Source organism: Rutidosis leptorrhynchoides, chromosome 3, assembly GCF_046630445.1.
Source record: "Rutidosis leptorrhynchoides isolate AG116_Rl617_1_P2 chromosome 3, CSIRO_AGI_Rlap_v1, whole genome shotgun sequence".
Taxonomy (NCBI): Eukaryota; Viridiplantae; Streptophyta; class Magnoliopsida; order Asterales; family Asteraceae; genus Rutidosis; species Rutidosis leptorrhynchoides.
In genome coordinates this window covers 318,909,202-318,981,290 of record NC_092335.1, presented here as the reverse complement: position 1 = coordinate 318,981,290, position 72,089 = coordinate 318,909,202, and the positions used below count along the sequence as shown (strand labels likewise).

Genomic DNA, 72,089 nt, shown 5'->3' with positions numbered 1-72,089 from the left:
ATATAGATAAAAAGGGAGCTATGAAAACTCACAAAAAAATCAGTTTTAGTATTTGTATTCATTTCATAAAAACAGTTATAAAAGTAGCACATGTATTCTCAGCCCAAAAATATAGATAAAAAGGGAGCAAATGAAACTCACCTTAAATAGCAGTTGAAGTATTCCTTGAAAGGAATGAAATGAATGAAAATAAGTGACCGGGATCTCAACCTAGAGATAGAATGTACTATCAGATGTTGTCTAATAGACATAAGTATGGTAACTATACCAATGATAATGGTTTTCTGAAAGAAATTCCATTTTCGGAAAGGTTACTATCTATGGAAAGTTTCCACTTTTAGTAAGTTTCCATGTTTAGTAAGTTAGTGTTGAATACTAGTGAGTTGTTCTTAATAAGTCCACCACTTATTAAGTGTGTAAGTGACTAAGTGTTGTTCACTTAGTGAGTGTATGATTACTATAGTCGGGTTTGATATTGTGCACCATACCCAAACATCTATGCCACCGCCGAGTCACTTGAATGATCCATTTTTACCGGTTGGCCCAGGATTTCTCGACCAAAATCTAAGTTTGGCATTCAAAATCCACAAGCGTCCCATAGTGGTACCAACGATCACCCCATGCCTTAAGTAGCATTGAGGTTCATATATAGTGCACGTTATCTTGATTATAACCTTGGTGATAATAACGATAGTAATAATAATAATAATTGAAAATGGAAACATCACTCACGTATCAATATTGTGACTCAATATTGCAGGAAAAAGTACGCAGATGTAACGGACATTACAAATGCTAGGTTGACCTCACGAACAATACTCTTAACCTCCATAGCTATAACCCATACTTTCCTTAGCTCTATCCCGCTCATAAAACCCGTTTTGAAATGACCCGCTCATGACTTTGTCGTAGTATTTTATGTATAGATAATAATATGTTATAATTCAGTAGGCTTATAACTACCTTTAGTGGTTTGATTCTTGATTAAGAATACTAATAATGAAGTGTAAGAACAAAGATGATAATGGAGAGAAAGAAAGAAACACTTTGTAAGTGAGAAATGGTGCAAGTTTAATGCTTGCATTCATGAGTATTTATAGCCTAAAATTTCAATATAAAAATACATACTTTATGTACCAAAATTGACTATATGTATACTAGTTTATAATTTTATTTTTAGTCAATATAAGAATGTACTAGTTTATACTTTCTTTTTCTTTTATTTATTTTTAGTCAACATAAGGATGTATATGTTTAGGATTCTTTTTTAGTCTCATTATTATTATTATTATTATTATTATTATTATTATTATTATTATTATTATTATTATTATTATTATTATTATTATTATTATTATTATTATTATATTATTATTATTATTATTATTATTATTATTATTATTATTATTACATTTACTACATGATAAATATTATTTTCTTTTTACTAATTCATTACATTGAAATATATATATATATATATATATATATATATATATATATATATATATATATATATATATTCATTTCGAAATATATATTTGAAATATTTATTTAATATTTAGTTTTTCAAAATCAATTATATTTTAAAGTTTATTTAAATATCGTTTAAATAATAGAAATTATTATAACACGTAACGTTTTTAATATATATATATATATATATATATATATATATATATATATATATATATATATATATATATATATATATATATATATATATATATATATTACATAAAATTGTTCGTGAATCGTCGGAATCATATAAAAGTTAGGTTTAAATTTAGTCACAAATTTTCGGGTTGTCATACCGTGTGGCTTGTGGCAGCCCGAGTATGGTGCCAGAGTACAGATGTTGGGTAGCTCTGGTTCTCTCTTTCCGGGTTCGTAACTTGGTTTCCGAGGTCGTAACTTGATTTTTAGCGTTTCGCTCTAGATTCTTGATTTTAAGCCCGTTTTCTTCGATTCTTCTTGCATCGCCTTCGTAATTACTTAATCTACAAGATAAAGCAAATAAATGCTTAATTATTCGATAAAGTTAATTAAGTGTTTATGAAATATACCTGATTTGCTAGTCTTACTAGCTTTGTGATTTCTTAGTTCAGATTGGTAGATAGGATAATTCCTTCTACGATGACCAACTTTTACACGATGAAAATATTCGTCGTCTTTTGTAGGGTTTTCCTTCTTTGAAGGTGGATATTCTTCTTAACAAATGCTTTACCATTTCCATGTCGCAAAGTATTCGGATTATTCATTTTCGCCTTGCATCCTACTTCTCCTTCTCATCGAACAACTTCCGATAAGCAATTGGTTGAGCAGCAGCAACTGCCTCAGCAGGAAGATCGGATAAAAATTCTAAGTTTTTTTAAACTTCCATTCATGCTTGATAACAATTCTCTAGTTACGGTGTGAGTCTAGAAAGTTCGAACCATTGAGTTTCTCCTTCTCCAACAAAGAATGAAGTTTGTTTTGGTTTACGTTTTGATTGTTTGACATCTACAACAGAATTAAGATTCAATCTAGCATTTTCAATATTGAGCTTTGAAAAATTAACAACCCAAGTTTTTATAATTCTCAAAAATAATTAATTTACGAAAGCCTAAGATCCACATAGAGGTTCCATAGCCACATCTGTTGATTAACTAGCACTTATGGAGTCTATTGGTAGGCAGCGGGTACCATTTGCATTAAAATTACAACTCTTAGATCTTTATGGTACCTAGAGATATATGTACTCCAACAAAGCATTATTATCTACTGGCGTGTTTGTCCCATCCTTGCCTCGAACCCATGTCTCACTGTGAATACTATTAAGTCGTATAATTTGGAACCAGTAGAAATTCACGTTTGTTTCACTGGATCAGAAAATCCACCTTGTGGTTATAATTCACCCTAGTCACACTAGATCAAAAGATAACAAGGAGTGTTTGCAAGCTCATTAGATGGCATGACTTAAATTTGACGGGTATTTTAAAAATGTTTGTGTCAACGAATAATGCATGCACACGATATTCGCTACGCTATTAGTTAAAAAAATATTTTAACCAATTATATATGTCGATTATGTTTATGTGTTTAATTTGTTATTTAATTTCTAGCATATAAAAATAAAAAATACACAAATGTGTATCGTTTTAAAACAATTTTAAAAGATGTCGCTCATATATATATATTTGAGCTTTAAAATCATCAATTTAAACTTGTTAGAGTTTAACTTTTAAAATCATCAATTTTAATCTTTAAACTCATTACGTCTTTTATTTAATGTTTCTAACAAAAACAATTTAGCATATATTATAATTTATAATCAACAATTATAAAATGTGAAAAAAAAACACAATGATGCATCACATACATAGCCTACCTCAAAAATCCTATACTTGATCCCATGAGAAGACATGGGTTCAAGAAGTCAAACTAAGGACAATATCACAGCTCTCACTTGATTCAAGAACCAAGTGCAAGCTCGTGTCGAGCGTCATTGCTGTTAACTTGATCTATTCGCCATTTTCTAAGTCAATTTCAATGTTGCATCTTTATCATCAATCTTCATCTTTTTACAATTATTTAAACTTGAAAAATACAACTAATCTAATACTTTTATAATTTAAAATAAACCTAAATACAAAACCATAAAATTGAAGATAAATACTATACAACTTTTGCTGCAATGACCTCTTAATAAATCAAATAACCAACATGGCTTAAAAATGTCATGACCAACAATCACAACAATCAAACATGGGTCGGGGCATAATGAGCTATGTATGCAACCACAATTTTAATAACTACATTTTTAAAACCTACATATGGCTTGTCCATGGTTACAATGTGTAGTGACCCGAACTTTTCCATGTTTATATATATTAAATGAAATTGATATTTACATGATTAAGTGTTTCCAACATGTTAAGCAATCAAACTTATTAAGACTTGATTAATTGGAATAGGTTTCATATAGACAAATGACCACCCAAGTTGACCGGTGATTCACGAACGTTAAAACTTGTAAAAACTATGCGATGACATATATATGGTTATATATATATAGTTAACATGATTTTATTATAAGTATGTATCTCATTAGGTATTTTAACAATGAGTTATATACATAAAAATGAGACTATTAAATTAAGAAACTCGAAAACGATATATATAACGATTATCGCTATAACGTCTTAATAGGTACATATGAATCATATTAAGATATTGATACACTTGGTTAATTATGTTAAATAATAAGTAAATATATCATTAAGTGTATTAACAATGAACTACATATGTAAAAATAAGACTACTAACTTAATGATTTCGAAACGAGACATATATGTAACGATTATCATTGTAACGACATTTAACTGTATATATATCATAGTAAGATATATTATATATCATAATATCATGATAATATAACAATTTAACATCTCATTTGATATAATAAACAATGGGTTAACAATATTTAACAAGATCGTTAACCTAAAAGTTTCAAAACAACATTTACATGTAACGACTAATGATGACTTAACGACTCAGTTAAAATGTATATACATGTAGTGTTTTAATATGTATTCATAAACTTTTGAAAGACTTCAAGACACTTATCAAAATACTTCTACTTAACAAAAATGCTTACAATTACATCCTCGTTCAGTTTCATCAACAATTCTACTCGTATGCACCCGTATTCGTACTCGTACAATACACAGATTTTAGATGTATGTACTATTGGTATATACACTCCAATGATCAGCTCTTAGCAGCCCATGTGAATCACCTAACACATGTGGGAACCATCATTTGGCAACTAGCATGAAATATCTCATAAAATTACAAAAATATGAGTAATCATTCATGACTTATTTACATGAAAACAAAATTACATATCCTTTATATCTAATCCATACACCAACGACCAAAAACACCTACAAACACTTTCATTCTTCAATTTTCTTCACCTAATTGATCTCTCTCAAGTTCTATCTTCAAGTTCTAAGTGTTCTTCATAAATTCCAAAAGTTCTAGTTTCATAAAATCAAGAATACTTCCAAGATTGCAAGTTTACTTCCAAGTTTTCTAAATCCATTCCAAGTAATCATCCAAGATCAAGAAACCTTTTTTACTTACAGTAGGTTATCTTTCTAATACAAGGTAATAATCATATTCAAACTTTAATTCAATTTCTATAACTATAACAATCTTATTTCGAGTGGAAATCTTACTTGAAATTGTTTTCGTGTCATGATTCTGCTTCAAGAACTTTCAAGCCATCCAAGGATCCTTTGAAGCTAGATCTATTTTTTTCATTTCCAGTAGGTTTATCCAAGGAACTTGAGGTAGTAATGATGTTCATAATATCATTCGATTCATACATATAATGCTATCTTATTCGAAGGTTTAAACTTGTAATCACTAGAACATAGTTTAGTTAATTCTAAACTTGTTCGCAAACAAAAGTTAATCCTTCTAACTTGACTTTTAAAATCAACTAAACACATGTTCTATATCTATATGATATGCTAACTTAATGATTTAAAACCTGGAAACACGAAAAACACCGTAAAACCGGATTTACGCCGTCGTAGTAACACCGCGGGCTGTTTTGGGTTAGTTAATTAAAAACTATGATAAACTTTGATTTAAAAGTAGTTATTCTGGGAAAATGATTTTTATTATGAACATGAAACTATATCCAAAAATTATGGTTAAACTCAAAGTGGAAGTATGTTTTCTAAAATGGTCATCTAGACGTTGTTCTTTCGACTGAAATGAATACCTTTACAAAAACGACTTGTAACTTATTTTTTCAACTATAAACCTATACTTTTTCTGTTTAGATTCATAAAATAGAGTTCAATATGAAACCATAGCAATTTCATTCACTCAAAACGGATTTAAAATGAAGAAGTTATGGGTAAAACAAGATTAGATAATTTTTCTCATTTTAGCTACGTGAAAATTGGTAACAATTCTATTCCAACCATAACTTAATCAACTTGTATTGTATATTATGTAATCTTGAGATACCATAGACATGTATACAATGTTTCGACCTATCATGTCGACACATCTATATATATTTCGGAACAACCATAGACACTCTATATGTGAATGTTGGAGTTAGCTATACAGGGTTGAGGTTGATTCCAAAATATATATAGTTTGAGTTGTGATCAATACTGAGATACGTATACACTGGGTCGTGGATTGATTCAAGATAATATTTATCGATTTATTTCTGTACATCTAACTGTGGACAACTAGTTGTAGGTTACTAACGAGGACAGCTGACTTAATAAACTTAAAGCATCAAAATATATTAAAAGTGTTGTAAATATATTTTGAACATACTTTGATATATATGTATATATTGTTATAGGTTCGTGAATCAACCAGTGGCCAAGTCTTACTTCCCGATGAAGTAAAAAATCTGTGAAAGTGAGTTATAGTCCCACTTTTAAAATCTAATATTTTTGGGATGAGAATAAATGCAGGTTTTATAAATGATTTACAAAATAGACACAAGTACGTGAAACTACATTCTATGGTTGAATTATCAAAATCGAATATGCCCCTTTTTATTAAGTCTGGTAATCTAAGAATTAGGGAACAGACACCCTAATTGACGCGAATCCTAAAGATAGATCTATTGGGCCTAACAAACCCCATCCAAAGTACCGGATGCTTTAGTACTTCGAAATTTATATCATATCCGAAGGGTGTCCCGGAATGATGGGGATATTCTTATATATATGCATCTTGTTAATGTCGGTTACCAGGTGTTCACCATATGAATGATTTTTATCTCTATGTATGGATGTGTATTGAAATATGAAATCTTGTGGTCTATTGTTACGATTTGATATATATAGGTTAAACCTATAACTCACCAACATTTTTGTTGACGTTTAAAGCATGTTTATTCTCAGGTGAATACTAAGAGCTTCCGCTGTTGCATACTAAAATAAGGACAAGATTTGGAGTCCATGTTTGTATGATATTGTGTAAAAACTGCATTCAAGAAACTGATTTCGATGTAACATATTTGTATTGTAAACCATTATGTAATGGTCGTGTGTAAACAGGATATTTTAGATTATCATTATTTGATAATTGATGTTCAGCGGGGTGTATATAAAATAGTTATTAATTTTAGCAGGAAATACTATTAAATACGATACAATTTTACACAAGATATTTATTTATTTAGAGAATGGATATACTTAAACCTTGCTACAACACTTATAGGCAGTGTACCTAATCGTACAGTAGTGTAGTTTTTAGTAAGTCCGGTTCGTTCTACAGGGAAATCTTTAAACAAAGCTTAACGCTATATTAGTTTACTTTTATAAAAATACAAATATATATATACGTAATATTATTATTATAAAGGGGGATTTTTACCGTTTAATGACCGGTTTGTCGATTTTAAAACTTTAGTCGCAGTTAAAACCAAATGTAAAATATTAAAAATAAATACAAGACTTAAATTAAAGCGTAAAGTAAATAACGATAATGAAATTGTGAATAATAAAAGTGCGATAAAATAAACTTGCGATAATTAAAGAGTACGATAATTAAAAGTGCAATTTAAATAAAATAACAATAAAAATGCGATAATTAGAAGTGCAATTAAATATAAAATAAAGGAAATTAAATATGAAATAAAAGAATTATGCTTATTTAAACTTCCGTAATCATGATGTTTGACGTGTTGATTTTAGTTTTATGCCCATGGTTAATTGTCCTTTGTCCTGGATTATTTAATATGTCCGTCTGGTTTTTGTCCATAACAGTCCATCAGTCATAAATATAAAGTGCGAGTGTCCTCGTCAAATTATCCTTATACCCGAAGTTAAATATTCCAACTAATTGAGGACTTAAACTGTAACAAGATTTTAATACTTCGTTTAATAATTACACCAGGATGTCGACTGAGTGTAACCCAAGGTTTTAATATTTTGTTATCAATTATACCAAGTGTCCTTTTACATAATTTCACCCCTGTTTTAATTATTCTAGTGGCTATTAATCCATTCCCGTGTCCGGTTAAATGAACGATTATTCGTACATATAAATACCCCGCCCATCGTGTCCGATTGAGTGTATATGGTAATTTATAGGGACGCCCAATTGTAAATCTTTATATTAACATTAACAAACTATCATTTAGTTAAACAAATATAAAGCCCATTAATAGCCCATAGTCTAATTTCCACAAGTGTCGTTCTTTTGTCCAAACCCCAATTATGGTACAAAGTCCAATTACCCAATTTTAGTAATTAGCCCAACATCATGATTACTTCGGATTAAATAAGCATAATAATAACTTAGCTACGAGACATTAATGTAAAAAGGTTGAACATAACTTACAATGATTAAAAATAGCGTAGCGTTACACGGACAGAATTTCGACTTACACCCTTACAATATTCGCTAACATACCCTTATTATTAGAATTATAATTAAAATTAAAATATAAATTATAAATATATATATATTTTTTACGTATATATGAGAGAAGAGAAGGATAGATGGATTATGTTTTTGGTTCACCAAAGCTCGATTTTTATAGGCATGTGGGCTGGAACTGGGGCTCATGCGATCGCATGGATTTATTCCTTCCAGGCCATGCGATCGCATGGCCAGCTGGGGAGGCTCATATTTGGTTGTTTTCTTCTGCCGACGGTTTTATAAATAATATAATATATTAAATAATTATAAGAATTATTTAAATATTATATTATATTTATGTGCATAGTTGACTTGTAATTTTTAGTCCATTGCGTCGAGCGTTGAGAGTTGACTCCGGTCCCGGTTCCGGATTTTCGAACGTCCTTGCGTACAATTTTATATTTTGTACTTTGCGTTTTGAATCTTGTACTCTTGTAATTTCGAGACGTTTCTTATCAATAATTGGAACCTCTTTGATTGTCTTTTGTACTTTTGAGCTTTTTGGTCGTTTGCGTCTTCAATTCGTCAAATCTGTCTTTTGTCTTCACCTTTTATTATTTAAACGAATATCACTTGTAAATAGAATAATTGCAACTAAAAGCTTGTCTTTCTTGAGGAATAATGCTATGAAATATATGTTCGCTTTTAGCATTATCAAATATTCCCACACTTGAGCGTTGTTTGTCCTCAAGCAATATCGTCTTGAAATACTAGAATCACTTCTTTATTCTTCACACTTTGTACATCAGTGATTTCTATACGGCGGTATAAACAATGATAGTAACGATAGAACCATGGTTAAAGGTGGGTGTGTCATCCACAGTTGCCTCGGGTTTAGGTCAACGACACTTGCAATCAAATAGCCGATTTACTTTCGGTTTCCAAAGTAAAGTGCACATTTGAAAGGCGGTTTACAGTCCCACATGACTATGAAAATGTAGATCCTTAAGGAAATTGGATCTTTATGAAAATATTTGATCTTTTGAAAATTCAATCTAGCTTTTACCCTAGATAAGTTTTCCGGAATAACCCTTCACCGGTGTTTGCAAAATATTTTTGTGGTTTTGGTGGGTTTCAGATTTGAAAATTTTAGCTCAAAACTTGCGGTTTTGTGTCACCCACTTGCTAACCTTGTATTTTGAAAGCAACACGTCCAGTTTACTTGTCCCGTATATTACCTTTCGATAAACTACCGTCCGGTTGTAAAGGAAAGCGTTGAACAAGCAACTGTTAAGGCAATGTCCCCTGACATGCTTTTAATTATGGTCTATAACGTGTCGGATGCAATTACTATCCTTGGTAGGAGCAATAGTAAAGGCTCACCCTTATGATTTTTCGGTCTGGCACAAGGTCCTGTCTTCGACCATTATGCAACCACCGTTCTTACGGTTGACACCCGATTTAGTTCAGGTGACCTAATGAATTCCAGGTGAATTTCTAGGATTTTACGTTCAATGGTAATGAACGCATTAAGAATAGGGTTTTCAGAAAACAAATCGGTTTGTAATTTTGATCAAAATATTTTCTCGTTCAAGCTCGAGTTTAGATATCATTGAATTCCATGAGTTTGTAATTCTCAATCTTTAAGGTCAATCTCTAGAATTGAGTAATATCAGTCTTAAAAGCTGATTTTTAATCTTTAAGGAGATTATCCTTTCTGGGGATCTGATTCATTAGTCTTATCCAGCTAATTTGCATGGTGCCCCCCCATTGTACGAGATAAATCCTTCTCATGGTTAGGATAAATCTGACCACTTGGCGACCCTGTTTGATGCTGAGGTCCGTGGATTTTCTGCTGATTTTAGAGATGACTTTTCTAGATTTTTCGTCAACCTACAGCTGGTCTGGACGACAACTTCTTGACCTAAATCAAGAAGCGCGTGTCTTTTTCGGAAGACTTTACTTCCTTTTAATGATGGAATTGATTAATCGTGTAGATCCATCTCTTCTTTTCTTTCATCGGGTAAAATGGCTTAGTTTAGTCCAGAGCAAAAGTATTTTCAGTTATTTGTTACAGATATATGTGACATATGTTTAAGATAACTTGGTAAATTTTCCCACACTTGGCTTTTATTTTCCTTTTTATCGTCCTCTATTCCATTTTAAATGAATTTCAACATTTTGGTTTGTTTCTCAATTTATGTCCTTTCCGAGGTAACAATAATTTCGGTGTTAAAACCTAGTTTTATCGTTCATAAATATGTATAAACATGATTTTGAGTTCATTTAATTGAAAATTTTAAAAAATTTTACTAGAATTGGGTAGTCAGTATATAAGACTAAGGCTGTTCTTTATTATCAGAGAGCACTAGATTCTAATACAACTACTACGTTACTAGTATTTTTAATGGTAACCAAGTGTATAAAGATAAAAATTTTAAAAATCCGAAAGAATTTAACCCCTTCCCACACTTAAGATCTTGCAATGCCCTCATTTGCAAGAAATCAGTACAATTTAAATTATTGAGGGTGATTAGCGTAGAAATGATTAAATTTTACCAAAGTTTCTAAATATATTGGCGTTTGTTTGCTGAATGATAGATGGTGCATAGCATTTGTTCATTTCGTCTGTTGTTACATCACATTTATTTGTCATCTTGTCGTCAAAATTAGTAGCTTTTGCTGAACTTAATGCCAGTCTTTGAAAATGCGCTGTTTTACCCTGTTTTGAACAATCGACAATATACATACATACAAGTATAATCATGCATGGCAATTTGAAATGGGACTTAATATCCCACTTTCAAATTCTAAATATGAAATATTAGTACACAATAATAATAAAAATTACACAAATATATCCAATAACATAAGTTTAAACATGAAAAAGTCAAAAGATAAAAACATAAAAATCATAAAAATAACCAAATGGAACTAAATCAGTCTGGATAGGGGTTCCAGTTCATCTCATCGGGTGGGTTCCATTGTTGGTTATAGGTGTTCTGATAGGCTTGGTCATAGTCATACCGGTTAAAGGGTGGTCGGATATCGGGGCTATGTGGCGGAAAATGAGCAGGTCGTGTAGGTACATAGTTATTTGGTACCTGATATGATAGCTGGCTCATGATTTGGTGCTGATGAACTAACCAGCTATCGTGTTGGCGTCGCCTATAATCCTCGTATACTCGCTCGGAGTTCCACTGCTCATACATACTATGTCTTGCCGCGTTCGTCATTGCTTCCTCATCTATACGAACGTGGACGTCAAGAATAGCATCTCGAAAGACATCCCTAATGTCTTCCGCCTCCTCCATTTCCTCGTCTGAGCCTCTCTCTACCTGAGGATGAGATCCCTCATAGGGTACTGCCTGGTTACGTCTACTTTTCAATACCTTAGCACCCACATAAACTTTCAATCCTAAGGGCTCAACCTGTTCTCTACAAATCTGTAATGGACCTCCTTGGTTCCTATCAACACCTAAATACTCTCCAATGAGAGTAACAAAAATACCTCCTCCTATTATACTCCCGTCCTGCAATCCCTCTACCATTTTAGATAAATAAAAAGCAACACAGTAAGGGATATTGACAAAGCTTCTAGGATCCCGAATACACTTTAGGTAGAATAAATCATATAAGGTAACTTTTCTTTATTATGACCTCTTTGTGTAATCGAGTTAGCCAAAAATCTATAAATAATACGAAGCTCGGCTCTGTCAATATGTGTATAGGAGTGTCCTCCTGCTCGTGTAAAAACATCAAAATGTGACATACGCCTCCAAATGGCGTCAGCGTCAAAGTTACTATCTACCCGTTCACCATAATGAATCAGGTTTGTACAATCGGGTAATAGCAACTCACCAGGAGTATATATCTGTAAGGCCCTGGCCATGTCCAGCATGGACATTCTGTACATCCTACCGCCAAGGATAAACCTAAGAAATCTTCTATCATCTATCCTAACTATATTTGTATCAAGTGATACAGTACTCATCAACTCAACACACCATTCCTTATATACAAGTCTACGAATGGTGAAAAGACGTTCCCAATCTGTAAAAGAAGAACTGCCATACCTTTGAACTAAAAGCTGTCTAACACGGTCAGCTAGATGGACCGTTTCCAAAGGGGCCCAATCAATTACCCTTGGCACCTCTACATTTTTTGTTACCAATTTGAATTTGTTCCTTTGATATGTCTCGTAATCTCTCCATCTTCTATCAAATCTCAGATTAGGATGTAGAGTGTGCTCAGGAATCGTTGGGAATTCTACTGGCGGCCTCATTGGGAATACTATGAATTCATCAACAAACTGTACTGGATCATAATAAGGTATGTGCTGATCAGGCTGTTGTTGTTCCTGTTGTGGTTCTTGTTCGTGTTGCATTTCTGGCTGTGGTTCTTGTGCTGGTGCTGGTCGTCTAGATGATGATGCTCCTGAACCTCCAGTATCGGCTCTCTGTAAAACACATTAAACACAAAAATTGTGCATCCAAATATGCATTAGTGTCAGCAAAATCATCAATCAAAATAATTACAATGACATGATCAATTTATATCAAACTTAAGCTTATTTTCACATTTTCATCAAATCTACACTTTTTCAAATAAGCATATACGAAAATGTTCGCCAAGTTCATAATTATTCAACTCAAATAACATGTCAAAATAATCATTACTAGCAATTAAACAAGTCTCAAATGGCATTATCTTTCAAAAATCAAGTTCATGAATTTTTAGACTTGAAAAAGACCACTTTAATTCTCAAAATCATGTTTAGGCTCAAAGTTTGGATCATTTAACTACCTAGACATGTTACATTACTCAATTTAGCAACAATTCATGACAAAAATCGACCATAACCTGTTTATATCAAAAAGCCCCAAATTTGCTCAAGAACACAAACCCTAGATTACTCAAAATTTGAAGTTTAAGGCTTCTAATCATGTTAAACAGCATCAATCTAGGTTATACAAGCATAATACATAAACAATTTAAGCATAATTACACTAAAAAGCATCAAAATCAAATTGGGGAAAAAAATGGCTCAAGAACACCAAATTTCGGATTAAATGGTGTTTAGGTGTAGAAATTTACCGTTTTTCTTGAGTAATTCCTAGATAGCATCCTTCTCAACATGATTTTAGTAAAAGATTTGGTGATTAACGGTTAAAAATTGTGATTTTGGGGGTTTTTTCTCAGGTTTTTTCGTGCAGAATTCGCAGTATGTTTTTGTTTTGGGTTGGGACTGATCTGTTATGCGTTTATATTTTTTTTCTGTATTTTGATCCCTCCGCGACTCGCGGTGAATTACTCTTCAAACTCCGCGAGTCGCGGAGTTTGATATTTTTTTTTTTTATATAATCAATAACTTATAAAACAATTAAGTACTTAATTTTAAAATTTTGTTTCCTTTGTTATTTAGGACGAGGTCGTTTCGGATCGATGTCCTAGTCCGTCCCTCGACAAAATTTTAAAATTTGTCTTTTTGTAGCGATTGTTTTAAAAGCTAAGATTTTTGGATTTTTAATGTTTTTGGCATACTTTAATTCAATAAGATTAAAAACAATGATAATAAAAGTTCTCGTCCCTCCCTCGGGTAAAGCAATTTCGGTTCAAAGACCTAGTCTTCAACTTACGACGAATTTTAAAAATCATTTTTTTAACTTAATGAGATAAAGTAAATTTTTGTTTTTAAATTCACACAACTTAAATATAAAATTTAAAATTAATATTAAAAATTCACACCAAAATTAAAATTTGAAATGCATAAAATTAAAAATTCATATTTTAAAAATTAAAAGTTCACACCAATCTTAATTTAAAAATTCATATTATAAATTCACACCAAACTTATATTAATTTTTCAAATATTTACAATTTTAAAAATATTGTTTTTACAAAGTTTACAATATTAATTTAAGATTTAAATATTAATTTTAAAAACATGGTAAAAATAAAATTAAAAATCTTTTTGGCTTTTTATCCCACTTTAATCAATCAAATATTATCAAAAATATGCGCCCCTCTTTTCGGTAAAGTAATTTCGGTTCCAAGACCTAATTTAACTCATGACGAATTTTTGAAATATTTTGGGTTGATTGTTTAAAGATATTTATACCTTAAGAATAAACGTTAAATTTCGCAGTGATGTAATAAATTTTTTGAATGATATCAATAATTTCGGTCGCCAAACCTAATTTTATTCAATACCAATTTAATACTTTTTAGCGAACAAATTAGCGTTTATTATCAAAAGGTTAAAAATAAAAATAAAAATAAAAACTGTACAGACATACTTGTGAAATAGATTTCTTAGTTATATGATCTATCCCATTCATAAGATAGTCGGTTTAATTGGTTTTCCATGGCTACATAGGCGTAACCTCGAGCATTCAGTGTCTTTTCTTCTAAACATATGAACGGTCCGTCTTTGCATAAAGTAACAAATTCGGTATTTGAATAGGTTTGATTATTTGAACATTTACCTCCATGTGACCATTTTCCGTATTTGTGACATCTTTCTAGGTGTCGTGCTCTTCTTTTCGCTGCGGATTTTGATTTTCCTTTACCAAATTGTAACTTATTATCTTCGCATCTGGATTCTTTTCTAACTCCGTCCATTCTTTCTCTGATTACTGATACTAGTTCACTCGGTAGTATGTCATTATTACGTTTAGTGATCAAAGCGTGTAGCATTAGACCATGGTTAAGTTCACAGGGAGTCTTCATTTTGTAAAAACCTAAAAAAAATAAAAATTCAGAATGGGGGGAGAAGACTAGTTCTTTAGGGTCTGCTAGGGAAAGACCATTCGGGTTCCATTTTCGAGAACTACACGAAAACAGACAATCTAACTCTATCAGAAATACATATTATCCTTTAAAGACTTGATTCTCCCCACACTTAGTTAGCTGTGGTGTCGAAATTGTGATTAACTTCGTTGTCGACTTCCATCGGACCATGTATGTAATGTTTAACTCTGTGACCATTAACTTTAAATTCAATCCCATTTGAATTTATTAATTCTATCGTTCCGTATGGGAAAACTCTTTTGACTATAAATGGTCCAGACCATCTTGATTTCAATTTTCCTGGAAATAGCTTGAATCGTGAATTGAAAAGAAGAACTCTGTCTCCTTCTTTAAATTCTTTTGAACTTCTGATTCTTTTATCATGCCATTTCTTCGTTCTTTCTTTATAGATTAATGAATTATCGTATGCTTCATGTCTTAATTCTTCTAATTCGTTTAGTTGACTTAATCGTAGACGTCCGGCTTCATGTAAATCAAGATTACATGTCTTCAAAGCCCAAAATGCTTTGTGTTCAATTTCTACTGGAAGATGACATGCTTTTCCATAAACAAGTCTAAAAGGTGTGGTTCCAATTGGAGTTTTGTAGGCTGTTCTAAAAGCCCAGAGTGCATCCTCCAATTTAATGGACCATTTCTTCAGATTTGATCCTACGGTTTTCTCTAGAATACGTTTTAAAGCTCGGTTGGTATTTTCAACTTGTCCACTTGTTTGTGGATGATATGCGGTGGAGATTTTATGAGTTACTCCATATCTTTTAAGAACTTTCTCAAGTTGATTATTACAGAAATGAGTACCCCGATCACTTATTAAAGCTTTCGGTGGTCCAAACCTTGCAAAAAGACGTTTTAAAAAGTTGACTACAACTCGTGCATCGTTAGTTGGGAGAGCTTGTGCTTCCGCCCATTTAGATACATAATCAATGGCTACGAGTATATATAGATTATTATGAGATTTTGGAAATGGACTCATAAAGTCAATACCCCAAATGTCAAATACTTCACATACTTGGATGACATTTTGTGGCATTTCATCACGTTGATTTATTTTTCCGGCCCTTTGACATGCATCACAGGATTTGCAAAGAAGGTGTGCGTCTTTGTAAATTGTAGGCCAATAGAATCCAGCTTCATAAACTTTTATTGCTGTTAGTTGAGGCCCATAATGCCCTCCTGTTGGTCCTGTGTGACAATGGTTTAATATTTTACTGGCTTCATCTCCGAATACACATCGGCGTATTATTCCATCTGGACAACTTTTAAACAAATGTGGATCTTCCCAGAAATAGTGGTTTATATCACTGAAGAATTTCTTTCGTTTTTGGTACGATAATCCTTTTTCAAGGAATCCACAAACTAAGTAGTTTGCATAGTCTGCAAACCATGGGATTTCTTTATAATCTATCTTCAATAGATATTCATCAGGAAAGTTGTCTTGTATGGCCGATTCATTCAGAACTTCTAACTCAGGATTTTCAAGACGAGAAAGATGATCAGCGGCGAGATTTTCTGCTCCTCTTTTATCTCGGATTTCAATATCAAACTCTTGTAAGAGTAAGATCCAACGGATTAATCTTGGTTTAGCATCTTGTTTTGAAAATAGGTATCTAAGAGCAGAATGGTCGGTATAGACCACCGTTTTTGCTAGAACGAGATATGATCGAAATTTGTCAAAAGCAAAGACAATAGCAAGGAGTTCTTTTTCAGTAGTTGTATAGTTCGTTTGTGCTCCTTGTAATGTCTTACTAGCATAATATATAGGTTGAAATCGTTTTTCAATCCTTTGTCCTAAAACGGCTCCCATTGCAAAATCACTTGCATCGCACATTAGTTCAAATGGTAGATTCCAATTTGGTGTTATCATGATCGGTGCATTAGTGAGTTTTTCTTTAAGAATATTAAAAGATTTGATACACTCATCTGAAAAGATGAATGGAGCATCCTTTTCTAGGAGTTTATTCATAGGAGTGGCAATTTTAGAAAAATCTTTTATGAAACGTCGGTAAAAACCGGCATGCCCTAGAAAACTCCTAACTCCTCTAACATTGGTGGGATGTGGAAGTTTAGCAATTACATCTACTTTAGCTCTATCCACTTCAATTCCTTCTTTTGAAATTTTATGTCCAAGAACGATGCCTTCTTTAACCATGAAATGGCATTTCTCCCAATTAAGTACTAGATTTGATTTTTCGCATCTAATTAGCATTCGTTTCAGATTAACTAGACATGATTTAAATGTATCACCGAAGACTGAAAAGTCATCCATGAATACTTCCATGCATTCTTCTATCATGTTGTGAAAAATCGCCATCATACACCTTTGAAAGGTTGCAGGGGCGTTACAAAGTCCAAATGGCATGCGTTTGTAAGCAAAAGTACCATAAGGGCACGTGAATGTGGTTTTCTCTTGATCTTCGGGTGCTATTGGAATTTGAAAATATCCGGAAAATCCATCTAGAAAACAATAGTAACTATTTCCGGCTAATCTTTCCAACATTTGATCTATGAAAGGTAAGGGAAAGTGATCTTTTCTGGTGGCGTCATTTAATTTTCTATAATCAATACACACATGCCATCCTGTTACAGTCCTAGTAGGAATAAGCTCATTTTTCTCATTTGTAATGACAGTCATGCCACCCTTCTTAGGCACGCATTGAACTGGGCTTACCCATGGACTATCAGAGATTGGATAAATTAAACCTGCATCTAACAGTTTAATAATTTCCTTCTTAACAACATCTTGCATATTAGGATTTAGTCTTCGTTGGCGTTGCACATACGTTTTATGACCTTCTTCCATAAGAATTTTATGAGTGCAATACGAAGGACTTATGCCTTTAATGTCATGAATCTTCCATGCAATAGCTGGTTTATGAGCTTTAAGTACAGAAATGAGTTGAGATTTTTCATCATTTGTGAGAGAAGACGATATTATCACTGGTAATTCAGATTCACCATGTAAATAAGCGTATTCCAAATGGGTTGGAAGTGGCTTTAACTCTAATTTCGGAGGTTCTTCTATCGATGATTTGTATCGATATCTGTCTTCTTCTTTTAGCATTTGAATTTCTTCTGTTGTTGGTTCATATCCATTAGCTATAAGTGTAGCTAACATTTCAGCTTCATCAATTGGTTCATTACCTTTTCCTAAAGAACATTCTCCTGTTCCTTGTAATTCTGGAAATTCTTCTAATAATTCTGCATGTGCATCTATAGTTTGAATATAATAACATGTATCATCTGCAGATTGTGGTTGTTGCATTGCTCTATCAACTGAAAAGGTAACACTCTCATCCTCTATACTTAGGGTCAGTTTCTTACCGAACACGTCTATCATTGCTTTAGCCGTGTTTAAGAATGGTCTTCCTAATATGAGAGGAACTTGAGAATCTTCTTCCATGTCCAGAACAACAAAATCTACTGGAAATACTAAAGTACCAACTTTAACTAGCATGTTCTCCATTATCCCTCTAGGATATTTTATTGATCTATCGGCTAGTTGTATGCTTATTCTTGTTGGTTTCAATTCTCCAAGGTCTAGTTTAGTGTATAGTGAATACGGCATTAGATTTATACTAGCACCTAAGTCTGCCAATGCTTCTATTGAACTAAGACTACCCAGAAAACATGGAATTGTGAAACTTCCTGGATCAGATAGTTTTTCTGGTATCTTATTCAATAGCACTGCTGAACAATTACCATTCATAGTAACAGCCGAGAGTTCTTCCATTTTCTTTCTATTTGAAATTAGATCTTTCAAGAATTTAGCATATCTAGGCATTCCTGAAATCACATCAATGAAAGGAAGATTTACATTTATCTGTTTAAACATATCCAAGAATTTGGATTGCTCGGTTTCAAGTTTTTCTTTCTTCATTTTACTCGGGTAAGGAAATGGTGGTTGGTATGGTTTAACATAAGGTTTAGCCTTAACTGTGTTATCTTCATTAACCTTTTCAACTACTGGTTCTTTTTCCTTATCTTGATCAGGTTGTGGTTCTTGTGGAGTAGAAATAGTTTCATCAGAAGTTACAGGTATTTCCGGTGGCTTAAGTGTTGTACCACTTCTTGTGGTAATAGCTTTAGCTGTTTCATTCCGGGGGTTAGCATTTGTATCACTAGGTAGACTTCCCGGTTTTCTTTCACCTATTAACCTTGCTAGGTTACTCACTTCTTGTTCCAGATTTTGAATAGAAGCTTGTTGATTTCTAAATGCTTGAGCATTTTGTTCATTAGTTTGTTTTTGAGATGTGAAAAACTGCGTTTGAGTTTCAACTAGCTTCGTCATCATATCTTCTAAATTCGGCTTTTTATCATCGGTTTGTTGTGGTGGTTTGTTTTGAAAATTAGGTCTTTGCTGATTGTAAGTATTATTGGATACTTGTTGATTGCTAGGACCTTGTTGGTTGTTGTATGGAATATTTCGGTTATAATTCTGGTTTTGATTGTAAATCGGTCTTGGCGGTTGATAATTATTCTGATAATTATTTCCAGGCCTTTGGTTTATGTATGAAATATTCTCTCTTTGTTCCATTGTTAATTCAATACTGAGACAATCTTTTGTCAAATGTGGTCCTCCACACTGCTCACAACTAATTCGTATTGAGTGAATATCTTTAGTCATCTTTTCCATTCGTCTCTCCACAGCATCTATCTTTGCGGAAATGGAATCTAAGTCATGGCTAGAATCGGCTCTAGCTGCTTTAGATGATCTAACGATGTCTTTTTCTTGGTGCCACTCATGTGAGTGGGAAGCAGTATTATTAATAATTTTGTAAGCATCAGTTTCGGTTTTCTTCATAATAGAACCACCAGCTGCTATATCTATGTCTTTTCTTGTAGTGATGTCGCATCCTTGGTAGAATATTTGTACTATTTCACAGGTGTCTAAACCATGTTGCGGACATCCTCTTAACAACTTTCCATATCTAGTCCATGCCTCATATAGAGTTTCATTTGGTTTCTGTGTAAACGTAACAATTTCTGCTTGAAGTCTTACGGCTTTAGATGCAGGAAAGAATTGTTTAAGAAATTTTTCAACTAAAACGTCCCATGTATCAATCGCCCCTTCAGGTAACGATTCCAACCAATCTTTGGCTTCTCCCTTTAAAGTCCAGGGAAATAACATGAGATATATCTGTTCATCCTCCACTTCTCGGATTTTAAATAGTGTGCAGATCCTATTAAAGGTACGTAGATGTTCATTTGGATCTTCCTTCGGCGCACCACTAAATTGGCATTGATTAGTCACCATATGTAGAATTTGTCCTTTGATTTCATAATCTGGCGCATTAATGTCAGGATGAGTAATTGCGTGACCTTGGCCAGTGCGTTTAGCTCTCATTCTGTCTTCCATACTTAAAGGTTCCAGATTCTCCATAATTGAATTTGTTGAATCGGTATCACTAGATGATTCTGATTTAATGGTTCGTTCCTCAACAATCTCTGTTTGAATGATTGGTGGCTCCGGAGGAAAGTTTAGTGGTTCAGGATCTACGAACCGTTCCTGAATATTCTCCGGATTCTCAATTGTGAGGTCGGGTTCAAAAAATGGATTATCGGAAATTTGAACTGAAGTACTTGGTCGACTGGATGACGATTCTAAAGAAAAATCAACGGCGGTTATATTTGCTAAATGTCTTGATCTAGTTACAGGTGGTGAACGTACAAAAGGTGGTGAACGTCTTGCTCGGTGCATTCACTGAATATCCTATTAGTTTTAAAAAGGAAAGAAAAATTATAATAAGTTATCCAATCAATAGACTTTTCTGATTTTGCCCACATTTCGAATAGCCAAAAGATGCTGCAGAGGGGCAGGATTCGTTTGGTCTCAATATAATTGAGGACTGTTTGGCTCCAATAACCCGGTCCACGTACAAATCCAACTATTACTACGAACCAGAAAATTTTGATGTCTATTAATTTAACCACTCAAAATAAATTTTCGTAATTTTAAGAAATTTAGATAAGAAGTAGAATAAAAATCTATGTCCTAAAAACTAGAATAGCGAGAAATAAGAAAGAAAAAGAGTTCGTCGAAAAAAGGTTGAAAAAGAAAAATGGTTGAAAAAATAAAAGGTGACGAAAAAATAAAAGAAACTTATAAAACTTAAAAATACTTGACTAACCTAACCTTATTACTACAACTAACTTAAAATTATAATCGCAAATTGAGATTACTAATTGGAATGATAATTGATACATAGGTAAAAGTCGTCTAAAAATATTAAAGCTTACAGGAAAAACTAAATCCCAAATGGAAATAACTTAAAAAGAAACTAAAACTTAAAAGGGCGTCGCAAAATTCTAAAGCACCTAAATCTTAGTCTAAAGAAAAAGCTCTTAAGGAATTCTACGGCAAAGCCTAAAAATCTAGGAGTAAAAATAACTATAGCAAAAACTAAGTTTAAAATTAAATATGAGCGAAAAATACAAATATTACGTTAAAACGATTGAAAAGGGACAAAATATAAAAATATACAAAAAGTTGTAAAAAGTACAATTTTTATAAAAATATTATTTTTATATTATTTATTTAATAAAACTACTAATTTTACAATTTAATTAAACTAATTTAACTAAAATATAAATTAAATAAAACTTAAATTAAAAATAAACTTAATTATAATAATAATAATAATTAGGGTTAATAATAATAATAATTAATAATAATCCGTAATAAATGCAGGATTAGGGCTTCCTGTTCGTGTGTCAGGTCCCCTCCGCGAGTTGCGGTATTTAATGCATCAAATCCCGCGACTCGCGGGGTTCAGAAATTCAGATGACAGGTTTAATCTTCGACGCGTTTTTCTTTATTTATTTTTTTTTTTTTCTGTTTTTATATAAATAAAAGATATTTAAATAAAACTTATGTTTTTATAAACTAAAATAAAAATAAAGAAACTTATAAAACTTAAATATTTAACAAAATCTTAAAAATACTTATATTTTTGTTTTTCTTTTTATATTTTCGAATATTTAAAACGTATTTTTACAAAAAGCGACTTTTAATAGAAGTAAACTAAAAATCTCTTTTTTTTTTTTTTTTTATATTAGCGTTGCGCTTCCGGCGTTTAGAAAGATCCCCGACAGCGGCGCCAAAAATACTTGATGTTCAGCGGGGTGTATATAAAATAGTTATTAATTTTAGCAGGAAATACTATTAAATACGATACAATTTTACACAAGATATTTATTTATTTAGAGAATGGATATACTTAAACCTTGCTACAACACTTATAGGCAGTGTACCTAATCGTACAGTAGTGTAGTTTTTAGTAAGTCCGGTTCGTTTCACAGGGAAATCTTTAAACAAAGCTTAACGCTATATTAGTTTACTTTTATAAAAATACAAATATATATATAAGTAATATTATTATTATAAAGGGGGGTTTTTACCGTTTAATGACCGGTTTGTCGATTTTAAAACTTTAGTCGCAGTTAAAACCAAATGTAAAATATTAAAAATAAATACAAGACTTAAATTAAAGCGTAAAGTAAATAACGATAATGAAATTGCGAATAATAAAAGTGCGATAAAATAAACTTGCGATAATTAAAGAGTACGATAATTAAAAGTGCAATTTAAATAAAATAACAATAAAAATGCGATAATTAGAAGTGCAATTAAATATAAAATAAAGGAAATTAAATATGAAATAAAAGAATTATGCTTATTTAAACTTCCGTAATCATGATGTTTGACGTGTTGATTTTAGTTTTATGCCCATGGTTAATTGTCCTTTGTCCTGGATTATTTAATATGTCCGTCTGGTTTTTGTCCATAACAGTCCATCAGTCATAAATATAAAGTGCGAGTGTCCTCGTCAAATTATCCTTATACCCGAAGTTAAATATTCCAACTAATTGAGGACTTAAACTGTAACAAGATTTTAATACTTTGTTTAATAATTACACCAGGATGTCGACTGAGTGTAACCCAAGGTTTTAATATTTTGTTATCAATTATACCAAGTGTCCTTTTACATAATTTCACCCCTATTTTAATTATTCTAGTGGCTATTAATCCATTCCCGTGTCCGGTTAAATGAACGATTATTCGTACATATAAATACCCCGCCCATCGTGTCCGATTGAGTGTATATGGTAATTTATAGGGACGCCCAATTGTAAATCTTTATATTAACATTAACAAACTATCATTTACTTAAACAAATATAAAGCCCATTAATAGCCCATAGTCTAATTTCCACAAGTGTCGTTCTTTTGTCCAAACCCCAATTATGGTACAAAGCCCAATTACCCAATTTTAGTAATTAGCCCAACATCATGATTACTTCGGATTAAATAAGCATAATAATAACTTAGCTACGAGACATTAATGTAAAAAGGTTGAACATAACTTACAATGATTAAAAATAGCGTAGAGTTACACGGACAGAATTTCGACTTACACCCTTACAATATTCGCTAACATACCCTTATTATTAGAATTATAATTAAAATTAAAATATAAATTATAAATATATATATATATTTTACGTATATATGAGAGAAGAGAAGGATAGATGGATTATGTTTTTGGTTCACCAAAGCTCGATTTTTATAGGCATGTGGGCTGGAACTGGGGCTCATGCGATCGCATGGATTTATGCCTTCCAGGCCATGCGATCGCATGGCCAGCTGGGGAGGCTCATATTTGGTTGTTTTCTTCTGCCGACGGTTTTATAAATAATATAATATATTAAATAATTATAAGAATTATTTAAATATTATATTATATTTATGTGCATAGTTGACTTGTAATTTTTAGTCCATTGCGTCGAGCGTTGAGAGTTGACTCCGGTCCCGGTTCCGGATTTTCGAACGTCCTTGCGTACAATTTTATATTTTGTACTTTGCGTTTTGAATCTTGTACTCTTGTAATTTCGAGACGTTTCTTATCAATAATTGGAACCTCTTTGATTGTCTTTTGTACTTTTGAGCTTTTTGGTCGTTTGCGTCTTCAATTCGTCGAATCTGTCTTTTGTCTTCACCTTTTATTATTTAAACGAATATCACTTGTAAATAGAATAATTGCAACTAAAAGCTTGTCTTTCTTGAGGAATAATGCTATGAAATATATGTTCGTTTTTAGCATTATAAATAATCTACGTAAAGCTTTTTAAACCTTTATTTATGAAATAAAGGTTATGGTTTGTTTTAAAAATGAATGCAGTCTTTGAAAAACGTCTCATATAGAGGTCAAAACCTCGCAACGAAATCAATTAATATGGAACGTTTTTAATCAATAAGAACGGGACATTTCAGTTGGTATCCGAGCGTTGGTCTTAAAGAACCAGAAAATTTGCATTAGTGTGTCTTATCGAGTTTGTTAGGATGCATTAGTGAGTCTGGACTTCGACCGTGTTTTCTTTAAAAATGATTGCTTAACATTTTTGTTGGAAACTATATATTATTAACATGTATATATTATGTGATATATTAATCTCTTAACATGTTTGATATTGTGTGATAGATGTCTACCTCTAGCACAAATCCCATTGACTCACCTAATAATAACGAAGTGTCGAATATATATTGGACCGATTCACAAGTTCCCGAAGAAGAACCGGAAGAAGAATCAGAACCGGAGGAAGAATCAGAACCGGAAGAGGAGGAACCGGAGGAGGAAATAGAACCGGTGGGGAAAATAATAAAACGGTTAAGTAAAAGAAAATCCTCAACCAACCGACCAAGGTTAATTATGGTCAATGGTGTTTCCGCCAAGGAAGCAAAATATTGGGAGGATTGCCAATTCTTCGATGAATCGGATTCCGACGAGAATTCCGATGATGTTATAGAAATTACCCCAACTGAATTTAAAAAGGCAAAAGAAAATAATAAGGGAAAGGGCATAAAAATAGAGAAATCTAATTCCAACCCCGATGAACTTTATATGTATCGTCAACTCCCGAAGCCCTTAAGTTGTAACAATGACCCGGGAACCTCTAAACCACCTGGTTTTTCTAAACCGTTGTGGAAAATGACAGCTCGTATTAGGGGAACATCATATATCCCTAGAAACTTGGCAAAACGAACCAAAACCGAAGAAGAAGAAACGAGCAAGTCGGAATAAGATAGTTGTATTCGTGTGGTGTAATATATGTAATATAGTGTGCTTATGCTTTATGATATATGTAAAAATTGCTTGTATTAATAAGTATTTTTTTTATGAATCTAACTCTTGTCTATTTTACAGTATAAAAACACAAAATGGATAGACAACCCAATATTTTAAGAGACCTACCCGGAGACATGATTGATGAAATCTTGTCTAGAGTCGGTCAGAATTCTTCGGCACAACTATTTACGGCGAAATCAGTTTGTAAGACATTCGAAGAACGTTCCAAGAATGTCTTGGTTTATAAGAGACTTTTGTTTGAAAGATGGGGGATATCACATTGGGAAACCCATAAGTTACGATGTGTTTACTTTGACGCATATATTGCGGGGAACCCAAATGCTATTTTACGCAACGGGTTAAGAAATTATTTTGACTCAATGTATCCAAATATAGGACTTCATGATTTAGAAAAAGCAGCTAACATGCAACATAAAGAAGCATGCTATGCTTACGGGTTAGTAATGTTCGCTTCTCACCAAAGTGAGAAAAAGAACATCGGGCTACAACTATTAAACAAAACGTTCCCACAAGTGACGGAGTCGGTAACTGGGGTAAGAAATGAGGTTTTTAGGTTATTACGAGACTGTTGGTCATTATGTAACCCTCGTCCCTTTGATGATGTTACAACACGCTGTCTTATCAACGACCATAACAGTTATGTTCCACAAGACCAAGGATGGGAAGTAGTCCTAGTAAAACCAGAATGCATGACTTGTTTCTGGACGTATGAATTACGTGTCTTTATTGCCTTTGCTGAACGACTTGTGTACTAGCTAGAATTATCTTCACAACTATCTTGTATCAAAGTTATTGTGTGCTATATTTCATGCTTTATGTAAAATAAGCGGTATTGTAAGTTTGTAAAATATTGTATAAAAGTTTGAACGCGAAATATTATTATAATCAGTTTTTCATATAGAATTGTAGTAGTTGAATTGTATATTAGCTACTAAGTATGAACTTAACGGGTAGGTACTACCCGAATTTAAACTTATAAAACGCTAATATGAAGAAAAAGCTTTTATAAATGAGTTCATATTATGCTACGAAATACTATTAACTACTCTTAATATTATGTACGATTAACTTGTTCCATTTGACTATTTTGAAGGAAATGGCACCGACTACTCGACACACCGTGAATATGAATGAAGAGGAATTCCGTACTTTTATAGCTTCAAACATAGCCGCAGTACAGGCTGCGCTACATACCAACAATAACCTTAGATCTAGCAGTACAGGAAATCGTGTAGGATGCACCTACAAAGAATTCACTGCCTGCAAACCTTTGGAATTTGATGGAACCGAAGGACCGATCAGATTGAAACGGTGGACCGAGAAGGTCGAATCGGTGTTTGCCATAAGTAAGTGTACTGAAGAGGACAAAGTGAAGTACGCTACGCATACCTTCACAGGTTCTGTGTTAACATGGTGGAATACCTATCTAGAGCAAGTGGGACAAGATGATGCTTACGCACTACCGTGGTCAGCATTCAAGCACTTGATGAACGAGAAGTACCGTCCCAGAACCGAGGTCAATAAGCTCAAGACAGAACTTAGAGGGTTACGAACCCAAGGATTTGATATTACCACGTACGAAAGACGATTCACAGAATTGTGCCTATTGTGTCCGGGAGCATTCGAAGATGAGGAAGAGAAGATCGACGCGTTTGTGAAAGGATTACCGGAAAGAATCCAAGAAGATATAAGTTCACACGAGCCCGCCTCCATACAACAGGCATGTAGAATGGCTCACAAACTAGTGAACCAGATTGAGGAAAGAATTAAAGAACAGACGGTTGAAGAGGCCAATGTGAAGCAAGTCAAAAGAAAGTGGGAGGAAAACGGTGATAAGAATCACCAATACAACAACAACAACAACAACAACAACAGCAACTACAACAATCATCCCAACAACAATAACAACCGCAACAACAACAACAATCAGAAGCAGCTATGCCAAAGGTGTGAAAAGTATCACTCGGGGTTCTGCACCAAATTTTGCAACAAGTGTAAAAGAAATGGTCATAGCACGGCGAAGTGTGAGGTCTACAGACCAGGGGTTAACAGAACGAAAGGAACAAATGGTGTCGGAACGAGTAATGGCGGAGCAAGTAGTGTCGGAGCAAGTTATGCCAATGTAGTTTGTTATAAATGTGGAAAACCGGGCCACATTATTAGAAATTGCCCGAACCAGGAGAACACGAATGGACAAGGCCGCGGAAGAGTTTTCAATATTAATGCGGCAGAGGCACAGGAAGACCCGGAGCTTGTTACGGGTACGTTTCTTATTGACAATAAATATGCTTACGTTTTATTTAATTCGGGTGCGGATATAAGCTATATGAGTAGAGATTTTTGTGCTAAATTAAGTTGTCCATTGACACCGTTGGATAGTAAATTTTTACTCGAATTAGCAAACGGTAAATTAATTTCAGTAGATAATATATGCCGGAATCGAGAAATTAAACTGGGTAGCGAAATATTTAAGATTGATTTGATACCAGTAGAGTTAGGGAGTTTTGATGTAATAGTTGGCATGGACTGGCTGAAGAAGGTGAAAGCAGAGATCGTATGTTATAAAAATGCAATTCACATTGTACGAGAAGAAGGAGAACCCTTAATGGTGTACGGAGAAAAGGGCAACACGAAGCTACATCTTATTAGTAATTTGAAGGCACAAAAACTAATAAGAAAAGGTTGCTATACTATTCTAGCACACGTCGAGAAAGTACATACTGAAGAAAAGAGCATCAGTGATGTTCCCGTCGCAAAAGAATTTCCCGATGTATTTTTGAAAGAATTACCGGGACTACCTCCACATCGATCTGTTGAATTTCAAATAGATCTTGTACCAGGAGCTGCACCAATAGCTCGTGCTCCTTACAGACTCGCACCAGCGAGATAAAAGAACTGCAAAGCCAACTACAAGAACTATTAGAACGTGGTTTCATTCGACCAAGCACATCACCATGGGGAACTCCTATTTTGTTTGTCAAGAAGAAGGATGGTACATTTAGGTTGTGTATTGACTACAGAGAGTTGAACAAACTTACCATCAAAAACTGTTATCCACTGCCGAGAATTGATGACTTATTTGATCAACTACAAGGCTCGTCGGTTTATTCGAAGATCGATTTACGTTCTGGATATCATCAAATGCGAGTAAAGGAGGATGATATTCCAAAAACTGCTTTTAGGACGCGTTATGGTCATTACGAGTTTATGGTTATGCCTTTTGGATTGACTAACGCACCAGCTGTGTTCATGGACCTTATGAACCGAGTGTGTGGGCCATATCTTGACAAGTTTGTCATTGTTTTCATCGATGACATACTTATTTACTCAAAGAATGATCAAGAGCACGAAGAACATTTGAGAAAAGTGCTAGAAGTATTGAGGAAAGAAAAACTGTACGCTAAGTTTTCAAAGTGTGCATTTTGGTTGGAAGAAGTTCAATTCCTCGGTCACATAGTGAACAAAGAAGGTATCCAGGTGGACCCGGTAAAGATCGAAACCGTTGAAAAGTGGGAAAACCCAAAAACTCCGAAGCATATACGTCAATTTTTAGGATTGGCTGGTTACTACAGAAGATTCATCCAAGATTTCTCCAAAATAGCAAAACCCTTGACTGCATTAACGCATAAAGGGAAGAAATTTGAATGGAAGGATGAACAAGAGAAGGCGTTTCAATTATTGAAGAAAAAGCTAACTACGGCACCTATATTGTCATTGCCTAAAGGGAATGATGATTTTGTGATTTATTGTGACGCATCAAAGCAAGGTCTCGGTTGTGTATTAATACAACGGACGAAGGTGATTGCTTATGCGTCTAGACAATTGAAGATTCACGAGCAAAATTATACGACGCATGATTTGGAATTAGGCGCGGTTGTTTTTGCATTAAAGACTTGGAGACACTACTTATATGGGGTCAAAAGTATTATATATACCGACCACAAAAGTCTTCAACACATATTTAATCAGAAACAACTGAATATGAGGCAGCGTAGGTGGATTGAATTGTTGAATGATTACAACTTTGAGATTCATTACCACTCGGGGAAGGCAAATGTGGTAGCCGACACCTTGAGCAGAAAGGACAGAGAACCCATTCGAGTAAAATCTATGAATATAATGATTCACACTAACCTTACTACTCAAATAAAGGAGGCGCAACAAGGAGTTTTAAAAGAGGGAAATTTAAAGGATGAAATACCCAAAGGATCGGAGAAGCATCTTAATATTCGGGAAGACGGAACCCGGTATAGGGCTGAAAGAATTTGGGTACCAAAATTTGGAGATATGAGAGAAATGGTACTTAGAGAAGCTCATAAAACCAGATACTCAATACATCCGGGAACGGGAAAGATGTACAAGGATCTTAAGAAACATTTTTGGTGGCCAGGTATGAAAGCCGATATTGCTAAATATGTAGGAGAATGTTTGACGTGTTCTAAGGTGAAAGCTGAACATCAGAAACCATCAGGTCTACTACCACAACCTGAAATCCCGGAATGGAAATGGGAAAACATTACCATGGATTTCATTACTAAATTGCCAAGGACTGCAAGTGGTTATGATACTATTTGGGTAATAGTTGATCGTCTCACCAAGTCAGCACACTTCTTGCCAATAAGAGAAGATGACAATATGGAGAAGTTAGCACGACTGTATTTGAAGGAAATCGTCTCCAGACATGGAATACCAATCTCTATTATCTCTGATAGGGATGGCAGATTTATTTCAAGATTCTGGCAAACATTACAGCAAGCATTGGGAACTCGTCTAGACATGAGTACTGCCTATCATCCACAAACTGATGGGCAGAGCGAAAGGACGATACAAACGCTTGAAGACATGCTACGAGCATGTGTTATTGATTTCGGAAACAGTTGGGATCGACATCTACCGTTAGCAGAATTTTCCTACAACAACAGCTACCATTCAAGCATTGAGATGGCGCCGTTTGAAGCACTTTATGGTAGAAAGTGCAGGTCTCCGATTTGTTGGAGTGAAGTGGGGGATAGACAGATTACGGGTCCGGAGATAATACAAGAAACTACCGAGAAAATCATCCAAATTCAACAACGGTTGAAAACCGTCCAAAGTCGACAAAAGAGCTACGCTGACATTAAAAGAAAAGATATAGAATTTGAAATTGGAGAGATGGTCATGCTTAAAGTTGCACCTTGGAAAGGCGTTGTTCGATTTGGTAAACGAGGAAAATTAAATCCAAGGTATATTGGACCATTCAAGATTATTGATCGTGTCGGACCAGTAACTTACCGACTTGAGTTACCTCAACAACTCGCAGCTGTACATAACACTTTCCACGTCTCGAATTTGAAGAAATGTTTTGCTAAAGAAGATCTCACTATTCCGTTAGATGAAATCCAAATCAACGAAAAACTTCAATTCATCGAAGAACCCAAGTTCACCTAGGAACGAGAAGATCAGATGAAGAAGAAATACCCGCATTTATTTCCAGAAGATACGTCAACACCTCCAACTGCTTAAAATTTCGGGACGAAATTTATTTAATGGGTAGGTACTGTAGTGACCCGAACTTTTCCATTTATATATATATTAAATGAAATTGATATTTACATGATTAAGTGTTTCCAACATGTTAAGCAATCAAACTTATTAAGACTTGATTAATTGGAATAGGTTTCATATAGACAAATGACCACCCAAGTTGACCGGTGATTCACGAACGTTAAAACTTGTAAAAACTATACGATGACATATATATGGTTATATATATATATAGTTAACATGATTTTATTATAAGTATGTATCTCATTAGGTATTTTAACAATGAGTTATATACATAAAAATGAGACTATTAAATTAAGAAACTCGAAAACGATATATATAACGATTATCGTTATAACGTCTTAATAGGTACATATGAATCATATTAAGATATTGATACACTTGGTTAATTATGTTAAATGATAAGTAAATATATCATTAAGTGTATTAACAATGAACTACATATGTAAAAATAAGACTACTAACTTAATGATTTCGAAACGAGACATATATGTAACGATTATCGTTGTAACGACATTTAACTGTATATATATCATAGTAAGATATATTATATATCATAATATCATGATAATATAACAATTTAACATCTAATTTGATATAATAAACAATGGGTTAACAATATTTAACAAGATCGTTAACCTAAAAGTTTCAAAACAACATTTACATGTAACGACTAATGATGACTTAACGACTCAGTTAAAATGTATATACATGTAGTGTTTTAATATGTATTCATACACTTTTGAAATACTTCAAGACACTTATCAAAATACTTCTACTTAACAAAAATGCTTACAATTACATCCTCGTTCAGTTTCATCAACAATTCTACTCGTATGCACCCGTATTCGTACTCTACAATACACAGCTTTTAGATGTATGTACTATTGGTATATACACTCCAATGATCAGCTCTTAGCAGCCCATGTGAGTCACCTAACATATGTGGGAACCATCATTTGGCAACTAGCATGAAATATCTCATAAAATTACAAAAATATGAGTAATCATTCATGACTTATTTACATGAAAACAAAATTACATATCCTTTATATCTAATCCATACACCAACGACCAAAAACACCTACAAACACTTTCATTCTTCAGTTTTATTCATCTAATTGATCTCTCTCAAGTTCTATCTTCAAGTTCTAAGAGTTCTTCATAAATTCCAAAAGTTCTAGTTTCATAAAATCAAGAATACTTACAAGATTGCAAGTTTACTTCCAAGTTTTCTAAATCCATTCCAAGTAATCATCCAAGATCAAGAAACCTTTGTTACTTACAGTAGGTTATCTTTCTAATACAAGGTAATAATCATATTCAAACTTTAATTCAATTTCTATAACTATAACAATCTTATTTCGAGTGGAAATCTTACTTGAAATTGTTTTCGTGTCATGATTCTGCTTCAAGAACTTTCAAGCCATCCAAGGATCCTTTGAAGCTAGATCTATTTTTCTCATTTCCAGTAGGTTTATCCAAGGAACTTGAGGTAGTAATGATGTTCATAACATCATTCGATTCATACATATAAAGCTATCTTATTCGAAGGTTTAAACTTGTAATCACTAGAACATAGTTTAGTTAATTCTAAACTTGTTCGCAAACAAAAGTTAATCCTTCTAACTTGACTTTTAAAATCAACTAAACACATGTTCTATATCTATATGATATGCTAACTTAATGATTTAAAACATGGAAACACGAAAAACACCGTAAAACCGGATTTACGCCGTCGTAGTAACACCGCGGGCTGTTTTGGGTTAGTTAATTAAAAACTATGATAAACTTTGATTTAAAAGTTGTTATTCTGGGAAAATGATTTTTATTATGAACATGAAACTATATCCAAAAATTATGGTTAAACTCAAAGTGGAAGTATGTTTTCTAAAATGGTCACCTAGACGTCGTTCTTTCGACTGAAATGACTACCTTTACAAAAACGACTTGTAACTTATTTTTCCGACTATAAACCTATACTTTTTCTGTTTAGATTCATAAAATAGAGTTCAATATGAAACCATAGCAATTTGATTCACTCAAAACGGATTTAAAATGAAGAAGTTATGGGTAAAACAAGATTGGATAATTTTTCTCATTTTAGCTACGTGAAATTGGTAACAAATCTATTCCAACCATAACTTAATCAACTTGTATTGTATATTATGTAATCTTGAGATACCATAGACACGTATACAATGTTTCGACCTATCATGTCGACACATCTATATATATTTTGGAATAACCATAGACACTCTATATGTGAATGTTGGAGTTAGCTATACAGGGTTGAGGTTGATTCCAAAATATATATAGTTTGAGTTGTGATCAATACTGAGATACGTATACACTGGGTCGTGGATTGATTCAAGATAATATTTATCGATTTATTTCTGTACATCTAACTGTGGACAACTAGTTGTAGGTTACTAACGAGGACAGCTGACTTAATAAACTTAAAACATCAAAATATATTAAAAGTGTTGTAAATATATTTTGAACATACTTTGATATATATGTATATATTGTTATAGGTTCGTGAATCAACCAGTGGCCAAATCTTACTTCCCGACGAAGTAAAAATCTATGAAAGTGAGTTATAGTCCCACTTTTAAAATCTAATATTTTTGGGATGAGAATACATGCAGGTTTTATAAATAATTTACAAAATAGACACAAGTACGTGAAACTACATTCTATGGTTGAATTATCGAAATCGAATATGCCCCTTTTTATTAAGTCTGGTAATCTAAGAATTAGGGAACATACATCCTAATTGACGCGAATCCTAAAGATAGATCTATTGGGCCTAACAAACCCCGTCTAAAGTACCGGATGCTTTAGTACTTCGAAATTTATATCATATCCGAAGGGTGTCCCGGAATGATGGGGATATTCTTATATATATGCATCTTGTTAATGTCGGTTACCAGGTGTTCACCATATGAATGATTTTTATCTCTATGTATGGATGTGTATTGAAATATGAAATCTTGTGGTCTATTGTTACGATTTGATATATATAGGTTAAACCTATAACTCACCAACATTTTTGTTGACGTTTAAAGCGTGTTTATTCTCAGGTGAATACTAAGAGCTTCCGCTGTTGCATACTAAAATAAGGAAAAGATTTGGAGTCCATGTTTGTATGATATTGTGTAAAAACTGCATTCAAGAAATTGATTTCGATGTAACATATTTGTATTGTAAACCATTATGTAATGGTCGTGTGTAAACATGATATTTTAGATTATCATTATTTGATAATCTACGTAAAGCTTTTTAAACCTTTATTTATGAAATAAAGGTTATGGTTTGTTTAAAAAATGAATGCAGTCTTTGAAAAACGTCTCATATAGAGGTCAAAACCTCGCAACGAAATTAATTAATATGGAACGTTTTTAATCAATAAGAACGGGACATTTCACAATGCATGGGTACAACAATGACATGAAATAAACAACAATTTTTCAAGTCATAACAATTAAATCTATACTTTAAAATAATGATATTCTTTAAATCATATTTGTGCGTCATGAGGTTAAGTCTAAATCAATCGAGTTGACTACAAAGCTAGATCTAAAGAATTATCACCCAACAATTAAAGCGGTGTAAAAACGCCTCTGATTACCACTGATAGAAAACCATGTGTACTTTTAAATTTTATAAACGCAGTTAGAACGATAAAAATAAACTTATTTTTTATTTGATATAAATTTTTAATTAAACATTCACACGATTAACGGTCCCGACAAGATCTAGTTACACCACCAGTAATTTTCAAATAATATAAATTAAGGACTTTAGAGACACCTTTAGCAAGCGATGGTCATGAGTAGATTGAAACCAGTGTCTAAGTAGAACACCTCTACGATTGATCCACACAACACATTAAACAACACTGACCGGATGCTAGTGTGTATAACCCGAAACAATATCCAATATTGTCAATGATTTAATGATTTAAGAAAAACAAGAGCAAAAGGAATATTCTGCTTTTATTCCCTGTTTGATTTTCGTTAGGTAGATTAAGATCAAAAAATTAATTTGAATAATCAATATGATTATTTTAAAAAACAAGAGAAAAGTTGTATCCATTTTAAGTAGAGCAGACCACCAGGAATGATTTTGTTAATTTTTCTTTTGATCGCAAATCGAAACAACTTAGAAAAAGTGACGGCATGTTATTTGATATGTTGGGCCTACATTGAACAAAATGATGGGTCCATATATTTATTATGTTAATTGTCGTCTACCCAAAAAAAGATCAAGTCCATATCTTTATTAATTAACTTTTAACACCAGTTAAAAAAAGGCCGACAATTTATGGTTAAATTAAAATTAAATGGTCCTTTAAATCATTTATATTTAATTAAATAATATTTGATTAAATTATATATATTCTTTTCCAACTATACGTTATAAAATTATATATAAAAAATATATAATAATTGTTGTCTAAATGCTAAAGTGTGTCATCTTAGAAGTTTGTATATAAACGGTAGTATAGATTTATGTTATGTCATGCATATTAAGTCAAAAGAAACAATATATATGCATCATTATTTTTTCATTATTTCTGACAAATCATAATTTTGCAGATACGTAATACAAATATAAATACTGTCGTAAAGAGTACGACTTATTATATTTAGTAAATTAAGTGAACAATATTTGCTTTCCAATTTCAAATATATCAATTTGAAGATGGAAAAATACTGCTTCAGATAATCTAACACTGAAGATTATTGCCCGGTGCAACACCAAATTGGTTACAATATTGAGTATAGTATCCAACACGAGCAGTTACAGCGCCCGAATTACCACCATTGCATTCTATTCCATTGATGGCTCGAATAGTGGCGCCAAATCCTTGACCAATGACTGAGTGAACATTTTTCATCCAAAACCACAAGGCGGCCTTAAAAGAAGTGCTGGGGTCTGTGGCAACAACGTCAGGATTGTTTAATCCATCAAACCCAATGCTTTGACCAGCTGGACCATAGTTGTAATTCCATGATAGTTGGAGCGGACCTCTACCGTAGTAACCCTTGCTAGGGTTACATGGGTACTGGGTGTTAGACTCGTCGCAATAGTCCTTTGAAGGACCGTCGATTTCTTCTATGTAGCAAAAATCTGATCCATTGTAAGTTTGGAGAGTTAGAGTGTGTTTATAGTATAGCAAACCTATGTATAGTATATTAATGAATAGATATAGACAATTAATGTAATAATTTTCGAACCATGAACAAAAGTTTGTTACTTTGCATGATATATTGCATGTGTCTTATTTACTTAAAAATGCAAAATTTGTGAGTGAAGTAACAAATTCAATACAGAATTAGAAGATTAATGATCTTACGTCCAGTTTCATGAGTGACATGAGCAAAAAAAGCTGCAATCTCACGTTTCGAATCATCTGCAGAACCATCTTTTCCGAACTGAGCATACTTTCCAACGGCATCCAGGAAAGTGGCTCGACTATAAAAGCCTCTCCCTTTACAACTAGCGTCCGATTGGTCTATTATTCCATTAAAAAATGCGTCTGTCACAATACTATCAACTGACACATCATTTGTAGGCGTTGATGAGGTGAAACATGGCCCTTGTTGGCACCCGTCGCCACAATACGTCTCACCGCTACCACAATAACCGTACTTACTACAACACAAGTCCGGACTACAACCACAGTTTTGGGCAGTTGTGGTGATGATTGTGGTGAAAAAAAGTAGTCCGGTGATGATTAAGATTGATGACGATGTTGTCATGTTTGGTTTGCTTTTGTTTTAGTTTTCGTTTTGTTTGTATGAATTTTGTGATGGCTTTCATGATTTATAATGTGTGTAAACAGTTTAGACGTACACGTTAGGTCATAGAAAATTTGTACCATCAATGTATCAAATTCATGCATTTATGATTTTATTTTTGACATTTCAAACGAAAACAGAAGATGATAGTTTTGACATTATGGGCATAGAATATGGTCATTATAAGCCAAAACGTGGGATAAGTATTTGACATAGTCAAAACAATACATTAATACATTACTTTGGAAAATTATGTGTCTGATTATAGTGGGATTGTGGGGATGAAATGAAAATAGTGTTAGAACACGATGAACTGATGAAGCATGAAATAGTAATGGAAGTGTTGTTTACTTTGACTCGGTCTCTAAAGTTGACTACTTGACTTTGTCAAACTCGTGTGACTTGAAATGTCACAAGTTAGGAGAAACTTCCTTTCAATTATTCAATTTTGGATTTGGATTTAGATATTCTCGTAATAACAATTGTATTCCATAATTTGTATTTGTGTATCACAAAGAATAGTATTCAAAATATTAAGATTCCTGTTTTTCATTCCAATGACATAAGGTTCGTTCATTATTGGTTAGGTATGGTGAATTGAAAGGGTGATACTCGACTAGATTTCAAAATTAAACCCCTCTCGCATGCTAAATGCCCATAATACATATTTGACATCTCCATATGCACACGGCAAACCCTAGTCTAATATTGAATTATTATTAGACAAAATTTGGATATCTCTGATTCACTTGAAGATAACGGTTAAGTTTTTTTCCCGTTAAGTTCGATCGGGTGCACATCACCATGCTTTCCCTTTATAACTTCTTTAATAAATATGTCCACCGTTCTACACAACTAAAAACCTGCATCCAAATAATACAAAAAAGATCTTTTCAAAATGATGCACAATTTCTTGTATTAGCGATACCCAATTTCTTGAGACTAAACTTCGCAAGTTTAATAGAATTTGAGAATTTTTCTTCATCACAATAACATAAATCTTTATAGAACCCATATATTGAAAACCGGGTTTATTTATATAATATAGAAAGCATACGTGGACTACATGCTAAGTTTAGTCAGAAATTGAAAATTAGTTCATCACAATTGGTTTTTTAAAGATTTAGGGTATCTTCAAATATCAAAAATCATATCAGTATTTCCAGAAATCAAAAATCAAATATATAGTTCATCACAATACCCTGTATCTCCGTCACAATCAGGTTTTAAGTTTATAGTGGTTAAATTTGTTAACAACATCCGTTCGACCTTGGTTGACCTCTTCAGTTCACTCTGATTTCGTGTCCGTTTAGTTTCGCCGCCACCGCGACGTTCTCAATATGCGGTTTGTTGGTGCATAATAGTCCCCGAGTTCATTATAATTGGCGGTGTGTAATAGTCTACGAGTGAATATGCTTTAATGTTTAGCTTACACACCTGGAGTGCAACCGCACGGATGCAGAATGCATCCGTACGGGTCCATTGGGCAACCGCACGGTTGCAAGCTCCAACCGCACGGTTGCACGTGCTGTATGTATATAGAGGTCAATTCTGGTTCATTGTTAGGGTTACGTATCCTAAACCTTCCTAAGTGTCAAAGCCGAATCCCTGGTCGTCTAGCATTCGTTTGGATTGATCTTAATCAATCCCAAGTCGTATAATAACATAAGATCATTGAGTAATTGATTGCTTTTGATATTAAACCTAATATCGAGTTATTCCGCACTCGATATTGAAGATTAGATCGTTTAATCCTGTTTACACGATCCTACAAGTGGTATCAGAGCAGTAGGTGTTATTATTCGATTGATTTTGGTGTCAAAATTGTTTTTAGTGTTGTGGGTTTGGTGTTTTGTGAAGAAATCACCAAATCTCAAATCCGTGTTTTTGTTAGCTAAAAGTGTTAATCTGGTCAAAATCATTGTTTTGGACGTCATAACATAAAGGTTTTTGATCCAAATCGAGTGTTAGACCCCATCAAACCCAAAACCCTAATTTTGGTGCAGTTTTCTGCCCAGAATTCTTCAAGAATACAACAATATGGTTACACTCTGCAACCGTACGGATACATTACCCGGTTACCTAAACCGTAAGGATACACACTTGCATCCGTGTAAATCCCAACTGTTTGACCTACAACTGTGTGTCTTTGCAACCGTACGGATACATACTGTACTCGTCCAGTTACACCTGTAACCGTATAACTCAAATTCGGTTACACCTGCAATCGTGTAACCCTGCAACCGTGTTAGTGCATCCGTGTCAGAACTGCAACCGTGTTATTTTTCTATAACTGTGTATTGCAACCGTACGGTTACAATGTCAGACCACATTGAGACTTCTGAAACACAATACGCTTTAGTTGGTGCCTCTTCGTCGGGTCTACATATATTGCTTCAAACCGAAAATGAGATATGAAGTACTTATAGAGTACCTAGGCTTGAATCTCTCGATGATTATGCTAAATGGAAACCTTGGTTTTTAATCTCATTAAACGGAATTGATTCTCAACTATACAACTTCTTGAAGGTTGAATACAAGTTTTCTACCACGGATCATGGTGAATCTAGGACTCCTATGGAACTTAAAGCAGTAAAAAGAGAGGACTACAATTTAGAATGTAAAGCGTAAACTTATCTTACACAGTCTCTCTCTAAGAAGATTTTTCATCAGTTTGAGACACATACGACTACGTATGCAGTTTGGAATGCAATTGAGAGTGGCGTTGATGGTAGTGTTGAATATTTAAAGACTAAGGGTAAAGTGCTTAAGAAAGAATGGAAGAACTTCGTGGTTCAGCCTGATGAAACTTTAGAGGCAGCTGTTGCTAGGTACCGTCGCTTGTTGACAGAGCTTAAGAGATATAATATTACTTTCACAAATAAGAAGATTGTGCAATGTTTTCGTGAGGGTTTACCTGTTAAGTGGGATCCTATAGTGCATTAAATTGAGCAATCTTGGGTGATTTTGGATAATTCCTTTAGTAGTTTCGTCACTAAGTTGCAGGCAAAGGAACTTGAATTGCAGGAAAGGTTGAAAAGATTGGCAGTGGTTCAAAACCCTACTATTTACAGAGCTCAAGCTATTGGTTCAACCAATAAGAAACACGCACCTCTTCAGATAGCTTTCACTTCCAACAATCAGAAATTGACATCTAACTATGTTACTCTAGCTTCACAAAGTGTTCTTCATCAGACCACTTCATGCAAAGTTGAGAGTTCAGAGATTCTCAAAACTAGCAATATTCGTTTGCGTACTATTCAAGGGGTTGAGGAGGATATGGCGTTAGTTGCTATGGTTGTGAACTCGTACAATGATCTGCTGAATGGACATACTAGAAACAGTCACTTGGAACACTAAGACTATGATCAGATCGGTGAGACTGAGATAGAGAAGATGGACATCCTCTGGGCTATGGGTAGTGTGATTCGTAGGGCTAAGAGGTATCTGTGAAAAATTGGTGAGAAGAATCTGGGTGTCAATAAGAACATCAAGTTTAGCTTTGATATGAATAAAGTGAGATGTCACAATTATAATGAGTTGGGTCATTTCAAGAGAAACTGTAGTAAGAAAAAGCAGCCCGGTTTTCATAATCCATTTCACAATCAGAATCGAGAACCTAAAGCTAAAATTAACATACCAATTGCAGAAGAGTCTTCTAAAGCCTTGCCTGCAACGTATGAAGATGAAGTGTATGACTGATCTATTGATGTGACTGATGCTTATGATCATCATGCGAATGTTGTGAGAGTTCAAATGACTGAGAAAGAGAGAACTGAAAGAGAGAATATGGGATGTGTTGGTCGTGACAAGTTTTGCAAATGCCTTGGATGCAAGATGGAAGAAAGAATTGACCGAGCGTGTGTGTGACGACCCGGAAATTTCCGACCAAATTTAAACTTAATCTTTAAATGTTTCTGACATGATAAGCAAAGCCTGTTAAATTGAATCTCAAAAATTTTGAACTATATTTATGTATTCAATTACCCTTCAGCTATTCACAACGATTCACGAATAATTACATGTAAATAGAATGTGTATATATATATATATATATATATATATATATATATATATATATATATATATATATATATATATATATATATATATATATTAAGTGAAAATGTTAAAAAATATTAAGTGTATGATACTATACATTAAACTTATTGGTTTGAATATCTATTTAATATATTTAACTACGGAATTAAAAGATAATACCAAATGATTGAATTAGAAGATATTTTGTGATGACCTGGAAATTTCTGACCAAATTTAAACTTAATCTTATATGATTTCGACACGATAAGCAAAGTCTGAAATGTTGAGTCTCGAAAACTTTGGAACAGTTACATGAATGCATTTACCCTTTCACCATTCTCGACGATTCACGAACATTTGTGTGTAAATAAATATGTAAATAAATATATATGTAAATATATATATATCCTATAAGTATTATTAATATTAATATATACACATATAAAATTTGATTCAGTTAATTAATAAAATTAAGACTATCATTAATAATATATGTATTATTATATATAGTAGTGAAATTTATAATTTTAGATTATTATTGTTAATTACATAACTATTGTTGTTATTAGTATTATATGGATCATAAAACTTTTACATGTAAATTGTTATATTATTATTAGTATTATCATAATCATTATTATTATTGTCTGTTATTAACAATACTATGATTATTACATGCAATATTATTACTAATATTAATATTAATATTAATAATTGTATATTCAATTTTTATATAAGATACAGATATATATATACATACATACATACATATATATAATATGATATGTATAAGTGTTATATCATTATTATGGATATTATTGTTATCACTAATAATATTTATATAACTAATATTATTTGGTATCACCACATATATGTTGTTATCATTTTCATTTAAAAATAAAAAAATAAAAATGATTATTATTGTTATTACTCTTATTAATATTATTATTAGTATTAATGTTATTATTATAATTGTAATGTTAATACTTTTATTATTATTATCATTATTATTATTCTTGTTTTTAATATTAATAATATTATTATAATTAAGGTATTTATTATTAATATTAAATAAATTATAGTATATATATAAATAAAAGCGGATAGATATAACGCGTAATTTTTTTCTTTTGGAATCTAAATTGGTTTCCCATCTCAATCAGTTTTCTTTAAATTTTGTTTTGTCTCTGAATCTGTACAAAGCGAATACAAACACAGATATACATCCAAATTCTGTTTCAATTCTTATCTGCTTTCTATTTTTTTTTATTTTTTTTCTTTCTGTGATTGAACCTGTCGATCAAAGTTTCACTTTAAAGCAATCGGTTGATTCATTGTACTGAGTAATTCATTCGGTATTCCACCAGCAATATCAATTACAACTTCCTTTAATTTTTAAAATCTCATAATGTAATTAATTTTTTTTACAAGCTCGTAACCTCTGTTGCATATTTTTTTCTTTCAAAACTCAAAATCGAGTTGATTGTTAAAATCTATAAATGTGGGTTTGTTAGTAATCTTTTAAACAAACTTTCTGTAAAATTATAGGTTCCAATTCTTTGTATTGATTAAGAATTTCGAAGTCAAATTTATTTTTTCAAAAAGTCAACATAATCGTTCATCACGAAATCCAAACTTGTTTTGATGATTTATGTTGAATTGATGCTTCAGAAAGTTTTTAATGATGATTTACAAAACATTTCATGTTATAAGTATAATGTAAAACACCTTTAAAAATCAAAATCAAATTTTTTTTCCTTGAGTCACGAACAGCAGGCCGCTGTTTTTTTTATTTTTTATATATTTTTTTTGTTTGTTGATTTAATTTATGTGTTTAACTCAGATTATCTAAAACTCAGTTTTAAGTCCTATATTGGAATTATATTTCGCGGTTATGAACCTATTTGATTTTACTTCAATTTATGTTGAAAAGATGAAGAAGATGAAAAACAGAAGATGAATTCGGGTTAAATATTTTTTGTTCAGTAATATTTCGGAAAATGGGTACAGCCCAGCTAGTTTAAGTGTGTGTTGAGGAGCGAGTGGTTGCGGGTTCGAGTCCCAGTTCTGGCAACTTATTTTTTTTAAGCTTTAAGAGGTAGTTATCTATTTATTCATTATTATTAGTATTATATTTATTATTATGATTATTATTATGATTATTATTATTATTATTATTATTATTATTATTATTGATATCGTAAATTAACTATTGTTATTGTTATTAGTGTTATTACTATGATTAATGTTATTGTTGTTATTATTATTGTTATTATAAGTATTATAATAAATATTATTGGTATAATAATAAGTGATATAACAATTATTATTATTATCACTACAAGTATTAGTAATGTTATTCTTATTATTAAATTATCATTTTAGGACTACTAATATTATTATAATTGTGTTTAGAGTTATTATTATTGTTACTATAAAAAAAATAATAATAATACAAGCTATTGTTATTTTCACTAATATTAGTATTAATATCATTTTAGTAATTAGTAGTATTACTATTATTATTATCGACATATGTATCATTCTTAACAATATCGTCATTTTAATCAGTATTATCAACATCAAAGAAGATTATTATTATTAGTAAATCATCATTATTGAAAACTATCATTTTTGTTACAAATAAATATTTTGTACTTAAAATATACTTAATACATATATTATAATTATAGCAATAGTTTATATACCACATATCAAAAACACTATTGATATAAATACTTATATATAACAAGTTAAGGATATTGTTTTATATAATACTAACCATATATATATATAGGTATATTAATATAACTAAATATATAGATATTAAACATTTTGAATATATACACAAAATGAATAAGTATAATATATAATTTAAGTTATAATATATAAACTTGTTCGAATACGATTATACATTTTAATATATATTAAAATGATATAGGTTCGTGAATTCGAGGCCAACCCTGCATTGTTCAGTTGTTCGATATAGTCATATGTATTTTTACTACAAAATACATTAGGTGAGTTTCATTAATCCCTTTTTAAATGCTTTTGCAATATATATTTTTGGGACTGAGAATACATGCGCTGTTTTTATAACTGTTTTACGAAATAGACACAAGTAATTGAAACTACATTATATGGTTGAATGATCGAAATCGAATATGCCCCTTTTTATTAAGTCTGGTAATTTAAGAATTAGGGAACAGACACCCTAATTGACGCGAACTCTAAAGATAGATCTATCGGGCCCAACAAGCCCCATCTAAAGTACCGGATGCTTTAGTACTTCGAAATTTATATCATGTCCGAAGGAGGATCCCGGAATTATGGGGATATTCTTATATACATATTGTGAATGTCGGTTACCAGGTGTTCAATCCATATGAATGATATTTTAGTCTCTATGCATGGGACGTATGTTTATGAGAAATGGAAATATGAAATCTTGTGGTCTATTAAGATTATGAAATAATTATTTATGTTAAACTAATGAACTCACCAATCTTTTGGTTGACACTTTAAAGCATGTTTATGCTCAGGTACGAAAGAAATCTTCCGCTATGCATTTGCTCATTTTAGAGATATTACTTGGAGTCATTCATGACATATTTCAAAAGACGTTGCATTCGAGTCGTTGAGTTCATTAAGATTATTATTAATTCAATTATAGTAAGATATATTACGAAATGGTATGCATGTTATCAACTTTCGATGTAATGAAAGATTGTCTTTTCAAAAACGAATGCAATGTTTGTAAAATGTATCATATAGAGGTCAAGTACCTCGCGATGTAATCAACTGTTGTGAATCGTTTATAATCAATATGGACTTCGTCCGGATGGATTAGGACGGGTCTTCACATATTTTATCTTTTATCAATTCCATAAACATTGTGAGATGGTTACGGGTCTCTATTGTGAGGGCCACGTTGATTTAAGAAATCTTTCCTTTTTAACAATATTCAGAATAATTGGCAAAGTGATTTACAAGTAAGAACAAATGTGTCAAATAACAGTAACTAGACAAAGGTTAGTGGAAATTCATGTTTGATTTCCAATTCATGCTTTACAATAATTTCCTCGTGACTTTTGATAAGATAACTATTTAAGATTTCATATTGTTTAATGTGAAATTAAGAACGTAGAGTTTAAATAACTAAGATGTTGGATATCGACAAGTTAAGTAAATCAACATTTTACATTAAAATGATTTCATACATTTAATTAACCCTTGGTCTTTATCCTACGATTCACCAATAAAAGATAACTTAAAAATTCGAAATCTGTTATGAGTTATATATGATTTTACTTTTCCAAAACATTTAACGATATAACGATTTCTATTATTTTAACTTTTTAACAAAATGATTATTAATATATTTAGTTTTGGAAAACAAAATATTATATTATTTCAATTATAATATATACAAAGTTATATTTCTAAATAAATATATATATATATATATATATATTTTACAATAAGATAAAATATAACATTAATTTAGTTATAAAACGTTTGGATATATATATATATATATATATATATATATATATATATATATATATATATATATATATATATATATATATATATATATATATATATATATATATATATATATATATATATATATATATTAGTAAATAATGATACGATGATTTAAAGAAGCAAATGACTAACACACTCGAACGTTCAAGTTACACTACGAATGATATAGTTATTGATGATTTAAGTCTAAATGTTAACAAAGGTACTCGTCACAAAACGTTAAGTACAAGATATTACAGCGTACGAAAAGACGTTCAAAAAACCGGAACCAGGACATAAGTCGAGCATCAAAGTCAAGGTCATCGGAACTAAATTTACAAGTTAACTATGCACAAGAATATAATATATATATATATATATATATATATATATATATATATATATATAAATTAAATATATTATATATAATTAAAACGAGTGTCGGCAGCCTAAAATAATGGAACATGAGCTGTCAAGTGAGGCCATGCGATCGCATGGTTTTGACACTTAAACCCCATGCAATCACGTGGGGGTTAGGTACCAGTCAACTCCTTTAAATGTCGAATGAAATTCATTTCTGTTAACTCATTTCATCATTCACCTTCGCAGAAATATAAGAATAAATATATATACATATATTATTAATATTAATATTAAGATTAATGATATTAATCTTATTATTATTGGTACTAGTATTATTAGGTAGTATTATTATTATTAAGTAGTATACATAAAATGCTACGACGAGGTCATGAGCGAGTTATTTCAAACGGGTTTTTCGAGCGGGATAGAGCTAAGGAAATTATGGGTTTTAACTATGGAGGTTATGGGTATGGTTCGAGGGTATAGCTCGTAAGGCCAACCTAGCGTTTATCATTTCCGTTGCGTCTAAGTACTTTCCTGCAATATTGAATCACAATATTGATACGTGAGCATTCATATCTTATCTTTTATATATTAATAGTGTATCCCTGACTAGTGCTCGGGTATATACGATTATGCATGCTTGTATGCTTAATTTCGTCTTTAAATAGTTTATGATAAATCACGAATTTGATACATATGCTAGTGAGATAAGGTATATGATATGCATGTCGTTGGAAAGATGGCGAAAAATTAATAACTTTTCATTTAGAAATCGTGTGGTTTCGATGAACGGATTAAAAGATATGGTCAACTGAATTATCAGTAATTTTAGTATTATTATTAAAACGATTATTATAATTGTTATCATTTGATGTTATTACTAAAATTATCTTTATTAATAAAAGTTTATATTTTTTATTATTTTTATCATTATTATTATTATTATTATTGAAAGTATCATTAATATTAAAACTATCATTTTTATTAAAATTATCATTTTTAATAGAAATATCATTGTTATTATAAAATATCATTATTTTTATCATTTTAGTATTATTATTATTATTAAAAATTATCATTTTGAATAGAATTATTTTTATATAAAATATTATTATTATTACAGTTAATATTAAAAAGTATCGTTATTATTAAAATTATCATGATTAGAATTATCATTTTATTATAATTAATATCATCATTAGTAAAAATAAATATTGTTATTATTATTATTAGCAGAATAATAATAATAATAATTATTATTACTAAATAATACAACTTTTACTCATTATTATTATTATCAATATTATTTTATTAATTAAATATGTGATACAAAGATATTTTTTTACCACACGTAATATAATTACATTAATAATACATACTATTATATTTTATGATATTAAGTAAACTTTATAAATTTTATTACTTGAGATATATAAAAGTATATTTTTATCATATATAAATTTAATATAAATTTTTATTTATTAATAAATGACTTGTATTATTTACTCAAAAAAAATCTGACAAATATATTTAAATATATAAAATGACTAAATTTGAGTTATATAATAAACATGTATAGATAGATTTTGGAAGTCATTTTGGGTCAAGTTGACTTTTGTTGACTTTTGCATGTCGGTCTCGAGCATTAGGATTGTGATACACTACGACTTGACCTAAATTGTTAGACAGATATTGACCAACATATACATATATATACTTAATATAGGTTCGTGAATCCAAGGCCGACCTTGCACTTGTTCAGTGCCGTCATATGAACAATTACTACGAAATACAATATAGTGAGTTTCATTAATCCCTTTTATTATATTTTTGGGCTGAGAATACATGCGCTACTTTTATAAATGCTTGACAAAATAGACACACGTACTCAAAACTACATTCTATGTTTGAATTATTATACCGCGTATCCCTATTTATTTTGCTTGGTAACCTAAGAATTAGTGAACGCCACTAATTGACGTGAATCCTAAAGATAGATCTATGGGCTTTGACAAGCCCCAGTCAGAGAATTTGAACTGCTTTAGTACTTTGAGGTTTATATTTATACAGATGAGGTTCCTGTATGGGGATATGCTAGATGCATTATTGTTAATGTCGGTTACCAGGTGTTCAAATCATATGAATGATTTTTATACACAGGATATGTGTATTGAATAAACGAAAATCTTGTGGTCTACTAAAATTATGAAATGATTATTGATAATAAATTAATGAACTCACCAACCTTTTGGTTGACACTTTTAAGCATGTTTATTCTCAGGTATGAAAGAAATCTTTCGTTGTGCATTTGCTCAATTTAAAGATATTACTTGGAGTCATTCATGGCATATTTCAAAAGACATTGCATTCGAGTCATACGAGTTCCTAAAGATTGTTATTAAATAAATGACAGATTAAGTCATTTATAGTTTGGAGATATTGTGAAATGGCATACATAATTGTCAATTATCATTGTAATGAAATGTACCATCCCGCTTTTTTTCGTTAAATTTATTTTAACACCGTCTTTTTTTATTTATATAATATCTTTCGTTATCTAAATTCGTACATTCCATTAACTAACGTTCTTAATATTCCCGTTGTTGGATTATAACATCTTTCGTTACTCTAGCGTTTTTAAAATAATTCGTTTGGTTAATTCACGCACCCGCTTCCAAACCCGAGGGACCAAAGTTGCCAAGTGGTCCAACTAGTTGACTAGGTCAACTAGTCAACCCACCATCTCCACCATTCATTATCCATCTCCTTTTTCATTTTTCTTAATACTTCCACCATTTTCTCTCAAACTCACAATACAAAGAATCATCATCTAAATCATTTCAAGGAAGCAAACATCAAAACAAATTACATATTTGGAATCCTCTCTTCACTCTCTACAACTTGATACCAATTTCATCTCATTTGGGTAATATTTCTAAACTATAGATTTCATGTTCTTAGTGTTTTTGACTTGAAATGGTGTTAATTAGTGTCTATGGCTCGTGTGATTTGTTTGCTCGATTTGTTGTTTTGGAGTAACTAGCAAGAACTTAAAAATGGATTAGTTTAATCCTTGATTTTGGTTGATTAAATATTGTTTAAATATTAAAGTTCATGTATTAAATATGTTACTAGCATCATTAGCTTCGTTTTAGTATGTAGGTTGACTTGGAAAAACTTCATTAACTTAAATGTTGAATTCATGATTTTTGGTTAGGGTTTGATAGATTTTTAAACCAAATTTTGATGCACTAAATGCTTTACAATGTTGTTGGAAAGTGTTTAATTGCAATGCATGTTTAATTACCTTCGAAACAGCATATCGTATGTGTAAATTGGATTCCCGAATCATCTTATGCATTTTAAGAACTTGAAACTTTGATAATGAACTTTTAATGATCATTCTACGAGAATTTTGTTGTTGTAAATGATGAACTTAATTGATGATATGTGCTTAGTTGTATTCCTTGTCAAAATACCTTTCCAATGATATAAGATACGTGTTTCGAGTGTTTTCGGTTCATAAGTTGTGTTTGAAATGAGTTTGGTTCGAGACTTGTCCAAATTGCAGCAACAGCAATCTGTAACACATTTGGACGCCGTACCACACCTAGGACGCCATCCAGTACTTCACTTCTGGACGCCGTCCAGCAACTTTGGACGCCGTCCAGATGGCCTGTCAGGGGCTGTCCCAACTTGCGTTCTCACGTTTAATTCTAACTCTGCTACGCACCTTCGATTAACATGAAACTTGGCCAACATGTTTATATATGATTACTAGTTGAAGAAAAATTTGTCGGATACCCAACCCGACCCCGTTGACTTTGACTTTGACCAAGTTTGACTTTTAGTCAAACTTAACCAAAAACTTATGCAATCGTTCTAACATGCTTATATACTTATATCTTGCATGAAACTTGACAATTTGATTCACATGCTATATTAATCGAGTCGTAACAAGCCATAGGACTAATTGAACACATTTTGACCGACCTTGTGTCGTACCCGGTATTGATATAACTTATTTGTTTAGGTCAAGGCTAAGCAACTTTCATTTGCACAACGTTTAATTACAAGTACTTTGGCATGCAACTACGGTGAGAACAAAAAGCTTCAATTCAATTATCATTAGTTACACTTGTAGGGTGTAAATGTGAACTTATGTTATGTGATCACATGGGCTTGATGAGCCCTCATTCGGACGGTTCGCTACCGTTAGCGGATGGAATATATTTTCGAGTATAGTGTTTGTTCTAACCCTACGTAACAGGGTACAAAAGAGTTAAGTCTTGATAATTGGGTGCTCACAAACATACTTTTGGAATGCAAACGATTCGGATAATTAACCATACAAAATCTTGTGGTTCAAAAACAACGTTTACAAATACACCTATCATTTCACCAACGTTTTTCGTTGACAGTTTTCTATATGTTTTTCAGGTTCATACTTGGCTACTTGATACATGCTTCCGCACACTTTGATTACTTGCTTGAGGTCAAGCATACATGCATACGCTAGTGATGGCACCTTTGGATTCAAACTAAATGTTTACATGCATACGCTATGGATAGCATTCGTGATTTTCAACTTATATTATGTCGCAAGTTATTTCATTTTACTTATTAACTTTTGTAAACATAAACTCGTTTTCGAACCGTTGGTAAACTTAAAACTTTGCAAGTCTTACACGTTTCAAATGAATGCAACATAATTTTGGTCAAATGCTTCTCATTTAGGGACTATGACCACGTAATGGGACCTAAGTTAACGGCGCCGTCAATGGCGATTTTGGCGGGTCGCTACATGAAAGTTGTTGTAAGACCCTGTTTTCCAGTTGTACAGGATGCCGTCCAAAGGTGTGGGACGTCGTCCCATTGTGAAGGACTGGATGCCGTCCAGATGAACTGGCGGGCCAGCTGTTCTATTTTTAGATATTTTAAAGGGGTATCTTGGTAATTTTACATGGGGGATGACTTAAAGGCCCCAAGATCAGTTGGTGGGTGCCTTTATTCCATTTCCATCCACTTTTTCCTTCCACTTACATCCTAGAGAGAGAGGAGACTTTTAGTGTGAGAAAGCTCAATCCAAGAAGGAAGAAGCTTGTTTCGGGTTTAAGCTCGAGTTTTAAAGTCGTTCATCTAGTCACTAGCTACGTGCTGATTGTGGTGGTAAGTTCTAGACCTAATTTCTTTGCTTGATTAGTGGTAAGAGTTAGGGTTTGGGTAGTGATGAACAGAAAACCTATTTGATAGTGATTTGGGGGTTTATGGGTAAGATTGGGTCATGAGGACTCAAAGATATTAAACCTAGGGTTTTGAAATGATGAACAACTTTACGGGTCTTAAATGTTTAGTAAATCACTAGCACACTTAGTGGTTAAAGTGAATGGGTGTATTTGGGTATGATGGTGACCCAAATGAGTGTGTTAACCTTGAAATGGGTCAAATGAGTCTTTGATGACCTAAGTGAGTTAATGTGTGCGTGAATGTGATAACCTTATGTTAAAAGGTGTATTAAGACCATAATCGAATTGTTGGTAAGGGTTTGACATAATCCCGACCTAGTGTTAGAGCTAATGGTGCAAATGGGCCGCGTTTGCAATATGGGTCAAATGACACTTGGGTGGCGGGTAAGTTGGCTGACCAACTTGAATGAATGATTGATATATGTGAATAATGTAATAGGCACGTTATTTTGAAGTTGTGAGCTTGATTTATCAATTCATCGAAGGCGTAAGGTGAGTGGAATAATTATGCACGTATGTATATAATGTATTTATTTGTGTGGTGTGAAATGTGGGTTAGTCGCGTTGTTAAGACACCACATAATGCGTAATGAGTGGGGTAGTCGCGTTGTTAAGACACCACTCCAGAATTTAATGAAATGTGGGGTAGTCGCATTGTTAAAACACCACATAATGCGTAGCAAGTGGGGTAGTCGCGTTGTCAAGACACCACTCCGGAATTTAATGAAATGAGGGGTAGTCGCATTGTTAAGACACCACTCAGGAAATAAATGGCATGTGGGTTAGTCGCGGTGTCAAGACACAACATTGTCTCAAAGGCTGGGTGAGTCACGGAGTTAAGGCACCACCCGGGGGTTAGGGTTGTAGCGATACACGGTGTTAAGTACGCTAACGAATGTAGCGAATTCTGATGGTCCTTTGCGGGTACCATCTTTTTGAATGATTGGGTTGACCATGTTTTATGAAGTAGTATAGCATAATGTATTGTTGGAATATATGCTAATAATTGTGCTAGCTCGTGATTTGGAGACTTAGCGTTATACTTGTGATGGTATGCTATATAGTTGCTAGAGTTTATGCTGTAAGGTGTAAGTGGTTGCAATAGGTATATTATATATGTATGTGTATCACTATTGCATTCACTAAGCGTTTTGCTTACCCTCTTGTTGTTTACCTTTTTAGGCTCCGGCTTGGATAAAGGCAGGGGTATTCGATTGGATTAGTGGCCTCCCGCTTGTTTTAATAGGGGATGCTTTTAGGTGATTAGCTTTTGAAGTTTGACCGAGAATTGGGTAGTTTAACCCCCAAACACCATGCTCTTGTGTCGTTTGGATATTAAACTCTAGTGGTCGAAACTTGTATTTTTGTACAAAAAGTGTAATTCGGGTCAATGTTGGCCCGGCGATGTAAAACTCGTTTTGATGATGGAAATCTCTTAGTTTTACTTATTATGACATGTTGTGAAAGGGGTTTCGTCTAAAAGTGTCGGGAAGCGGGTTTTTCGCCAGCATAAGTTGGACCCCGGGAACAGAATTCTGTAGTTCATTTGTTCGCCATCCCAAATGGTTGGACGCTGTCCTGACCTTCTGTACTGGACGCCGTCCAGATAACTGGACGCCGTCCAGATGTACTGATCCAGAAATTTTTTTAAGGCGTATTTTCTTGGTATAACGAAGGTTGGGTCGTTACAAGTGGTATCAGTGCATGGTCTAAGGGATTTAGGTGACTTGAGATAGGTGCCTAGACTTAGACTTTATTGCGTATGCGTTTTATGCGGGACTTGTAGGAGACGGGTCAGACCGGGATTGGTTAGTGCCTAGGTTTAGGTGAACTAACTTTGCGCAATTTGTTGTGTGTTGTGTTTTCAATCATCAAGCGAGATAGAGGTGGTACTAGAAAGTTAATGCGACGTGCTCGCGTAACAATGATTAGCTACCATTGTTACGGGATTAAGTTTTGTCAAACAAGCAATATACGACGATTGTTGAGCAAGATGGGGCGGTGTGGGATATATATATATATATATATATATATATATATATATATATATATATATATATATATATATATATATATATATATATATATATATATATATATATATACATGTGATGTCCTTACATTTTCATTGTTTAACCTATTTCCATTTTATAGTATGAAGACGAGAAACGGACTTGATAACCGTGACGGAGGTATGAGTGAGGACGCCGAGTTTACGGCCAAGGTTGAGGCCATCTTTAAACGTCAAAAAATGGAGTTTCTCGAGGACGTTAGGAAGATGTTCCTAGATTCAATTGACGAGCAAGTAGTTGATCTAGTTAAGGAACAAATTAAGGCCGTACTTCACGAAGATAATGTTGGAAGGCGAGACTTCTACTATAAGAATTTCAAGGATTCTCAACTTCCCACCTTTGAAGGTGAACGAGACCCTCTTAAGAGTGCTCAGTGGATCTCCAATATGGAGGGGGCCTTCCGTACTTGTGAATGCCCTCTCGATAAGAAGACAAGGTACGAGTGTAGTATGTTGAGGGGCGATGCCAAGTTGTGGTGGGACGCGAAAATCCAACTCTACGGTGAAGAACAATGTATGGAATTCATGTGGGATGAATTCAAGGCAGAATTTTTCAAAGAGTACCGAACTTCGGCCGATCTTTCAAGGCTTAAGGACGAGTTGCGTACTTTGAGGCAAGGGTCGATGGACTTGAACACTCTTAAGTCCACTTTCTTGGCAAAGACCCAATTTTGCTCGGAGTATGTCGGTAATGATCACATGTTGAAGGAAGACTTCTATCGAACCTTGAACGACAACTATCAAGAAAAGATTAGTGTAACCGCGGTGAAAACTTTTTATGAGTTGTTCGATATGGCCAAGGGTTTTGAGGCGCTCGTTTTGAGAAAGAGTAGCTTTACTTTTAGCAAAAGAAAGTTTGAAGCTACTAGTCATTCAAACAAGAAGAGTAGAGGTGCAACCGAGAGTGTCGGTAGTGTGAAGAAGAGTGTTTCCGGAGGTTTCCGTTATTCTTGTCTCAATTGTGGACAAAAGGGGCATATGGCTCGTGATTTCCCGAAACCATCCTCCACAAAACTCACTTATTTTAATTGTAATCAAGAAGGATACCGAAAGTCGGAGTATCCCGAATTGCGAGTCGATAATGTTAAAATACTAGAGAAAGCAGCAAGCACTGCTAGGGGTTGCAACTACTTGATGACCCATGATGAATCCAAACAATCCATAGAAGTTGTCTAAGGTACTTTCATGGTTAACTCTAATCCGACAAGGATACTATTTGATAGCTGTGCTAATTTATCGTTTGTGTCACCGCGATTTGTGTCTAAGCTTAACAAACTGCTAGCTAAGTTAAGTCATCCGATAGAAGTTGAAATCGTGGATGGTAAAACGGTGCTTGGGGTTGAAGTGTGTAATGAATGTGATGTTGTGTTTGGTGCCGAAACGTTCAAGATCGATCTTATCCCTATGACTTTGGGTGAGTTTGATATTGTTATTGGTATGGATTGGATCGATCGTTATAGAGCCGATATTGCATGCCATGAAAAGTCTATTCGTGTGAAGACCCCAAGTGGGGGAGAGTTAATTATTCATGGCGAGAAATGGAGAGGACTTATGCCATTATGCACTTATGCACGGGCACGTCGATTCCTTAGTAGCGGTGGTATGGCTTTTCTTGCCCATGTAGTCGATACTCGTGAAGAGCCACCATCAATTCGTGAAATACCGGTGGTTAGTGAATTAGAAGACATTTTTTCGGATGAATTACCGGGTGTCCTGGCGGAAAGAAAAGTTGAATTTCGCATCGAGTTGGTTCCGGGGGGCTACTCCCATTGCTAAAACTCCTTATCGTTTAGCACTAACGGAAATGCAAGAGTTATTGAATCAAACCCAAGAGTTACTTGAAAAGGGTTTTATCCGGCTGAGTGCTTCGCCATGGGGCGCTCCGATTTTATTCGTGAAGAAGAAGGATGGTAGTATGCGGATGTGCATCGATTATCGGAAGTTGAACAAAGTGACGATCAAAAATCGTTATCCATTGCCTCGGATTGACGATTTGTTTGACCAACTCCAAGGTGCGACGTTTTTTTTTCTAAAATTGACATACGGTCCGGCTATCACCAAATGCGGGTCCGTGAGGAAGAGATTGAGAAAACGGCTTTTCGAATGCGTTATAGGTATTTTGAATTTGTAGTTATGCCTTTTGGTCTTACGAATGCATCGGCGGTATTCATGGATCTTATGAAACGAGTGTGCCAACCTATGTTAGACAAGTCGGTAATTGTGTTCATTGACGACATACTTGTCTATTCGAAGAGTATGAAGGAACATGAACACCATTTGCGCGGTGTGTTGAAGACGTTGCAGAAGGAGAAGTTGTATGCTAAATTCTCCAAATGTGAATTTTGGCTAAGGGAAGTTCAATTCCTTGGTCATATTGTGAACAAAGAAGGTATTCAAGTAGATCCGGGGAAGATAGAGACGGTGAAGGGTTGGGGACAACCGACTAAGCCTACGGAAATTCGAAGTTTTCTCAGATTGGCCGGTTATTATCGTCGGTTTTCCAAGACTTTTCTAAGATCACTTCTCCATTGACGAAGTAGACGAGAAAGAACGCGATATTTAATTGGGAAAATGAGCAAGAGATCGCTTTCCAATTTTTGAAGTAGAAGTTGTGTCAAGCTCCGGTGTTAGTATTGCCGGAAGGTGTAGAAGACATGACGGTTTATTGTGATGCTTCTTTAAATGGGATCGGGTGTGTTCTAATGCAAAGGGGTAAAGTCATCGCTTACGCCTCTCGATAATTAAAGGAACACGAAACGAGATACCTGACTCATGACCTTGAATTGGCAGCGGTGGTTCATGCGTTGAAAATTTGGCGCCACTACTTGTACGGTGTCAAGTGCACGATTTATTCGGATCATAAGAGTTTAAAACATCTTTTTGATCAAAGAGATTTGAATTATCGTCAACGTAGATGGATGGATGTGGTAAAAGACTATGATTGTGAGATACTTTATCATCCGGGTAAGGCGAATGTGGTCGCGGATGCGTTAAGTTGAAAGAGTCAACATCCGACGATACGAGTAGGATCATTACGCATGATTATTACTAACGATTTTCTTGTAAAGCTTGGTGAGATTCAAATAGAAGCTTTTGTTAACAACAAACATGAGGAACGAATCATGGGGCAAACGAAGTCTATTACCTTAGGCTCGCATGGTTTGTTGTCCTTCCAGGGAAGAGTGTGGGTGCCTATAATGGGAGATTATCGACGAGTGCTACTTGATGAAGCACATAAGTCAAAGTACTCCATTCATCCGGGTGCGACGAAAATGTATCTTGATTTGAAGAAAGAGTATTGGTGGTCGGGCATGAAACGTGATGTTGTTAAGTATGTTGAGCAATGCATCACGTGTTTGCAAGTTAAGGCCGAGCATCAAAAGCCATATGGTATGTTGCAACTGTTAGAAATCCCGAAATGGAAATGGGAGCACATTACCATGGATTTCATCACGAAGTTACCAAAGACGGCGAGAACCCAATTGGATACGATTTGGGTGGTAGTTGATCGGTTGACGAAAAGTGCCTTGTTTCTTCCCATTCAAGAAACGATATCGTCTAAGACTTTGTCTAAGTTTTGTTATTAAGGAGGTGATATTGAGACACGGGGTTCCTATATCTATTATTTCAGACTGGGATACTCATTTCACATCTCGGTTTTGGGAAAAGTTTCATGAAGATATGGGTACACAATTGAGATTGAGCACGACGTACCATCCTCAAACGGATGGTTAAACCGAACGTACGAATCAAACATTGGAGGATATGTTACGGGTGTGTATTATTGATTTCGGTGGTAGTTGGGACGAGCATTTTCCTTTGGTGGAATTCTCGTACAATAATAGTTATCATACTAGTATCGGAATGCCACCTTACAAGATGCTTTATGGGCGAAGGTGTTGAACTCCAATTTGTTGGGGTGAAGTGGGACAAAGGGAAATCGGGAGTACCGATTTGGTTTTAGAGACGAATAGTAAGATTGAGATAATTCGGACTCATTTGAAAGCTGCTCAAGATAGACAAAAGTCGTATGCTAAAAAACGTAGGCGACTGATCGAATTCCAAGAAGGTGACATGTTGATGCATAAGGTTTCGCCATGGAAGGGTATTATTCGGTTTCGAAAACGGGGAAAGTTAGCTCCTCGGTTTATTGGGCCATTTAAAATTTTGCTCGGGTTGGTGAAGTTGCGTATCGTTTGGAATTACCCGAAGAGCTTGCGGGGATCCATAATACATTTCATGTTTCCCATCTCTGTAAGTGTCACGGTTGATTCTTCATGGGTGTCATTAGAAGAGATTGAGCTAAACAACAAGTTAGAGTATGTCGAGTAACCGATTGCCATACTTGATGAGAAAGTGAAAATGTTAAGAAATAAGGAGGTGAGAACTTTTAAAGTTCAATGGCGTCGTAGAAAGGGTTCTGAGTTTACGTGGGAATCCGAAGAGTTTGTTTTGGTATATCTTCCTGCTTGTCATGTGGCTTGGATTGCGAGGACGCAATCCGATTCAAGTGGGAGTGAGTTGTAAGACCCTGTTTTCCAGTTGTACAGGACGCCGTCCAAAGGTGTGGGACGCCGTCCAATTGTGAAGGACTGGATGCCATCCAAATTGTTGGACGCCGTCCAGATGAACTGGTGGGCCAGCTGTTGTATTTTTAGATATTTTAAAGGGGTATCTTGGTAATTTCACATGGGGGACGACTTAAAGGCCCCAAGATCAGTCGGTGGGTACCTTTACTCCATCTCCATCCACTTTTTCCTTCCACTTACATCCTAGAGAGAGAGGAGACTTTTAGTGTGAGAAAGCTCAATCCAAGAAGGAAGAAGCTTGTTTCGGGTTTAAGCTAGAGTTTTAAAGTCGTTCATCTAGTCACTAGCTACGTGGTGATTATGGTGGTAAGTTCTAAACCAAATTTCTTTTTTTGATTAGTGATAAGAGTTGGGGTTTGGGTAGTGATGAACATAAAACCCATTTGATAGTGATTTGGGGGTTTATGGGTAAGATTGGGTCATGAGGACTCAAAGATGTTAAACCTAGGGTTTTGAAATGATGAACGAGTTTATAGGTCTTAAATGTTTAGTAAATCACTAGCACACTTAGTGGTTAAATTGAATGGGTGTATTTGGGTATGATGGTGACCCAAATGAGTGTGTTAACCTTGAAATGGGTCAAATGAGTCTTTGATGACCTAAGTGAGTTAATGTGTGCATGAATGCGATATCCTTGTGTTAAAAGGTGTATTAAGATCATAATCGAATTGTTGGTAAGGGTTTGACATAATCCCGACCTAGTGTTAGAGCTAATGGTGCAAATGGGTAACGTTTGCAATATGGGTCAAATGAGACTTGGGTGGCGGGTAAGTTGGTTGACCAACTTGAATGAATGATTGATATATGTGAATAATGTAATAGGTACGTTATTTTGAAGTTACGAGCTTGGTTTATCAATTCACCGAAGGCGTAAGGTGGGTGGAATAATTATGCACGTATGTATATAATGTATTTATTTGTGTGGTGTGAAATGTGGGTTAGTCGCGTTGTTAAGACACCACATAATGCGTAACGAGTGGGGTAGTCGCGTTGTTAAGACACCACTCCGGAATTTAATGAAATGTGGGGTAGTCGCGTTGTTAAGACACCACATAATGTGTAACGAGTGAGGTAGTCGCGTTGTTAAGGTACCACTCCAGAATTTAATGAAATGTGGGGTAGTCGCGTTGTTAAGACACTACATAATGCGTAATGAGTGGGGTAGTGGCGTTGTTAAGACACCATTCCAGAATTTAATGAAATGAGGGGTAGTCGCGTTGTTAAGACACCACTCCGAAAATAAATGGCATGTGGGTTAGTCGCGGTGTCAAGACACCACATTGTCTTAAAGGGTGGGTGAGTCGTGGTGTTAAGGCACCACCCAGGGGTTAGGGTTTCAGCGATACACGGTGTTAAGTACGCTAATGAATGTTGCGAATTCCGATGGTCCTTTGCGAGTACCATCTTTTTGAATGATTGGGTTGACCATGTTTTGTGAAGTAGTATAGCATATTGTATTGTTGGAATATATGCTAATAATTGTGCTCGCTCGTGATTTGGAGACTTAGCATTATACTTGTGATGGTATGCTATATAGTTGCTAGCGTTTATGCGGTAAGGTGTAAGTGGTTGCAAATAGGTATATTATATATGTATGTGTGTCACTATTGCATTCACTAAGCGTTTTGCTTACCCTCTCGTTGTTTATCTTCTTAGGCTCCAGCTTGGATAAAGGTAAAGGTATTCGATTGGATTAGTGGCCTCCCGCTTGTTTTGATAGTGGATGCTTTTGGGTGATTAGCTTTTGAAGTTTGACCGAGAATTGAGTAGTTTAACCCCCAAACACCATGCTCTAGTGTCGTTTAGATATTAAACTCTAATGGCCGAAACTTGTATTTTTGTACGAGAAGTGTAATTCGGGACGATGTGGGCCTGGCTATGTAAAACTCATTTTGATGATGGAAATCTCTTAGTTTTACTTATTATGACATGTTGTGAAAGGGGTTTCGTCTAAAAGTGTCGGGAAACGGGTTTTCCGCCCGCGTAAGTTGGACCCTGGGAACAGAATTATGTAGTTCATTTGGACGTCGTCCTAAATGTTTGGACGCCGTCCTGACCTTCCGTACTGGACGCCGTCCAGATAACTGGACGTCGTCCAGATGTATTGATCCAGAAATTTCTTTTTTTAAGGCGTGTTTTTTTTTTGGTATAACAAAGGTTGGGTCGTTACAATTGTCTTTTAAAAACTAATGCAACGTTTGTAAAACGTATCATATAGAGGTCAATACCTCGCAATGAGACCAAATGTTATTGTATTCATCCATATGGATTTGGACATGTCATCTCAGTGTGGTACTGGGCTAATTACTTGCATCGAGGGATTGTGAACAAAAGGGTGCAAGAAAAGTTTAAGTGGGCTATTCACAATGATGGTGATGTGTGGACGGACATTGAGTCATCATCCTTAGACTAAGAATCATGGAAATCATGTAGAAGAGGTTCTGGAATTTATGGTGTGACAACGGTTAATGTCGAGAAGATAGGTAATTTGGTGATTGGGTCAGATAGCTCGAGTTCAGAATCGAAATCAGAATTCGAGTCAGAATCTGGTCAAGTTGATGAGAAAGTCACAGGTCTCTATGCTTTTATGGCAGATTCTTCTCATAATGAAAAGGTACAAATTGAAACTAATACTGTTTGTGAAAATTGTGTTACTTTAGAATTTAAATTTAAGGAATTTAGAGAATCTGTTAATGCCTGTCATAAATGTGTCACTTTAGAAGATCAGGTTAAGAAATTGACCGAGATTTGCGTAAACTGTAATAATTGTACTGCCTTCGAATAGGAAATTGATGTGCTTACAAAAGGTAATCAGACCCTTAAGAGATAGTATGAGGATAACTTGATCTTTAAAACTAGTGAGAAAGAGTATAGAGAAATCATTAAAACCTGAGAGGACGAAGTGACAGATTTGAAATCGAATGTGATGCTTAATACTCAGACCATAATGAGGGAGATTGCTGAGATAGATGACCTTAAGAGTGATAAAGAATCCTTTAGGATAAGTTATGAAACTGAAAGAGATAAGGCATTTATCTATAAGAGGTATGCTTTTCTTTTGGAGTATTGTCAAAATATAGGTGGAAAGGAATCTAGTGGTGACTATAAACAGTGTCCTCCACCATTTGACATGAATACAGTTTCTCACAACCTGAAAAACATTTTGGTGAGGACTATGTTCCGATTAAACCCATAGAGATGGAACAGGATAAGGGTAAGGGAATAGATAAAAATGAGACTCCTAGGGTAGGAGTAGATAAGACTGAGAAAGTAGAAAAATCCCACACTAAGCTGTAACTATCTTGAAAAACTCAGCTAACCAGAGGCCAATCAGAATTAGGAACTGTTCCCCAATTAAGTTTGTTAAAGGTCCTAGTTTTGAGGAGGATTTCTTGAGACCAGCGTGTAATTCACCACCAAAGTATGTTTCTCCACCGAAAAGGTCTCCAGTTACCTGAAAGATCACATGTGCATAGGAGGTATCCACCTAGACCTCAATGACCTAGATCACCTCCTGCATATAACGCTAGGTTTAATTCCTATTATAAGGACGATGATGTAGAAAGTAGTCGTTTATGTTTTAATTGTGGGATGGGAGGTCACAGGGCAATTAACTGTCCGAAAAAGTTTATAGCACCCAGGAGGAGAATTGAGCTGAGTCCCCCTAAGAAAGTTCACAATTATAGATCAGCTTCTCCTCCAAAGAATCATATGTCATCCAGACCTACCTCTGAGAAATCTGAAAAACGTGTGATTCTAACAAATTCGTCCAAAGCTAATGATTTAAAGGTTGACCAATAAAATCATTATTTTAAGAAACCTTTACATAAAAATCACATGTGGAAAACCAAGGAGGGATTAAATGGAGCTAGCAGCTCAGGTGCTGCTAATGACGGGGAAAATGAAAAGGTTGTTACTGTCAACGGGAAACCCATTACTGATAAAGCATGGGTATCCCCTTTAAACTAATCGTTTTCCTCTAATCGTGCAGGTTGCCTACAGTCCAAACAAAAATACTTGGATTGTTGATAGTGGGGCATCCCGGCACATGACAGGAAACATGTCTCTGCTTCATGATGTTAAATCTATAAAAGGAGGACCTGTTTCTTTTGCGGGTGATCAAGGAGGTTTTATTACTGCTCAAGGAATGATTTCTAATTCCTTAGTCAGTTTTGATAAAGTGAGTTATGTGAAATAAATGTTGAAAAACCTGCAGTCAGTTTCTCAAGTATGTGATAAGAGGCATAAAGTTTTATTTGATGAGCAGTGTTATATTATGAGAAAAGATTACGAAATACCTAAAAACATGATTCTTATGACAACACCTAGATTTCAAGACCAATACATTCTAGATATGTCAAAGGATTATGTTAAAGCAGCTACAGGGAAGCACGCTTTCGTGTCTAAAGCTACTGAACAGGAGTCTATTTTATGGCATAAAAGGATGGGTCATTTAAGTTTTAGGAAAATGAACCATTTAGTTCACAACAACTTGGTTGAAGGGGTTAATGTCAAGGGGTTTCATGTTCCTGATGGATGTTTGCCGTGTGAGAAAGGGAAGCAAGCCAAAAAGCCACATAAGGTTAAGAAACATCATTCCATTAATACTCCTTTTGAGCTTCTTCATATGGATCTTTTTGGTCCTATCAACAAGCAGGGTATCACTGGACATTCATATTGCTTAGTGGTTAATGATGAATACTCGCATTTCACGTGGGTGGTAATGCTGAAAAGTAAGGTTGATATATTTGATCAAATAAAGTTGCTGATCACGAGACTATAAACGTTATACAAGCTGAGGTTAAGAAGGATTCAGTCAGATAATGTAACCGAATTTAAGAATCGGAAGATGGAAGAGTTCTGTAATGACAGAGGGATTCAACAACAGTTCAGTTCACCTTACACTCTGCAGATGAATGTTGTAAGTGAGAGGAAGAATAGAACTCTAATTGAGACTGCCAGAACCATATTGGCTGACTCAGAATTACCTATTACATTTTGGAGTGAAGCAGTTTCGAATGCATGTTATACGATGATTAGGTTCTAGTTGTGAAACGTCATGGTAAGACATGTTATGAGCTGCTGCTGAAAAGAAACCAAATATCAAACATCTTGAACCATTTGGCTCTCTTTGTACTATTATGGTTCAGGATACAGGTGGAAAATTCAATCCGAAAGTGGTTTTAGGAAGATTATTGGGTTATCGAAATGCGTGTAAAAGGGTATATAATTTGGACTCTCGGTGTGTTGAAGAACGTACTGAGATTGATGTTCAAAGACATGCTTCTATTCCAGATGGTAAAGGGTTTTCGTGGCAGTTTGATTATGATAATTTGTTTGAGTCTTTCCATCTAACTGAGGATAACTCTGAGGATGATGAGATTGCAGCGCAAATGATGTATAACATGCGTATCTCCGCAGAACGCATGCCTGATGTGCGAGTGCAAACTAATATACCGATTGTAGCTGAAGAAAGTGCACCAAAAATTGGGACAAATAATGATGAATCAGATTCTGATTATTCTATTCCTCAACTAGAGGAGATGACATTACAGTCTGAGGGGGAGGAAATATTTGATGAAGTGTTTGATGATGTGGTGAATGAGGAACCTATTCAGACCACAACTACAGAACCTACTGAGATCGATGGACTACGACGGTCTAGTCGAACGGTATCTCACCCGAAACTTTTTGATGATTATGTATTTGACCTTGTAGGTGTTTCAGGTGCTAAAACAGATGTATCTTCTACTTCAGATGAGCATGTAACACCCTCTGCAAATGTTGTTACTGCATTTTATACTCAATTAAATCAGACCTGTAGAATCTTCAGGAATACGCACTGTTGCTTCGTATCGCAAGTCGAACCTGAGGATGTCAAAGATGCATTGCCGTATGATGAGTGAGTTTCAGCTATGCAGGAAGAACTACAACAATTCAATCATTTGGGTGTTTGGAGGTTAGTAATTCCACCATTAGGCTGTAAACCGTATGGCCTAAAGTAGGTGTTGAAAAACAACAAGGTTAACCAAGGTATTGTGATCTGGAACAAAGCAAGACTGGTTATTAGAGGTTATCAGCAGATTCCAGAAATAGATTATGATGAAGTTTATGCTCCGGTTGCAAGACCGGAGGCTATTTGAATGTTTTTGGCATTTGCATCATTTAAAGGTTTTAAGGTTTATCAGATGGATGTTAAGAGTGCATTCTTGTATGGCACTCTTCAAGAAACTATGCATGTGACTCAGCCACCAGGTTTTGTTGATCCACATCATCTAGAAAAGGTGTATCTCTTGGAGAAAGCGATGTATGATCTTCACCAAGCCCCGATAGCTTGATATGCAACTCTGTCAAACTATATGATAGAGAAAGGTTTTAGGAGAGGAGTCATCGATCAGACTCTGTTTATCAAAGAAAAGTGCGAAGATATAATGTTGATACAGGTGTATGTGGACGATATTATCTTTGGGTCTACATATAAGAAAATGGTAGATGAGTTTCAGGATGTAATGCAGAAACGATTCAAGATGAGTTCACTAGGGGCCATTAATTTCTTTTTAGGGATGAAGGTTGATCAAATGGAAAAAGGCATCTTTCTACATCAATCGAAGTATGTAGCTGACATCTTGAGCTGGTTCAAGATGGACGAAGAATGATTTGCCAAGAATCCTCTATCGGTGAATCACGGGATCACACCGGAAAATACAGGGACAAAAGTCAAACCGACCCTATATAGGGCTATTATTAGTTCTTTGATGTATCTTAATGATTCACGCCCAGATATCATGTTCACGACTTGTTTATGTGCTCATTATCAAGCACATTCGAATGTGAATCATATGTTAGCTGCAAAGAAGATCATGCGTTATCTTAAGGGAACTCCTAGTTTGGGCTTATGGTATCCACGAAAGGATGGGTTCGAGTTAACATCATATAGTGATTCTGACCATGGAGGCTGCAAATGAGATTTTAAATCGACCTCTGGTGGTTTTCAGTTTCTAGGTAGCAGGTTAGTGAGTTGGTAGTGTAAGAAATAAGCAGCTGTCGCACAATCAACGTGTGAAGCCGAATATATTACTGTTGTGAGTTGTACGTCTCAGGTTGTATAGATTCAACAACAGCTGCGGGAATACGGTTTGAATATTTCTAACACTCATATATATGTTGATATTATTGCTGCTATTGTTGTAAGTAAAAACCCTGTTAATCATTCAAAAACCAAACACATAGGGATCAAGTACCATTTTATTAGGGACTGCTCTGAAAAGAATTTAATAGATGTCCTACAAATAGGCACCACAACCCAACGTGCTAATTTGTTCACTAAGGCTTTTGACCGACAATGTTGCATATTCCTGTTGAATGTGTTAGGAGTGAAACATAAGGCAGAGGTTGTGTCTGATAAGGAGTTATTGAAGTAACCATCCAATCTGTATCATTTGTATATTTGCATCTGCATGTTGCATCATTGCACATGATTAATTAGCGTATTTTCTGTTTTTGCATGATCATTTTATTTTCTGTTATGCATTCTAAAATGAAAGACCAAAAAGATTGTGTTATTTTGTTTTTTGTTTAGTAGAATAATTGAGAAAATGGCATCACTAGAACATACAAAAACATTAAAAAAATAAAAAACCATAAAAATCTGAAAACCGGGAAAATGAGAAGTTGCTATGTGAAAATGGGAAATGATTGTATTACTGAACTTGTATGTTTATCGTTTTGCGTATAAAGTAAGTAATGCATGATTAGTTAATGAAAGTTGATAAACTTTGATGATTGAATTTTGGAATGAGATGATCACACAAATATAAAGTAAATAATATTGACAAAGAAATCATGGAAAGATTTACAGCGATTGACGGTAGTCACCTAACTAACACTGTAGAGACAATCATTTAGGAACTCAACAGACGATTGAGGTCTCCAATACTACTATTTATACTCTAGTGAAGGATTGCCAAGTAAGTCCACAAGGTGAGTTTACTCTGTTAGAATGCATTCCAGTTTCTATTTACCTTTATTGCTTGGGCCGAAACATATCAGTAGGTCAGTCAGGTATCCAAAGGGGGTGTTCTCACTCTGAATGGGTTGAAAAGTGCAATTTTGTATCACAGACAATTATCAATTTTGAGAAGGTGTCAACAATAGAAGGAGACTACTTCAACACCAAAGATTAAGGTTGCAGTGTGATTCATCTTCAATAAAATTAGTGGTGCCTCATTATCAAAGTTGTAATATTTATTTCATTATGTGTTTATTATCATTTATGTTTGCCAAAGTTAAATAATTGCAAGAACAATCCATATTAATAGTGAATCATTTAAGTGGACACTGTTTTATCTTTATTGTTAATTCTTTTTATCCATTTCACGTTAATTGCGTGAATCAAAATATAAACCAAATCTTTTATTGAATCTCTAGGATAATTACTAGTTTTAAGATATCGATTAAACTACTCTCTATGGAACGAACTGGTCAAATTACTTATAGATTACTGCATGATCGGGTTATAGTTGCATGTAAGTGTGTTATAATTGTTAAGTTTTTAGCTAGTTATTTTAAGGTACGATTTCACATATCAATAACTAAATCTTTCAAATAGGTCGCTGATTGAAACATATGCTGTCTCAGACTCAGATAACTGTGGAATTACCTTCAAAATTGTTCAATTCTCGATCAATGATTCTTTGTGTTGCAATGTGGTGCATCATCTTTATTTACATAACAAATATACATAAACAAAGAAAATAGAATACATAAATACATAATGAATCATCATTTTTTTTTTGATTTTTTGATGTTACGCTTTTGCTTACTGCTATAATACAAAGCATAAAAATAAAATAAAGTAAATAAAATTTACATATGACATGATGATGCACCACTGTCTTTGACTTTATTCGTCTTTGCATGAAAAACCAATTTTCCGATGTTAAAATCTGTAACCCGATGATGTTGTGTATTCAAATCATTCATTATCTGTGATACAAGATTGCACTACTCAACCCATTCATAAAGAGAACACCCCCCCTCCCCTTTGAATATCCAACATGTATGATGTAGACTTTTGGTCCAAGCATTAAAGGTAAATAGAAACAAGTATGCATCCTAGACAAAGTATGCTCACCTTGGGGACTTATAAAATTATCCTTCTCTACCGAGTATAAATCGTAGTAAGGGAGACCTCAACCGTCTGTTGAGTTTCTGAACAATCATTTCTCAGTACATATTCATTGATAATTAGGTGACTACCTTCAACTACTGTAAATCTTTCCATGATTTTCTCATCATGATATTTACGCGTTCTTAGTGTGATCATCTCTATCTAGAATTAGGTCAGTAAAGTCTAGCAATACATTATCAATCATCTTGTACTACTTATCTTACACCAGTAACATTTCAGTTCAGTATTGCAATCACTTCCCACAGATAGAATAAGCAACTCATTTTCAAGATTTTCCATTTTTAATGGATTTTCTATTTTTCAACTTTTTATTTGATTTTCTGATTTTATGATTTTTATGGCTTTTCAGTTTTCTCTGTACAAAAGCAGAACAAAATAAAAGTAACATAAACTAGCAACCAGAAAAGAAAACATGCAAGAAATTAAAAACTATCATGCAGATGTACACAAAATATACAGGCAGTTCAAAAGCATTTACTCAGTCTCATTAGGTTCCTCTGCGTTAGGAACCTCAATTTCAGTTTCAGGAACCACATCTTTTAAAACCTTTATACCTATTTCTTTTAACAAGTAATCAAAGCGTGCTTTATCAAAAGCTTTCGTGAAGAGATAAGCCCTTTGGGTTCTAGTGTCTATCTGCACTACTTTTATCAACTTCTTTTCATAACAGTCTCTAATGAAATGATATTTAATCCCTATATATTTCTTTTTAAAATGATTAACGGGATTTTTAGTGACAACTATAGCAGCAGTATTATCAACATAAATAGGAGTGTTAGAGTTATGCAAACCATATTCATGTAGCTACTGTTGGATCTAGATAACCCGTGATTTATAGCTTGCCGCGGCAATATATTCAGCTTCACATGTAGACTGAGCCACTGATGTCTGCTTCTTACACTGCCAAGTAACTAGCTTGCTTCCAAGAAATTGATAACCCCTAGAAGTTGACTTAAAATCTTTCTTACACCCACCATAGTCAGAATCACTATATGTTGTGAGTTCAAAACCATCCTCACACGGTTACCATAACCCCAAACTTGGGGTATCTTATATCACAAGATCTTCTTAACCACGAACATGTGATCAACATTAGGATTTGCTTGATAACGAGCATACAGACAAACCGCGAACATGATATCTGGTCGAGAAGCTGTAAGATACATTAGAGACCCAATGATAGCCCTGTATAATGTAGGATCCACTTTCGCACCCTCATAATCTGGTGAGATCCCATGATTGACTGACAACGGAGTCTTAGCTGGTCTCTAAGTGTCTACTTGAAAACGCTTTAGAGTATCAACAACATACTTGGTTTGATGTAAGAATATGCCTTTATCCGTCTGAGCTAGCTGAAAACCTAAGAAAAACTTAATAGTATCCATTGAACTCATTTTAAACTTCCATTGTATAACTTTCTCAAATTCATCAACCATAGCCTGATCCATCGACCCAAATATGATGTCATCAACATAAACCTGCATAAGCATGAGATGTTGTCCCATCTTCTTGATGAAAAATGTCTGATAAATGACACCTCTCCTGAAACCATTTTCAAGCATGTAGTTTGACAACGTAGCATATCACGCCCTAGGGGCTTGATGAAGCCCATAAAGTGCCTTTTCAAGTAGATAAAATTTCTCGGGAAAATGAGGATCTTCAAAACCAGGTGGTTGTTCAACATGCACTTTCTCATTAATTTCACCATACAAAAACGCGCTTTTCACATCCATCTGATATACTTTAAAATCCATGAATGATGCGAATGCTAAGAAAATTCTAATTGCCTCCAGTCTAGCTACTGGAGCAAATACCTTATCGTAGTCAATCTCAGGGATTTACTGATATCCCTTCACCACCAATCTATCTTTGTTTTGAATAACAATACCCTGCTCATCCTTCTTATTCTTAAGAACCCAACGAAGACCATAGGGTTGACAACCATGTGGTGGATTAACTAGTCTCCAAACTTTCAAATGCTTAAATTGTAACAGCTCTTCCTGCATAGCACTTACCCACTAATCATATTTTAATTCCTCAAAGGCATCTTTAGGTTCAACCTGACAAACATAGTAAGAATTTGCATGCATGAACACTCTCCCCGTCTTATTCAACGAAGAATAGAAATCTGTCACCACATTAGTACTAGCTGATTCTTCATCTTCAGCTGCAATTGAACTTTCACTTACCACATGAACTTCTGATGTAGATTACACTCCAGACGAAGTCGCTTCATTTGTAGTAGCATGAGGAATACCAATATGAGGGATACCAGTTATATCAACAAGATACTCATCCAGACGTTTCAGATGGATGATAACACGGTTTGATCTACGTACACCTCCTACTTCAGTTGGCTGTTCAGACACTGTTACAATTGGTGGTTGATTATAAAGAGGATTAACATGTTCTTCAATCAACCGAGTCGGGTTTACTTCCTCATCTTCTTCTAACTCACTGTCTTCATCAGTTTTATACACAATTTCCACATTTGGATCAGCATTACTTTGAGTACATTGCGGACATGGATGTGAACTAGGAGTCTGACCCTGAATCTGACTCGAAATGGAGATAACAGTCTCTGTAGAGTTCTGAGCATCATACAACATCTGAGCAAGCACATCATCATCTGTGATTTCTGTCGGTAGATTAAACGAATCTAACAACTTATCATATTCAAATTGCCACGCGAATCCTTTACTAACATGAGCAGGAGCATTACGCTGAATATCAACTTCAAAGCATTCTTCAACACATTTAGTTTCTGTATTGTACACTCTTTTATTTGGATTCTCATAGCCTAAGAAGATACCAGAGACAACATTTGGATTATATTTCCCTCCAGTGTCCCGTACCATGATAGTACAAGGAGCACCAAAAGGTTTAAGATGTTTAATAACCGGATTTCTCCTATGCAACAATTCATAACAAGTTTTTCCATGCCTCTTTACCACTAACACTATGTTCATAACATAACAAGTTGTACTCATTACTTCACCCCAGAAGGTAATGGGTAAACAGGAGTCAACTAACATAGTTCTGGCAGTCTCAATTAATGTCCTATTTTTTCCCTCAGCAACACCATTTGACTGCCGTGTGTAGGCTGGACTGAATTGTTGCTGTATCCCCTTCTCCTTACAAAACTACAGCAGCTGATGATTCTTAAATTCTATACCATTATCTGTACGAATCTTTCTCACTTTTGGCTTATATAAACTTTCAAGCTTCAGAATCAAAACTTTAATGGGTTCAAAAGTATCTGATTTATTCTTCTCGGTGCGTCAAAACGAAGATTCATATTTTAAAGAGAGCTGAAACTATTTTTAAAGTTATATAAAAATTGCTAGAGTGAACTAGAAGTTTATTGAGGATATGAACTTCTCGAATATGTTAGTTTATGTGTTCCTTGATGATTTTCATTTGTATGCTAACTTGCAAAAACGTGATTTGCCATGAGATATAAGCTTGACCAAATGACATGTCTATTTGTTGAATAAAACTGAAGGGTCTGTAAAGATTTGCTAAACTGTACGAATTGGTTAAAGAGATGTATTTGATTATTTTATCACTAATACTTTGAGACGTCTGGAGTAATCTCCAATTGGTCGTTCGCCAAAATCTATTTTCTATATTTTTTAAGAAATGTTTCAAAACTGACGCGCGTGCTGAAACTGATTTGGTAAACCGTAACTAGACCTTTTCTGAAACCTAACTTGTAGATATCTTATGAGGCTTTAGCATGATTTTTTGGAATCAATTTTTAGTCTAATTTTGATCTAGAGTTTGCCATGATTTTATGAATTATGTGCTATAAGTTATAGTTGTATCTTTCTACGATGTACGTATTTTAATGACATGCGTTAAACTGCGAATGTGCAATTTGCTTAACTATGAGCTGTAAAGTGTTACTTGACCTAGGTTTGACATGTTGACTATGTTTGCATGAACTACTGATATGTTTGACTTTAGTTGACCACTTTGACAGAGTTGACTTTTGAGTTGACTTTGGTTGACTTGCTTGGATTAGTTGACTTTTACTTATTTGTTGAGTCAGTCTAAGCACTAGGACTTTACGTACACTATGGTTTGATATAGTGTGACCTATATGTATACTTAAGGTGACCTATTTAACTAGGTTGCATTGTTTGGTCATGATTGTTCGACTATAATACGATTTTACTAAGAGAATTCAGTACTTTTGCTAAGGTGAGTCTACAGTCCCTACTACGTTTTTACAGGGATGAGATAACATGCTTTTTACAAATGTTTTACATATTAGGCACAAGTACTTAAACAACTATACAAATGAGTTCAGATCAAAAATCCCTTAGCTTGATTATATTAGTTACTTTATTTAAGCTCGACTTATAGGAACGGTACCGTTATGTTTGACAAACCTCACCCCCAACATAACGGGTGCTTATTCTGTTGTTACGTGTAACACTTGATTGGTGTATTCTTAGAAAGGTTAAAGAGAAGACGTGTAGCCTAGCTATCCGCGGGTTAAAATTTTATAATGAAGTGCCCATAATAATGTATGCTTTTCTTACGATGTTTTCCAGAAATTTTGTGGCATAACTTACGAAATGCTTTACTAAACCTGTAGATTTCACTCAACGTTTTTGTTTACGTTTTACATGTTTTATCTCAGGTCAATAGAGGTAGTGCTTTCGCTATACAGAAGTTGTCATGCATGTTTGCTGCTAGAACTGGATGATGTCCATCATATTTTATTATCTTTACTTCAAGAACATATATTCGCATTTAACCTATTTACTTATCGTTATGTTTTGAGCTACCTGCGTCGGTCGTTTATGTCAAATACTTTTCAGTTACATTTCTTTAAAAAATGACCTTGTTTTGGTAATTAATGTGAATACTTTTCAAAAACGTCTCATATAGAGGGCGTGACCGCTAAACGGTGGGATTAGAGTTAATACACCTTTAGTGGATTCTGACGGGGTATTACATTTGGTATCAGAGCAGATCGGTTACCTAGACTAGGCAGCATTAGAGTGTCGAACGTTAGGACATCTATGAGTCTCGACTGTAACCCTAGACTTGTTAAGTTACATGAACCCTAGTTATACTATTTTTTACTTTACTTAACTCCTATAATTGAATGATATGATTACTAAGTGAACTAACCTTGTGTTTTTCTTGAGTACTACATGACTTCTTCCAATCCTATCATTCTTACTGACTTCGGCACGGAATCCGAGGAAATCGTGAAAGCGCAAGGAAACACCATACTTGAGTTTATGGACGAAACTGAGTCTGAACCCGAAAGGCAGTCCGAAGCGGATGAAGAGGAGGATCCCGAGGAGGACCCGGAACCAGAATCTGAATCTGAA

At 34.0% G+C, this 72,089-nt stretch overlaps 1 protein-coding gene across 1 annotated transcript; it reads right to left on the bottom strand.

Moving 5' to 3' along the window:
• Positions 1–35,446: 35,446 nt before the first annotated feature.
• On the bottom strand, positions 35,447–36,713 carry LOC139897465 (endochitinase EP3-like). The gene is made up of 2 exons (XM_071880164.1): positions 36,258–36,713; positions 35,447–36,031 (listed from the first exon to the last, which is right to left on the bottom strand). Exons 1-2 carry the CDS (start codon positions 36,661–36,663, stop codon positions 35,628–35,630), a joined length of 810 nt encoding a protein of 269 aa, XP_071736265.1. The 5' UTR covers positions 36,664–36,713; the 3' UTR covers positions 35,447–35,627.
• Positions 36,714–72,089: the final 35,376 nt, after the last annotated feature.

Bases quoted from the DNA above. Each gene is read 5' to 3' on its own strand.
- LOC139897465 (XM_071880164.1), bottom strand. From the start codon at position 36,663: ATGACAACATCGTCATCAATCTTAATCATCACCGGACTACTTTTTTTC. The intron at 36,032-36,257 runs GTAAGATCATTA...ACAATGGATCAG, and splicing joins TGTCACTCATGAAACTGGAC to ATTTTTGCTACATAGAAGAA.